This window comes from Salvia hispanica, chromosome 3 (assembly GCF_029641045.1).
Source record: "Salvia hispanica isolate PSC_SH4W2 chromosome 3, Shi_PSC_v1, whole genome shotgun sequence".
In the NCBI taxonomy this organism is placed as follows: Eukaryota; Viridiplantae; Streptophyta; class Magnoliopsida; order Lamiales; family Lamiaceae; genus Salvia; species Salvia hispanica.
In genome coordinates, this window is record NC_142694.1 from 52956340 (window position 1) to 53025383 (window position 69044).

General features: G+C 35.8%; 9 protein-coding genes, 4 non-coding genes and 3 pseudogenes across 17 annotated transcripts; 4 read left to right on the forward strand and 12 right to left on the reverse strand.

Annotated features, from left to right (window-relative positions):
• Positions 1-7053: 7053 nt before the first annotated feature.
• Positions 7054-10581, reverse strand: LOC148931074 (protein FAR1-RELATED SEQUENCE 5-like; annotated as a pseudogene).
• A 367-nt stretch (positions 10582-10948) lies between these two features.
• Positions 10949-11736, reverse strand: LOC148931075 (protein FAR1-RELATED SEQUENCE 5-like; annotated as a pseudogene).
• A 1740-nt stretch (positions 11737-13476) lies between these two features.
• On the forward strand, positions 13477-20909 carry LOC125210767 (biotin carboxylase 2, chloroplastic). Of its 2 annotated transcripts, none has more exons than XM_048110351.2 (17): positions 13477-13629; positions 13780-13849; positions 14132-14457; positions 15041-15182; positions 16171-16269; positions 16423-16479; positions 17498-17569; positions 18021-18110; positions 18320-18379; positions 18476-18661; positions 18751-18843; positions 18920-19001; positions 19260-19366; positions 19944-20019; positions 20169-20215; positions 20296-20358; positions 20674-20909. In XM_048110351.2, exons 2-17 carry the CDS (start codon positions 13799-13801, stop codon positions 20725-20727), a joined length of 1605 nt encoding a protein of 534 aa, XP_047966308.1. In that variant the 5' UTR covers positions 13477-13629; positions 13780-13798; the 3' UTR covers positions 20728-20909. The 2 variants fall into 2 exon arrangements, with proteins under 2 accessions (XP_047966308.1, XP_047966309.1); XM_048110352.2 differs by having other exon boundaries at positions 13492-13629; positions 13784-13849.
• A 5321-nt stretch (positions 20910-26230) lies between these two features.
• LOC125209585 (transcription factor SRM1-like) lies at positions 26231-28920 on the forward strand. The gene is made up of 2 exons (XM_048109178.2): positions 26231-27042; positions 28253-28920. The coding sequence occupies exons 1-2, from the start codon at positions 26660-26662 to the stop codon at positions 28725-28727; spliced, it is 858 nt and encodes a 285-aa protein (XP_047965135.1). The 5' UTR covers positions 26231-26659; the 3' UTR covers positions 28728-28920.
• Positions 28921-29618: 698 nt separating this feature from the next.
• LOC125217282 (U2 spliceosomal RNA) lies at positions 29619-29808 on the reverse strand. The gene has a single exon (XR_007175696.1). It is a non-coding gene; the product is annotated as a U2 spliceosomal RNA (small nuclear RNA).
• A 7158-nt stretch (positions 29809-36966) lies between these two features.
• LOC125210361 (putative cellulose synthase A catalytic subunit 1 [UDP-forming]) lies at positions 36967-38965 on the reverse strand (annotated as a pseudogene).
• A 1692-nt stretch (positions 38966-40657) lies between these two features.
• LOC125211098 (uncharacterized) lies at positions 40658-44563 on the forward strand. 3 transcript variants are annotated; one of them, XM_089066326.1, is made up of 5 exons: positions 40658-41481; positions 41635-41738; positions 42254-42677; positions 43575-43706; positions 44445-44563. In XM_089066326.1, the coding sequence occupies exons 1-4, from the start codon at positions 40747-40749 to the stop codon at positions 43683-43685; spliced, it is 1374 nt and encodes a 457-aa protein (XP_088922452.1). In that variant the 5' UTR covers positions 40658-40746; the 3' UTR covers positions 43686-43706; positions 44445-44563. The 3 variants fall into 3 exon arrangements, with proteins under 3 accessions (XP_088922452.1, XP_047966746.1, XP_047966745.1); XM_048110789.2 differs by lacking the exon at positions 44445-44563 and having other exon boundaries at positions 43575-43886; XM_048110788.2 differs by lacking the exons at positions 43575-43706; positions 44445-44563 and having other exon boundaries at positions 42254-43278.
• Positions 42930-43125, reverse strand: LOC125217216 (U2 spliceosomal RNA). Its single transcript, XR_007175635.2, has one exon. It is a non-coding gene; the product is annotated as a U2 spliceosomal RNA (small nuclear RNA).
• LOC125217169 (U1 spliceosomal RNA) lies at positions 43554-43714 on the reverse strand. The gene has a single exon (XR_007175589.1). It is a non-coding gene; the product is annotated as a U1 spliceosomal RNA (small nuclear RNA).
• On the reverse strand, positions 43971-45277 carry LOC125211099 (GEM-like protein 7). The gene is made up of 4 exons (XM_048110792.2): positions 44987-45277; positions 44826-44906; positions 44424-44701; positions 43971-44341 (listed from the first exon to the last, which is right to left on the reverse strand). Exons 1-4 carry the CDS (start codon positions 45159-45161, stop codon positions 44159-44161), a joined length of 717 nt encoding a protein of 238 aa, XP_047966749.1. The 5' UTR covers positions 45162-45277; the 3' UTR covers positions 43971-44158.
• A 1856-nt stretch (positions 45278-47133) lies between these two features.
• Positions 47134-48426, reverse strand: LOC125215773 (uncharacterized). Its single transcript, XM_048117313.2, has 2 exons — positions 47598-48426; positions 47134-47491 (listed from the first exon to the last, which is right to left on the reverse strand). The coding sequence occupies exons 1-2, from the start codon at positions 48407-48409 to the stop codon at positions 47236-47238; spliced, it is 1068 nt and encodes a 355-aa protein (XP_047973270.2). The 5' UTR covers positions 48410-48426; the 3' UTR covers positions 47134-47235.
• Positions 48427-49851: 1425 nt separating this feature from the next.
• LOC125217280 (U2 spliceosomal RNA) lies at positions 49852-50047 on the reverse strand. Its single transcript, XR_007175694.2, has one exon. It is a non-coding gene; the product is annotated as a U2 spliceosomal RNA (small nuclear RNA).
• A 197-nt stretch (positions 50048-50244) lies between these two features.
• LOC125215774 (GEM-like protein 4) lies at positions 50245-51479 on the reverse strand. Its single transcript, XM_048117315.2, has 4 exons — positions 51244-51479; positions 51076-51156; positions 50712-50977; positions 50245-50623 (listed from the first exon to the last, which is right to left on the reverse strand). The coding sequence occupies exons 1-4, from the start codon at positions 51404-51406 to the stop codon at positions 50420-50422; spliced, it is 714 nt and encodes a 237-aa protein (XP_047973272.1). The 5' UTR covers positions 51407-51479; the 3' UTR covers positions 50245-50419.
• A 2061-nt stretch (positions 51480-53540) lies between these two features.
• Positions 53541-55956, reverse strand: LOC125211467 (uncharacterized). The gene is made up of 5 exons (XM_048111273.2): positions 55801-55956; positions 54778-55710; positions 54592-54697; positions 54098-54297; positions 53541-53959 (listed from the first exon to the last, which is right to left on the reverse strand). The coding sequence occupies exons 2-5, from the start codon at positions 55539-55541 to the stop codon at positions 53686-53688; spliced, it is 1344 nt and encodes a 447-aa protein (XP_047967230.1). The 5' UTR covers positions 55542-55710; positions 55801-55956; the 3' UTR covers positions 53541-53685.
• Positions 55957-61075: 5119 nt separating this feature from the next.
• LOC125212993 (glyceraldehyde-3-phosphate dehydrogenase A, chloroplastic-like) lies at positions 61076-62764 on the forward strand. Its single transcript, XM_048113317.2, has 4 exons — positions 61076-61334; positions 61422-61720; positions 61800-62044; positions 62116-62764. The coding sequence occupies exons 1-4, from the start codon at positions 61185-61187 to the stop codon at positions 62616-62618; spliced, it is 1197 nt and encodes a 398-aa protein (XP_047969274.1). The 5' UTR covers positions 61076-61184; the 3' UTR covers positions 62619-62764.
• A 212-nt stretch (positions 62765-62976) lies between these two features.
• Positions 62977-66548, reverse strand: LOC125212994 (uncharacterized). 2 transcript variants are annotated; one of them, XM_048113318.2, is made up of 3 exons: positions 65938-66546; positions 65230-65725; positions 62977-63219 (listed from the first exon to the last, which is right to left on the reverse strand). In XM_048113318.2, exons 1-3 carry the CDS (start codon positions 66521-66523, stop codon positions 63210-63212), a joined length of 1092 nt encoding a protein of 363 aa, XP_047969275.1. In that variant the 5' UTR covers positions 66524-66546; the 3' UTR covers positions 62977-63209. The 2 variants fall into 2 exon arrangements, with proteins under 2 accessions (XP_047969275.1, XP_088923516.1); XM_089067390.1 differs by lacking the exon at positions 62977-63219 and adding an exon at positions 63226-64962 and having other exon boundaries at positions 65938-66548.
• Between the last annotated feature and the right edge of the window lie 2496 nt (positions 66549-69044).

Consider the following 69044-nt stretch of genomic DNA (forward strand, 5'->3'; position numbering starts at 1 on the left):
ATAGAAAATATAGCAGCAAACAGAAACATATTGCGGGGGATTGGTGCCCCTTGCACAGCGGAAGTCATGCATAAACAAATAAATCATGCATCCAGATCTATTTGACTGATTATGTGATCAATTAACCGCATGTTAAACAATCAAAATTGCATACAAGAACGCACATAAATCATGCTAAGGAATTAAACCCTAATTCATGATATTCTACGGATTAGGGTTACCGATCTGATTCTCCAAAGAATCGACGATTGCTTGCTCCTTCTCCAGATGAAGATCTTCGTACTCGACCACGAATCTTCTAATCTGTATCCCGAACTCAGATAATGACCTTTGGGTGGGCAAAGCTTGTCAGAATCGAAAAGGGCTTGAATAGAAAGAAGACAGAATATCAGTTTTTGAGAAAACTGACTTTTCGTCCACTCCCAGAGGGGAGCACGAAAATTTTTATGTATTAAATCACTTTAAATCTCCTTTCTAATCTCCTTTTATATTGAGTTATGATGGGCCAGATTAGGGATCCATGGAGGTTGGACTTGGGCCAAACCTGTTGGACTTTTACTAATTAAATTGAGCCCCAATTTAATACAAGTCCAAACAGAATATTATTATCATCCACTATAGTATAATAATATTGACTGTCCGTCCAATCCCAAATTATCCCAAATTACGAGTAATACGGGCTTTTACCTCTTTAATCTATTATTTCCCGTGTTAAAGATATAAATATCCATTAATCAATTTAAGTCTGCTATTTGACTTTAATTAATTAATATCTTTTTCCAAGAGTTGTCTAGTTCAAAATCTTTATTTATTATTCTGGAATAAATTCCAACCGGCCGGGTTTCTGAATAATAAAACCTTTTTCGAACACCTCTTGAGGATATTATCAAATTGGACTCACCCAGCACACGATTCATTGCAACAACAATACTAGCACCTCTAGACATTGATCACCACTACCCAAGATATTAGGATTCTTGGATTGCGAAAAATCCGCAGCATTTGATAAATCAAAGTAGTGCATAATCAATATCGTATGCTCAATGTTATATCAACAATGATTAAGAAATAGCAATCACCGAGACCTCGTCTTTCGGTAAATAGCAAGAAAGACTTATCTCAACTGTTAGATCCTTCAGTGCTATACCACACCAGTGTCGTTTATTTCCTAGGGTAAGGAAACAAGCGGACTGACACTGCAACCTTTCATGATAGGTAGCCAAAGCCTATCTAGGTTGTGAAATTCTATTTCTCTTCTACAAAGATCCGACTGCGTCACCTTCTGTGAACGTCGTTCACGACCAGTCTACTATGTAGAAGAATTAGACTTATTTGCTTCTTATACATTTAAATGTTTGAAAAACATCTTATAAATGCACAAGCAAACACCAATGCGATAAAATTACTTCTTCTCGCCTTGGGTTAAAAGTGGATTGTAGAATTTATTGTATACAAGCAATTCTATCCGTGCAACATGCTCGAAATATGCTTTTCAGTATACCAATCCTAACAATCTCCCACTTATACTCAAAATCATGCTTTCGAGTATACCCACTGCCAAAACTCTCCCACTTATACTCTAAGCAGGTCTCGGACCATGATACATCGAACTACCATACTTTTCACCTTATGTGTAAAACATGTTGCCATATAGGCATTTTGTGAAAAATTCTGCCAGGTTGTTCTCTGATAATATCTTGGTAACCATAATGTCTCGATGCGCACTTAAATCCTTAATTAATTTCATACTTCCTCTCTATGTGATTGCTTAGCTTTATCAGATCGTGTTTCCCTCGAGTTAGACACATGTCTAGAGTAACCATAATAAATATAATACTCATAGGCATACTCGGAATCACGGTCAAAGCTATTAGGAAGTAACTGAGATGAATAACTACCTTAGTAGTTTCCAATGAAACCACACTTGTAATTTTCATGATAGAGTCTATGATTTGATCACACTTCTTCATGACTCAGTTTTCAACTCCTAACGTGAACACATAGTCAGAGGATAACTCGATCACCGATCAATAAAAAAATCGAGTCGATGTAACCTAAAGGACATAACATGGATGTTTGGTAAACTAGAGCATACCATTTAGCCTTCTTCAAGTACTATAGTATATTCTTTACCAATCCAATGTCCTTGGCCATGGTTAATATGATATCAAGCTTCTATGCCAACGGCAAAGCTAATATCTAACTTAATTCACATCATAGCATACATGAGACTTCCAATTACATAACTTGTCTCATTCTTCTTGATCTCATTCAGTGTCGAAAAACACTTGACTAGAGACAAGATAATTCCATCCAGAGAAGTTAAAACTTTTCTTGGAATTTTCAATGCTAAAGTGTCTAAGTATGGTGTAGATGTAGGATTCTTTAAGAAAACTTAACATTCTTTTTCTAGCAATCTAATGACTTAGATGCTTAGAATGTAACTAGTTTATCTTAAGTCCATCATCCTTAAACTGGGTAGACGACCAGTTTCCTACGCTAGATAACCCTTTGAGTTGTTTATCAACTTTTATAGATGTCATCATCGTAGAGTACCAAGAATACCATATATAGTGCACTTTCAACTTTCTTATACTTGTAGTACATAACCATTAAGATGTTCCATGTAGATGATCTCCTCAAGACTTCTACTTAAAGAAAACTGTCTTGACAATCATAATACATACATCCTAATTTATGTAAGCTACAACAGACAATATGACACAGATCGTCTTAGGCATAATGGCAAGCGAGAATATCATTCTTTCTTTCTGTAGAATATCATTCTTTCTGGGTATAACCCTTAGCCATTATTCTAGCCTTTCAAGATCCTTGTTTACACTTGCAGATCCACTAGTTCCCACTGACTAAAATAGTCTATGGGTAGTATCGCAAGTCTTGCAAACATTCTTGTCTATCTTAGATTATTATTCAGAATCTATCATCTCATCAAGAACGATTATCTGAATGAGTCAATGTGTCCTTGTAGTTACAGGGATTAGATTCAAGTCGATCTAAAACTGAGTCTAAAGACTCTCTTAGACCCATGAACTTGTTATGTTCGCAAGGAACGCTCCCACGACGGCATGACTCTTATAATCTTAGGTACAAATGTTGATTTTCTAAGTGCATAAGCATCTAATGGTATGACTTCTTGGTTAAGATCGAAAATAGATATTCTCATTATCTTGAGAATTATCATGCTTGTTAGGCTTGTAGTTCTTCTCATAATCTTCATCAAAGAATCTAGTATTGATGTAAACAAACACTTATCTTGCTGTGAAAATTATAGAACCCGTACCTTTTCTATCAATTGGGACAATCTTAAAACATACCTCAGTACACAACTCCAATTACTTGGATACCTTTTCCAAAACATGTGTTGGAATAACTCCACACCTTGAGATGTGCTGGACTAGACTTACCTCTAGTCCACAACTCGTGTGTTGTAGAAGGTACTGATGTTATGGTAGTTTCTTTAAGATAAAACTCGTTGTTTCCAACGTAAATCCCATCAATGATAAGGTATCATTGAGTGAAACTGTTCCCATATCGAACTTGTCTTAGAGAGACTTCGATATCTTCTTATATGACTATCCCATTCTTTAGAAGAATGCTTGGAGTAGTCAACTAGGATTTAACTCCCACTACTGATCTTAACTCATTGCTCGTCTCCCATGGTGTAGACCATTGAGACTTGCTAGTCTTTCTATGTTGCATCTCTATAAGTATTCTGAATCCCTTGAACCACCAAATGATCCTTACTTATAGTGCATCAACTAGACTTACTTGACTTTCGAGCTATTTAACAAGCAAGTTGTTAAAATCTCGATAGTCACTTGAGTTAGACAAAATCAGTTTGAACAATTACTAAGTAGTTTCTTGGCCTTATGTCTAAGTGCCATAAATACTTTATCATTCATTGTATAAGAAGTTGAACTGTTGTTCGAAACTCAATTTTGTTACATTTATATTGTTTAGATACCATGATGTATAATTTGATTTTCTATGGTACTATGATAGATATTCGAATCACATTTCTTAATAATGCACGCATTATAAAATGACATCGAACATCATTTAATCATAAACAAGTTTAGAAACTGAAACTGAATTCTTTCTAAACTAAACTGTACCAATAAAACAAAACTCTAACATCAAAACAAAACAATTAAGTGAGCATAAATAAATAGCTCCCACTGCAACAACTGCCCAACTGGATTGAGATCTCTCATTTAGAAGTTACATTGTTATCTAAGTCATTGTCCTTCTTTAGAAGAGGTCAATCCGACTTACAATGCATCTTCACTTTGCCTTTTCACCTAATTTATCTTGCCTTTCTTGCTTTCAGCAGGCATTGATGACAATTCAGCTCTTCCCTCTTTCCATTGCTAGTCTTTTGTTCGATTGAACTAGACATAGAAAAGATGCAGCTTTAACGAATTTGTCATCTAACATGTTATCTTCCTCTATTATTAATAAAGTGAATATCATGTAGAAGATTTCCAACTTTTAAGTAACAACCTTCATACTATCACTTCCTATTACATTTGATGAAGAACTGAGTGTAGAAACTATTTGAGTAACTGAATCAGAAGATTCCTCAAAATATTCTATCTCTCGTGGATATTCCAATAGAATCTGGACATCGTCCTTATTGGATATTCTTCTTTCATCAATATAAACCAAGACGTGTCTTACTACTTAAAAGAAAGTAGTTTGACCTTCTATCTCAAAGAACTTGTCAAGTACATGCATAAAATGCATTCTTGAATTTTCTTTATAGAATTTTGTCAAGGAAATAGAGGACATGAATTGATGAATACAAACTTTAAGTTTTCAGCAATGAGAATCTTATCCATTTACATTTTCAGTCTACATAATTTTGGCCTTCAAGTTTGATTTCTTTAAGGTTCGCAGACATTATTAAGAATTTGGCTGAGAAGAAATAAAACTATTTATCACATACTATGCTTGATACATAATCGCAAACAACCACAAAACAATTTATGTATCTCGCAACTGCCAAAACCAAAATAAGTACGCCTCTAGGGAGGTCATACAAATTCGGATTCCAACAATTTCCTGGTCACAATACCGACGAATAGTCCAGAGACCACTAAGGTGGCATGGCCGCCAAATATTGCCTAAGCTTTTACCATAAATATTTGCATCTAGGAATTTCATTTCTGTTTTGATACTCCTTCTAGGGAAGGTCGTACGCCACTAACAAAATTCCATAGCTATCTTATAAATAAGTTTAAACAAACGAACTTGCAATTTCACAGGATTATGGCTCCCACTAGGGTGGCTCACGATAATATTAGAAACATGCTTCTAGTTTAAACAATTTACTGTTAAGAAGTCTAATCTAATGAACTTGCTATTTCGTAGGATTATTGCTCCCACTAAGGTGGGCCGCAATAATATTAGAAACTGCTTCATATATAGACCAATTTATGGAGACCATATACAACACACTGTTGTAATTATCGCTTAGTCATTTTAAACATGGTTTTTGCATAATTATCAATTAAGCGGATAAGGAAGATAATCCACTTAAAGCAGATTAACACCAAATAAACAGATAAATCCATTTAATCCTTGGTAATTAATCACACTTGATAATTATTTAAATTATTTAATAAATCTAGGGAGATTTACTTAAATAATTAATCCCTTATCTTATCCAAAATAGGAATTTCAGATTTGATAAGATCTTGGATAATGGTTATCCAAATTTATTTAGGTTTTACCTAGATAGAATTTAATCTATCTAAACCCAATTAGGATATTCTAGATTTTATATGAATAAAATCAAATCCTAAAATTCAAGATAAACTGATCTTGGATTATCATTATCTAAATCATCATACCAGGATATTTCAGGATAGAACCAAATTTCTCCAAATCCATAAGATAAAGATAAAATCCAATCATTCTAAGATTTTAAAAAAAATCTTAGATTATTTAGAATAAAAAACTAGAATATATCATATCTATTAGGATTTATTCTAGATAAAATTAATTTTATCAAAATCCAATTAGATAAGGATTATCTTGTATTATCTTTATCCAAATTTATCTAGGATATTTTCTAAATAGAATAAATCTATTTATATCCATAAAATTAGGATAAACTAGAATTAATATTAATTAATTCAACTAGGATTTAACTGGATAGAACTAAATCTATCTTAAACCCAAAAGATAATTACAATATTGGATTAATAATTATCTAAATCTTCTAAGATATATTCTAGATAGATGCAAATCTATCAATATCTATAAGATAGAGATAAACTTAATTATCTAATTCAACTAGGATATTTTCTAAATAGAATTAATTCTATATATATCCATAAGAAAAAGATAAACATGGATTTTAACTATCCAAATCTACTTAGATATATTCTAGATAGATATAAATCTATCAATATCTACAAGATATGGATAAACATAATTAAAATTTATCTTAGTCTATCTAGGATTTATTCACATAGAATTAAATCTATATAAATCCATAAGACCATAAAATTAATCATTATCCAAATTTATCTAGGATTTATCTAGATATAACTAAATATATCTAAATCCATAAAATAAGGATAAAATCCAAATATAGTTAATTATTTTATCTAGTCTATCTAGGATTTATTCACATAGAATTAAATATATAAATCCATAAGACAAAATAAAATTAATTACTATTATCCTAATTTATCTAGGATTTATCTAGATAGAATTTAATCTATCTAAATCCATAAAATAAGGATAAAAATTTAATTAATCCATAATTTGTTTATTTTAGATAATCCATATATTCAAATCTTATTCAAAATTATATCTTGAATCTATCCGAAATTAGTTTCTAGGATTTAGGAAACCCTAACTAATTAGGGAATTTTCTCCAAATTAGTTCCTAGGTTTTAGAAAACCCTAACTAAATACGAAAAAATGACGTCACCGAGCCCGGGAACAGCAAGAACACAACTCCCACTCGGACTGCCATCCTTTGAGCCGCTGATCGGACCGCCTGGGCAGTCTCTTGGGCTACTCTCGGCTGAAACGAAACTTCCCAGCCTGAACCCAAACTACCCTAGTCCAGAACTTGCCAAGCTCAGAGATCAGCCAGCTAACGAAATCATGCGTTGCTGCTGCCGATCGAACTGCCACACACTGCTCCGTCTCCTCGTCGCGCCGCAAATCCATATTCACGTACAAGTCTTAACTTGGACAATGGATAATTATGACTAGCTTTGGAAAAGCTATTCAATAACTAATCATTACGTGGACTTATTGATTAGCTATTTGGTGAGAATTTTGCCATCGAATTTGACGGCAACAAATTAAACCAAGATCACGAACTACATTTAATTACCCCATGTATATACACCATGTAATTAAGAAACGCAATCAATTCTCCCAATTGAATCAGCGCAATTAACACGAAGAAACAAAGCAATCACGTAATCAACAAATTAACGGAAATATCTCCACTAATATCCAGACCGATTACAATATGCGATTCAAGCAATTCAAATTAACATGAAATTAATCCACATAATCAGAGCCAAAAATTGGCTCTGATACCAATTGCTGGGGATTGGTGCCCCTTGCACAGCGGAAGTCATGCATAAACAAATAAATCATGCATCCAGATCTATTTGACTGATTATGTGATCAATTAACCGCATGTTAAACAATCAAAATTGCATACAAGAACGCACATAAATCATGCTTTAAGGAATTAAACCCTAATTCATGATATTCTACGGATTAGGGTTACCGATCTGATTCTCCAAAGAATCGACGATTGCTTGCTCCTTCTCCACATGAAGATCTTCGTACTCGACCACGAATCTTCTAATCTGTATCCTGAACTCAGATAATGACCTTTGGGTGGGCAAAGCTTGTCAGAATCGAAAAGGGCTTGAATAAAAAGAAGACAGAATATCAGTTTTTGAGAAAACTGACTTTTCGTCCACTCCCAGAGGGGAGCACGAAAATTTTTATGTATTAAATCACTTTAAATCTCCTTTCTAATCTCCTTTTATATTGAGTTATGATGGGCCAGATTAGGGATCCATGGAGGTTGGACTTGGGCCAAACCTGTTGGACTTTTACTAATTAAATTGAGCCCCAATTTAATACAAGTCCAAACAGAATATTATTATCATCCACTATAGTATAATAATATTGACTGTCCGTCCAATCCCAAATTACGAGTAATCCGGGCTTTTACCTCTTTAATCTATTATTTCCCGTGTTAAAGATATAAATATCCATTAATCAATTTAAGTCTGCTATTTGACTTTAATTAATTAATATCTTTTTCCAAGAGTTGTCTAGTTCAAAATCTTTATTTATTATTCTGGAATAAATTCCAACCGGCCGGGTTTCTGAATAATAAAACCTTTTTCGAACACCTCTTGAGGATATTATCAAACTGAACTCATCCAGCACACGATTCATTGCAACAACAATACTAGCACCTCTAGACATTGATCACCACTACCCAAGATATCAGGATTCTTGGATTGCGAAAAATCTGCACCATTTGATAAATCAAAGTAGTGCATAATCAATATCGTATGCTCAATGTTATATCAACAATGATTAAGAAATAACAATCACCGAGACCTCGTCTTTCGGTAAATAGCAAGAAAGACTTATCTCAACTGTTAGATCCTTCAGTGCTATACCACACCAGTGTCGTTTATTTCCTAGGGTAAGGAAACAAGCGGACTGACACTGCAACCTTTCACGATAGGTAGCCAAAGCCTATCTAGGTTGTGAAATTCTATTTCTCTTCTACAAAGATCCGACTGCGTCACCTTCTGTGAACGTCGTTCACGACCAGTCTACTATGTAGAAGAATTAGACTTATTTGCTTCTTATACATTTAAATGTTTGAAAAACATCTTATAAATGCACAAGCAAACACCAATGCGATAAAATTACTTCTTCTCGCCTTGGGTTAAAAGTGGATTGTAGAATTTATTGTATACAAGTAATTCTATCCGTGCAACATGCTCGAAATATGCTTTTCAGTATACCAATCATAACACATATTAGAATCCATTGTTCTTGATGTTAATGCCACCAATTACTGGAAGATTTTAGTATAATTAAAAGCAAAATGTCGTGTGAAGCAAAAGACAATAACCAACATATATAATTTCTTTATCAGAATCTTCAGTTTATCTAAAAAAATGTCTAGCAAATATATACCAACAATAAGAGATGTCAAATATTGATAATATTATCTTAAAGAAACACCGAACATTATATTGAGTCATGACTCTAGTAATCAGATTAACAAAACCAGAAAAACAATCAACTCCAAGGTCACAACTACATCATCCTCCTTTTGGAATGAGAGTGAGACCATTCTACCGTAAAGCCAAGTCTTCTCATTCAACTTGCATCAAAGATCCAGTTTTCTCCTACTTGTTGTTCATTTCCAATATATGTGGACATCAATCCTTTTTGCAAATTAGTCATTTTCAATCTGCAACCGATCTGAAATTTAAATATGAGAGTGAAAATAATAAAGTGAAATTTAAATAACAATACAATATAAATGATAAAATTCTACAAGTATACACATACCAGTCATGCAAATTTGGGCAATTACGTTTGTCGTGTGATGCCCCATGAAGGCGACATCCGTGGCAGGCCCTAGGCTTCACAATTGTCTTCTCTTTTGAAGATAGCATTCTCTTACCGCATTTCTTTGTTCTAATTTGAGAAGGATCACCAATATTTATTGTTTTATCTAAGCTTTTTCTTTTCTGAGTATTGTACTTAGTCGTTGGACTAATGCTCATCTCTTTGATTTTACCATGTAATAATCAAGTTGTTCATCTAAAAACTTTGTCCTCTCATCCGTCAACGACGCATCGTCAATCAATATTGAAGCCTTATAAGATAACTTGGAGCGCCGCGACATCAGAAATTTTGTTGGATCATCATTGGCGTTCCTATCATCTATTGAATACACAACATCCATCTTTGCATCTCGTGTCCATCGCTTGAGTATATACTTGTCGGGTAATTCAAATATTTGGCTGATGCGGAAGAAAACTAGCATGTGTCTGGACGGAATACCATCAAACTCAAATTTTCCACAATTACAAGATATACAATCTCTTAGTCTATCATGCGTGAGTAGCCTTGGTTTCGAGGACGAAGAACTTTGGAAACTCATGACATTGCAAATCATAATATCATCTCGTGTAGAGGCATATTGCACAATGTAACTATGGCTTTGACTGATTTCTTCTTAAAACTCCGTCCACTTCTTTTTCGTATAAACTTTAACCATTTGAGATTCCATCGGCCAACCTATTGTGATTTTGGGATGCTCATTCATGTCAATATGGTATGCAACTAACTCATTATGTTTTTGGTGTCTCAATGCTCTATTGAAATGTATGATAAAATCCATCAAATTGTTCTTATTGGAGATATACTTCTTGAAAAACGAATGTGAACTCTCGGATCTCTGACTACTTAACATCCTAGCAAAGAATACATGACTAAAGTATGTCGGAACCCACTTATGCCGCAGTGCATACATCAACAATATCCAACTATTTTGCTCCAAGTTAGCACATCTAATTACATCCTTCCAACCATGCTCGAATTCCTCCGGAGATGTAGAATTTGTTATAACACTTTTATACTCTGATAGTGATCCCGAAAAGTTATCGGAGAAATCTTTTCAGGAAATTTATTCAGTATGTGCCATAAGCAATACCGATGCACAGTTTTCGGCAAAACTCGAGCAAGTGCTTTTGTCAATGCTGCGCACCTGTCGGCATAGCTTCAATAAACTTGTTAAGCAACCAGATATATGATTCGATTTTCTCGTCACTTAGAAATCCACAACCAAAAACTATAGTTTTATGATGATGATTAACCCCAACGAAAGGTGTAAAAATCATTGCATACTTATTGGTGTTATAAGTGGAATCAAACACAACAACATCGCCAAATACACTATAAGCTGCCCTTGATTTAGAATCCGCCCAAAAACATCGGCTGACCTATTTTCTGAATCTGTCTCATAGTCAAAGAAAAATGCTTTGTTCTTCTCTTTCTCAACTGTAAAGAATTCTATCAAAGTTTCAGCATCAATCCCCTTTTTTTCATCTCTTAATTCTTTCTCAAAATTCCTAATATCTCTCTCTGTGCAACCTACACTTTCGGGTCCACCATGCTCAATTTCTAACAGTTGCATTTGCTGACATATAGGTATATTAGCTTCTGAAAGTTGTTGGGTCAATACTCTCTTCGCGATAGAAACATTACGGTGTGATTGAAGCAAGTGCACCTTTGAGGGAGTAGAGAGTCCATGATTATGACCTTCTACAAAGACGCTAACACTCCAATCCGGTCCAGTTTGTTGCTTAACAATCGAAATTCTTGCCTTACAATCAGTTCTAACTTCACCACGAGCTCTTGAATTTATCGTGGCACCACTCAATGCTATATTTTTAGAACGATTCTCATCAGTTTGACCAGCTTTGAAACACACAAATTGTTTCCAAACGAGTTCATTTGTTTTCTTGTTCTTTTTGGTACTAATTGATCTTGCGCTAAAACCAGCTTCTCGTGCATACGATTGTAGAATGCAAACGCATCATCAACTGTTGCAAATCTCATTCCAATCTTCGGCTTTCGATCATTTGCAACTTGGGGGGTATATAGATCATCGTTCATATTTTCACTCAGAGAGTTGATATCCCCTTCATTGTTCATATTTTCACAGAGAGTTGATATCTCTTTCGTCATTCTTTGGTCAAAAATAAATTGTGCAACTAAGTTTCTCAACATGTAGTGAGGTAATAACATTCTATAAAACATAAAGTAATAAAATTAATAAAGAAGAAGAAAAGATTAAAGGTCTTACATGGGCATCTTCTTCCATAAGCTTACTGAAAGATATTAAAACAAGAGATAGAGCCTTAGTAATTTAAATAAAAGAAACTAAACATCCAGTAAAAATTGTTGCTTGTGAAATCAGTATTGCTTATGTCACATATGGAACAAATTGAAAAATATGTGCTACAAGCAAGTATGTAATCAATTGATTTAAGTTCGACAAAAAGAAATCAACAAAGTCTAGTGAAAATTCAAACCTTTACTCGTCTATGTGAATATCAAAACCGGAGGTAACGCGAACCTGAATAACTAATTCTTGAGGCGAACGTGGAAGATTTGAGAGAAATGATCAAATGATTTATTCTCAAAACTTTTAGCAAAAGAGCGCGGCGCAGAAAGCAGAAAATATTGAATTGGTAACTATCAATATAAACATGGTAAGAATATATATAATAAAGATAGTATGAATCTTAGAATACAAAGGATTTTACGAGAGGGGAGAGAATTTTGTATTAAAAAAATATAAAAAAAGTATGCTGATTTGGAGAGGTGCTCATTGTCCCTCACAAATTTTTCCTTAGCATATCAATTCTCTATAGTATGAATACCGAATATATTTATAGATATATATTAAATACATTTGTAATGTAGTAGTATATTAGTATACCAAATTTTCGATATTATATACGATACGACAATTTAAGAATGGTATACCATATCAGCCCAACCCTAATGCCCACTCGCACCCCCACGTACGAACATTACACATTGCGTTGATGACGGGCGAGAGGCCAATTACCCTACCTCACCCATGTCCGCGTCTTTCTATCTCATATTTAGGGATGTCAGTGTAGTCCGCAACCCGTGGGCTAGCCCGAATAGCCCTCCAAATTTATAGGTTATGGCTGAAAATTTCTAGCCCGATAAGATAAAAAACCGATTAACCCGCAAACCGTTAGGGCCAGACCGAAAGTTCGATGGGCTGGCCCGGAAACTCGATAAAATTTCTATTATTCTATTTTTTTTACTCCTAATTCGACACTTAATTGATTAATTTTATAATATAGATAACTAAAAAAATAACTTTCAATTTTATATTAAATATATAAATTATATATTGAATTTTTATTAATATAATAATTGATAAATAAATTAAAAACTTCAAATTCACTAAAAAAAATATTTAAATTTCTAAAACATGTATTAAAATTTCATAAAATATCTCAAATATTAGTATTTGGTCATGTTTATGATTGAGTTTGAGCATATATCTCAAATTTATAATAATTAAATATTTTAAATTTTATGAATATAGTTAATTATTATTTATTGGATTGATCGCATGTTAATTTTATCGGTAGTAACCCGATTAACTCGCTGAGCTAGCCCTAAACCCGAGCTTTTAGGGTTAGAGTTGAACTTTTATAACTCGAAAGGAATCACAACCCGACTAACCCGTACCCGATTGACTCGCAACCCAAGTAGGACGGCCCAAAACCCGATGGGCCAGCCCGATTAACATCCCTACTCATATTGGACGCGAACAGGGCTCGGTCTCGTGGATGTCTTTATTGAATAATGCATAAAAGTAGAACCTTTATTACGGAGCTTTCAATTTTCCTCGTATTCATCGACATCCCTTTGTCAAATCTTCCCCACCCACTCTCTCTGCCTCTCCCCTGGATATAACAAGGCTAAACTCCGATCAAGATTGCATTTTGGGGGCGCATTACTGAGGTACTCTTTCTGTTATAAGATCTAGTGCTTGCGATATTAATGTCTTTGTTCAAATGCTGCTGATTATTGTCCCTGCATTACTATTTTTCCGTTTTTATGATGAACTTCCGGCAATGGGTTAATGTTTCTAATGCTGCTCTGTTACTTCAGTCAGGTTTCTTGATCGAAAATGGACTCTGCCACCATGAATTTTTGCAGTAACTCCGTTTGCTCACCTCCTGTAAGTACTTGTCAGTTTTTCCTTTTATTTGTTAATTATTTTGTCGATTTCCTTTTACTTGCACCTTTCTGGTATGTTGTCTTCATTTGTATGCTGAGGTTAATAGTATCTTATTTTTGACTCTTTGAAATTTACGAGTGATGCATGTAACTACTGATTGCAACTAGCAATGTTAGGATGTCTTTCCTGCACTATAGCCTTATTCATTTATTCAAATATCTGGCTGTCAATCACATTGGCATTCGAACTAAAAGTCTAAATTTATGTTCTATGATGCAAAAGGGTTTATTCGTGGGGAGGACAGCAGGAATTAGGAGCTCGCAATGTAGCTTTATGTCGGGAAGTAGGATTCACTTCCCTAAGCAGAGGATTCAGGCTTCACAAGTTCGCCATAAATCTGGGAAACAAGGGGGAGCTCTTACTGTTACGTGCCGCGATGACAAAATTTTGATCGCCAACAGAGGAGAGATTGCAGTTCGCGTGATCCGGACTGCCCATGAGATGGGGATCCCTTGTGTTGCGGTTTACTCAACAATAGATAAGGATGCTCTTCATGTAAAACTAGCTGATGAAGCCGTTTGCATTGGAGAAGCACCAAGCAGTCAATCGTAAGCATAATTTTTCTTTCATCCATTAAATTTTTGTTCTCTCCCAGTCAGTAAAATCATGCATATTAAAAAATGATTAGCTTTTATCTTGGATAACTTGGATAGTCTCTCAAAGGACCAAATCTTTTAGAATCAAATTGGGAGTACTAGTAACTAATGGCAGTGAGCTCTTTGTTTAGATCCCAATATTTTTACAATCACAACATTTTATAAACACAGACTCTCTTACTTGGTTAACTGTTTAGATACCTAAGAGATTTTGTGGGAAAATTGGTAAAAAAGTAGACATTGTTTAAGATTCCAAGTGTTTCCTCTGGTGGTCTTGAGGTGCGGGTAGAACAGTGATGTAGTAGTTTTGTTTTTATTGTGTTCCTACGTAGTTCTCTGGAATAATAGTTTCGTTTCCCTTGGTTCTTGAGCTAATTTGAATGAGGTTTTGGGATTATTCCGTGGGGACATAGGCCCCTTTGTACTTGATTTACTACTGTTTAATTTAAAAATCGATACTTGAAGTTGTGCAGTATTTAGTATGTTTCCTATTTCATTGTGACTATATCCTTCTTGGTTTTGGGTTTTCTTACAGTTACCTGGTGATTCCAAATGTCCTATCTGCTGCCATCAGCCGTGGATGTACCATGCTGCACCCTGGATATGGTTTCCTTTCCGAGAATGCTGTTTTCGTTGAGATGTGCAGAGAGCATGGAATCAACTTTATAGGACCAAATGTAAGTTATCCAAATTCAAGTGCTTACGACAACTCAAGCTAATGCAGTGCATCCTTAACTTTTGGAATATCTAGTTTACTAGCAAACCCAGTCATTCCTGAGGAATGGGTGCATTGTTCACACAGATTTTAGTTATAGGCCAATAATGTGAATGTTGAATTTGAATTTTTTCAATCCTTTGACAAGCTTAGTTGGTCTCGCTTTGGGTTCGGTCATTGTTATCTTACTGAGATGGTCTATACTTGATAATGACACTTGAATGAAGCTCGGACAATTCCCATAGATAAGTGACTCTTGACTTTTGGCAATATCAATGATTGAATTAGATGGTAGATTCTATTGAAGCCTGACTTGTACTTGTCCTTGTTTTCTATTTCTTTGGAAAAGGTTTTGTTTTCTCACTTAAATTTACTTTTCCTGTAAAAGTCTCTCTTGATGTGTTAGATCATAAAAGTCTCATGTCTTTACCTGTGTGCTGGGAGTTGTCTGGCATCAAATAATATTGTTCTGTCTGGCTTAAGTGATTAGGCTTGACACTTCATATATATACATCTAGGGCAGGGAACAGTAGATAGATGACCTTTTTAATGGAGCTTTATGTGTCACTAAGATGTCTGAGATTTTTTATTCTTCAATCCTGTGGTACTGCTTTCTGTTTGTTGTAGTTGTAGAGATTAGTTATGAGGATGTGAGCACAGAGTAAGATATGTTTGAATCATGTTCAACTTCAGCATCATATTGCCTTCATCTAAGTTCGGTTATGACATGAAGCCAAACTTCTAGAGACTTTGGGTTGAGTATTGATGTTTAACATGGATGTTCACAATCTCCATATATGCCTACATGAATTAAACTTCTATTCAATAAATTTAGTACTACTGATTTTGATATATCAAATGGCTATTTATAAATTTGTGTTTCTCAGTATCCTCCTTATTATTACCTGGATACAGATAGATTATGGATTCAAATTTTTATTTCATTGCAGCCTGATAGCATTAGGGTCATGGGTGACAAGTCAACTGCTAGAGAAACAATGAAAAATGCTGGAGTACCAACTGTCCCTGGAAGTGATGGATTGCTACAGGTATTACCCTATGTCAGGATTACTGCTTCACAGATAACATTTTTCTTGTACATTCTAATAATAATAATTGTGTCCGTGCGTGATGTTAGCGCAGTCGCACGAATAGGCTCTTCTGTCTTCTCCGTTTAACGAAAATGGTTTATGTCATTGCAGACTACTGAAGAAGCAATCAAACTTGCAGATAAGATTGGTTACCCTGTCATGATTAAGGTATGTTTGTATAGTATGTTCTATTTCAAGAATTATGTGCCCCAACCACTGAGATTACAAAATACGCGTTTCTGAAATTGTCTTTTACTTTACCGAGGAAAAACATAGATTTGCTTTAGGTATTATTCTTATAGAATGAGTTGGCTTTGTGTGAGTTTAAGATGACATATTGCGCTATTCAGTGGTTCAGTTGTTTGCTACCTAACCGTAAATGATTTCATATCACTTCTCAAGAGCTATGCAATTTGTTAGCAAGATTATGTATTATCTTCTTGGATACATATTATTTGTCTGTTTCAAATGAAGCCTTTTACTGTACCTCTTTAGCAATACGCTAAGAGCAAGTTAGTCTTGTCATCCTACATAGATGCATACTTGAGATAAAATGTTGAGATATTATACAGTGAGACCTGACTAGTACTCAAAATGGACTCTTGTTGGGTAAATGTGGCTGTTTTTTTACAATGCTAGTATTAGTCAAGGGAAAATGAAATATGTTTATCTCTATATGAAGTAGTTAGGACTTTTAGTATTCAATTGGAGGCTAGTTAATATTCTGTCACAATAGTAGCATTTAGAAAACTGATTAAGATTAAGCGTGCGTATGTTTACAAAAAGCCGATATCAGTCATGATGTTTTGTTTCTTTTTCATGGGCTTATTTTGTCTTTCTATTATCAAAGTGGGTACTTTTAACCATCAACCTCTTTTCTAAATCTTTATTTTCTAGATAGATTTCAGAGTAAATATACTTGAATTTAAAACATGTCTCCCAGAGTGACCTCCTAGTCCTCTGTGCCAACATTTAATCCATCATCAAGTAAGTGTACCATTTGGTGCCTGTGTAGTCTATATGAATTATTCAAATAAGTTCTATGTATCCTTCCACCATCTGGCAATGTCATTCTGACATGCAATTGCGTTGAGACAAGTTTCCAATACATGCATGAATCATGATGCACAATGTTGGTATTGTAAATTTCACGGATGTGATTGATGACATCTGATTCATATTGAAGGCAACAGCTGGTGGAGGAGGACGAGGAATGCGACTTGCTAAAGAACCTGATGAGTTTGTGAAGTTGTTGCAGGTAATTAACTTTTCCCTAGAACTTTCAGGTGATTTACATAATCTTAGGGCAAGCTATGTTCTTCATATTTCTTCATGAGTTCTATTTGATCCTAGACTATTTTATAATACTTGCTGGTGGTTGCTGTTCTTTTTATTATACTCATGATAAAGCTAAATTATTTAACATGCCATTGTTGTGTATATAACTTTATCCGCTGTTCTATTTTAGCGCGTTTGCAGTTTTCTGCAATGAGATAGAGTCACATGGTTATAGTGAAAATTTATGCATCTAAACTGTGCCTGAATTCTTATGCTTTCTAGTATATGCATACACTCTTCATTACAATCTGTCATCTGTTCGTGCTGATAACACCCGTTGTTTAATTGAATTATTTCATACTGGCGCCATTGAATTTCATTGTGAAATGTGTAAAATAGTAGTAATTTATCTTCTTTCTTCTGGGACACAGCAAGCTAAGAGTGAAGCTGCAGCTGCATTTGGTAATGATGGTGTTTACCTGGAGAAGTATATCCAGAATCCAAGACATATTGAATTTCAGGTAACAACAAACTTGTGCTTGTAATGAAGATACTGTTGAATAGACAAATTAGGATTTATGTATTTGGAGTTTGAACTTGTTTCCACATGGATATCATTGTGTCAAGGTACTTATGAATCTGATGAACTGATGACTTATGTTGCGTTAAATAACAATGTAGACAAAATTATTGCAATCGGATGATGTTTATACTTAAATGCCATCTACAGGTTTTGGCTGACAAATTTGGTAATGTTGTGCACTTTGGGGAGCGTGACTGTAGCATCCAGGTAGACATTGCAATTCACTAGTTTTCAATCTGCGAAATCATGTTTCCAGATGTAGCATTGGTGAAAGGTAGTGATGTTGAAGTTTCTTGTCTGCAGAGAAGAAACCAAAAGTTGCTAGAAGAAGCACCTTCTCCTGCATTAACACCTGAGTTGCGGAAAGCCATGGGGGATGCAGCAGTTGCAGCAGCAGCGTCAATTGGTTACATTGGTGTTGGTACAGTTGAGTTCCTTTTGGATGAAAGAGGGTCCTTTTACTTCATGGAGATGAACACCAGGATCCAGGTGAAAAGATGGGACTTGGGCACTCTATTCAACAGCAGTGTTAATCCTTGATATATATGAATGAATGTACTTATTTGGATGTTTTGTAGGTCGAGCATCCAGTTACTGAGATGATATCCTCAGTTGACCTGATTGAGGAACAGATCCGAGTGGCTAGAGGCGAGAAACTCCGTTACACACAGGTATATAAACAAAGCGTTCAAGACCCTTGCTACCAACCTTCAATCACTAATTGATACGGACATTGTATTCCTATAGGACGATATTGTGCTCAAAGGACATTCAATTGAATGCCGTATTAATGCAGAAGATGCTTTCAAAAATTTCAGACCTGGACCAGGTATGTTCGATTATTATCCATGAGTACTTGATTTATGAACTGCTTTCTTCAAAGCTTTTTCTTAGTTTTCATGATATGCATGTGATTCAATTACTTTGAAGACCTGAAACTTGTTGCAACAGAGGGTCGGAGAATTGAGAAATGTTCCACACTTTCAATTCAAATACCAAGTGATAAATGGTCTTTTGTGCTAAACAATATCAATTCGGGAAGTGGTTGTATCTTACACTCAAATGCCTTTCGTGTTTAACTGAACAGGGAGAATTACAGCATACCTTCCAGCTGGAGGCCCATTCGTGCGCATGGATAGCCATGTTTATTCAGATTATGTTGTTCCACCCAGCTACGATTCCCTGCTTGGAAAGGTTTGCTGTTTTTTTGGTTTAAGCTATTCAATTTGATAGAACCTCATTTAGGTGAGGAAGATGCTAAGAGACCTGTTGAAATAATTGAGTGAACATAACATGACAGTGTCTTCATTGACAATTTGACATTGAATCTATTACAAGTGCAATTATTTTAAGCTTTTCAACACTCTAGATGAAATATGGTTTCCACAGAACCACAGGCACACATATATTTCACATTTGTTTTCTTATTACAAGATCAAAATGGTGAATTAATCATTATCCAATCAAAATAAGGTATAATAAACCTATAAGCATACACATGATAGTTGAATTTCTTGCTGAAGTAGATTTATGCCAATATATGTTCCAATTTTATGTGCATAGTAAAATTTGCATCTCTCTTGTCAATATTATTTATAGGCGACATAACATCATTAAACGGATTGTAGATTTGTTGTTCGATTTCAGCACACGAGTTTATGCATCAGCATGCTACATTTTACATATTTCTTGTATCCTAGTTTTCTTTACTATTATATTGAGAAATCAGCTTTGGGCAGCACTAAACTATATTCCAATATTGTGATTTTAGCTTATTGTTTGGGCTCCGACAAGAGAAAAGGCAATCCAACGTATGAAGAGGGCCCTTAATGATACCACCATTACAGGTAAAGCATTGGATTTTACTTAAGATTTTGTTTATTGTCTGCTATTCTTGTTTTGAAACTAGCCTTCAAAAGTGGCACACCACATTGGATCAAAACATGCATCTCTTTCCCATCCATGTTTGTGTCGTAACATTTTTGAGTGTCTCCAGGGGTCCCAACAACAATTGAATACCACAAACTTATCCTGGAAATTGAGGTAGACTTTGGAAAATTTATGATAATTGTTTTCTGAGAGGCCTTCATGAATTTAAACTGCTTCATGTGTTTATGGTATAGGATTTCAAAAATGGAAAAGTGGATACAGCTTTTATTCCAAAACACGAGGAGGAGCTCGCTGAGGTGAGACACTTATCCATGATAGTTTCCATAAGTTCTCTTCTTGCTTCTTTTGAGAAGTCATGAATTTTTTATGAGAAACATTCCATTACGAGTCATAACTAGATCGAAAAAAAGTTCCAACTTTCCCATTTTCTTTGTTTAATCTGATTTGGACCATCATGTTAAAGATGAAATCACACAATGAAACCAGTTAGCAGTGTAGGTGTAGCTAATGACTCGATATAGCACAATGTTGTACGATGTCATTGCCCTCACTCTTATATATTCAAGAGAGCATCATGGGGTGTCGTTGATTTCTTGTGTTTGTGATTGCAGCCTCAGCCAACGGAACCAACGGAAACAAAAGAGCTGGCTAGAGCTTCCGCTTAAGCTAGTCTCGTGTCGCGATCAATGGAAGCAAGCTTTTGGCTTCACTTGTTTATTTGATAGCTGCACATTATTAAATACTGGTACTTGTTTTTCCACATTTTTCACTTGTTAAATGAGCTTTAGTTGTAACGTAGATGAGAACTATTCTTGGTTTCGGGTAAAAAATGATTTTCAGTTTTTTACTTCATAAATGAGTGAAATAAATGTGTGATTTCCACCAATTTTTTGTAATTACCTTTAGATTGAGTTATTTTTGAGAAAAATAATGGTATAAATGTTAAGAAAAAATATTTATCCTAAATGAGGTGATATAAAATCCCCCATAGTTTAGGAATGCAGTGTAATTATTCATATGATCTTCAATGACTCAAACCAATCCTAAATATGCACTCCCTCCGTCCCAAGGAAGATGACCTATTTCTTGGACGGCACGAGATTTTATGCAGTTATATTTTGTGTGTTAAGAGAAGAGAGTAAAGTAAGAAAGAGGGGATAAAGTAGAGATAAAAGTATTTTCATTATAAGTAATGAGTCATCTTGATTGGGATAAACCAAAAAGGAAAATGGGTCATCTTCAATGGGATGGAGAGAGTAGTATAATTTATTAATAGATAATAAGTGCCATCATTAAATATAGAGACTACAAAGCCTTATTCATGTCCTACCAAAACTTTTGATATGATGCTATTTTTGAAAATACATAAAGATCGAGCCCTTTTCCCAACTCTCAAAGATCTGTACCTTTTTAAATATATTATCCATAGATGACTAGTCATGTGAAAAATAATTGAAGAAAATCAATAAAGAAGTCTTATACATATGACGGCTACACAGTTCTATGCAATGTGGAATGGGCAACTATAGTGACACTACACAATTAAAGAATAATTATAATAATTACGCTTCGAATTATTAACAATCATTGCCTGCCACTTATAAAAAAATAGTTTCTCTATCCAAATCGAAGTATATGTATAGTATATCAATTTGTAATATTACACTTATCTCCTATTCTGTCCTATCATTGGATGATTACTAAAAATACTTCTCCAGAAAGAAAAAGGTTAGCTTATGATTTTTGTGATTATTAAAAAATTTATTTCCTAGACATTTTACGGTCACAAGAATGCGTGTGTAGGGACAAAAGAAGTTATCTATGACATAAAATATGATTAGTTATCATATAAAATAGATAGAGTTGAACTTCGAAATTTTTTTTTGTGGGATCTTACATTTTGACCCATTCAATCATGAAGGACTTCTTGTGCCCTACAATTACTTGTAAGTTCGGTGAATGGATGATTGGCTTAGTATTAGGGGTGAGAAAAAAATCGAAAATCGAATATCCGAACTGAACCAAATCGAAATTTTGAAATTCGGTTCGACTTTTTCAGTTTTTCGGTTGTTCGGTTCGGTTTTAAAAATACAAAATTTCGATTTTTCGGTTCGATTCAGTTCGGGCGAAAAAAATAACCGAAAAACCGAATTATATTTTAAATATAATATTATTTATATATTTATTCTATTAATTTAATATATTATATCATATATATATATATTATATTCTTTTAATATGTATTATATATATTCTATTAATTTTATATTATATATATATAGGTCTGGGGTCCTATTCTAATGCTTATAGCACCCTAATCCAAAATCAAGACTAAATCCTCATCCTTGGATTTTAAAATGAGTGGATGAGATTAAAGCTCACAAAATCTCAATAAATAGTAGACAAAATATCAACAAAAGGGTAATATCGTCATTATGTTATCATATGATAATTTTCGTTAGTGTTTTTTTATATCAACATTGTGTATTACAAATATCAACAATATGACATTAGAATATCAACACAAGGATAAGAAAATATCAACACATTTTTATTGAGATTGGACATGCATAATATTGAGATTTTGCCTACAATATATTGAGATTTTTTGTTGCATTTGTTGAAAATAGCTGCTTATCAACATGTACGAAAATTGAAATATAATTTATCAAATTTCATCACCCGAACATCGTCGGAACATATGCAATTGAGATCTCATTGGAATCCTTATTAAATTATCTTTAATTTGATATATTTTTTGCGAAAAAATAATTTAAACTGAGAGAGTTACGTAAATTTAAAGATTTGAGATGATTTTGAGGAGAGAGAAAGTAGTTAGTTATAATTACTACATATAGGATTTGACATTAATACCCTTTTAATTTAATTAATAATTATTTAAATTTAAAATATATTACACTTGGCATTATATTAACCACAAGATCTTCTAATCTAATGGTTGAAAATTGGTCTCAATTTGGGATTGGTAATTAGTTAGCAATTGATTACATCCCTATAGGTTTGTGTTAAAATGACAACCCCTCTTAAAGTGATACCGTGACACCACTTATACAGCAATATTATAAACGCTACACAGCAATATTACAAACACTACACAGCAAACTATAGATTGTTGTATAGTGTGTCGGATATTGCTGGATAAAGAGCAACGAATTGCTGGCCGTCTTTTTCAGATTTTTTTGAACTTTTTTGCCACGTGGCAGCTTATTATTCGTCCACGTGTACAAATGATTGGCTAGGAATGGTGATATCGTGTTATTTTAAGGGGTGGTGACACCCTAACATGCCCCTATATATTTATATTCTATTAGTATATATAAAACAAAATAAATTATATATAAAATAAATTATATTTATATTCTTTTTTTTGGGGTTTTTTGAAAATTTTGGTTTTTCCGGCTTTGTTCGGTTTTTGAAGTTCGGTTTTCGATTTTTCGATTTTTCAGTTCGGTTCGGTTTGGATTTTGAACTAAATTCGGTTTTTCGGGTTTCGGTTTGGTTTTTCGGGTTTGGTTCGGTTTTGGCAAAAAACCGAACTGAAACCCGAATGCTCACCCCTACGTAGTTTGAACTAAAGAGTCTTTCTCTATATTATTTTATTTGTTAGTATGTCTTGAATTCGTATTATTTGTCACTAGCCAAACGGGGTCCGGCGATATACTATGTTTCTGTTTTATACCTTAATTGTTATATTGGGCATAACCTGTCATTTGTGTGCCGATTTATATAGAAGTAGGACGCACAACTTTGTAATCTGAAAAACAATCTGAATACAATCTCCTTTCCTGCCCGTAAATGTAGCCAACACAACGTTGATGAACCACGTAAAATTGTGTCTCTTTACGTTTTTGTTTGTTTCGATTACACAATTACTCTATTTCGTCACAACATTATTATTCATCAAACTATTTATCATCACTTTTCATAAAACGAGTGTAGGAAAGTCAACGGGACTTCTAACGGTGGACGAAGGGAGTAAGGCCATCTGCATTCCTGTCTCTTATCCGTCTCTTAACCGTCTCATCTCTTCACTATTCATGGGCCCCATCGTACTTTTCACCACATCTCTTATCTAAGAGACAACACCTGCATCCCTCCATCTCTTAAGTCTTAACCATCTCATCCCTTAACTATTCATTTAATTTCATTTTTTTTATATCTAACAAATTCAATCAATATTTTATTAAAATATTAAATTAATACTAATAATTCATTAAATCATTAAAAACCACGAAAATTACAACATTCGAAAAATACATAATTGAAATCCTATGGAGTATTTTTATTTTTTATTTTTATTTTTTAATTTTCGATTTTTATTACAATATTGAAAAACACAAAATTGAAAATTACAATATATTTTTTTTTTCGTATTTTCCTGAATTTTTTTTTAAACAAAAAAAACATTTTCAACTCATATAAACAACGTCCACTCGCGGGGCCAGTGAGTGAGCGTCACGCACGAACGGGAGCACGCCATGTCACCAAGGCGCGTGGCGAGCTCTCTCGCGAGACGCCTCTCCCGGACGAGCCAAGCGACGAGACACCTAGTAATTAGATGTCGAACACGCAACAAGGCGAAATAGCGATCTAGTTCCTAATTAACTAAATTTGAGGGAGAAAGTGGTGTTGTTGGAGGAGATGAATTTGGGTGAATAATGTGATTGTTAATAAATTGGCATTGTTTGCGGTTGGATCTTTATTTATTGGGTTTGTATGACCAAAATTATGTCTACATCTAGCACCGCTGTTCATGTCGTTGTGGGCGAATCCCACCCTTTTTTCTTTTTTCTTTTTCTTTTATTTACAATTGAGATTTTATTTTTTTCATAAATAAGTCTTTTCTTAAAAGAAAGTAGTAGTGGTAACACTTTTTAACGGAAAATAAGACTTTAAGATTGTACTACTAATTTTCGTTAAAAGTTTATTTAATATTAAGGAAAGTTTCAATTATTGCAAATTAATGTTTTTTTTAAAGCAGGTATAAAAATGTAATTATAAATCGTTTAAAATAAATGCCCCACGAGACTTGATTTTACTATAAAATCTTATAGAGAAGTCGCATTTGTTGTGAGTAAATTTTTATTTCATTTTGTAAATGAAAAAAAAAAGAGAGTATAACATCCGTGTTTAGTTGTTTGGTGACGGACTAGAGAGAAGTGAACATAAATGATTTCGTACCATCTTATATTAACTCAAATAATAATCAGTATGCCTAAATTGACATTGTTAAAAAGATTTGACAAGAGCGCAAAAAACTTGAAAATTGTTGGATTTTTTTTTTGTCTATTTAATCGGATTACCATAATCAAGCAGAGTTGTCATTTTTTAATCAAGCAGTGTCTAAGCAGAGTTACATAATTAATGATTGGTATTTAGAGTATATTAGTATTAATAAGCTAGCGGCCAATGATTAAAAGTTTAAAACAATATTAATCCTGTTTTTGGAGAGAGAGAGAGAGAAGAGGCTGAAGAAAATTCTTTGCAGGCTCTGCAGGTTAGATTTCCAGTCTCTGCAATGCATAGAAAACTCCAAATATTTGGTTCATCTACACCACATGTGTAGAAAGTTTGATCTCTGATTAAAATTCTGTGTAAAGTCTAATTTTAATGAGTAAAAAGTAGGTGGAAAAGTTTCAATCTTGCTTATGTCACTTTCTTAGTGATTAAAGGGTTTATTGGTGGGAATAAATTCCATGATTTGGGAGTTACTACATGAGGAAATTTTCAACATGTGCATGGTGTTTAGGAATTAGGGGTATAAGTTCTTGCTTACTGGTTTCCTCAATGGTTAGAGACAATTGTTTGTGTATGCTAAAATGGGGTTCACCTTTATCCCTTCTAAAAACTCCTACAGTTGCATAGGAATTGTACCTTTTTGCTTTGCAGAGCACGTGTTTGAGAATTTGACCCAATGGTAACTTGATAGAAGAGAACAAAAAGTGGCTGTAAAAATGAATTCTTGGTGTAATTCTGTTTAGCTGTGGGCCTCTACTGTGAAAAACTGTTAGTAGCAAAATGAGTGCCTTTTGTCTATTGGTGAAAGTTTTTTGGGGATGATTGAGATGTATCAATTTGATTAGTGTTATTATCCATGTTGGACTTCTGGGGCTTTCTTCTTTGTTTGATACCATGGTGGTCCCTTTCACTCTTCACATTCTTACACTGCCCTAATTACTATCTTACTGATTTCCCATAACCAATTATTTCTGCCCATCTTTTTTCTTTGCATTCCCGTTTCACCGGTGCATTTTCCTCGAAAACTATGTTTTGTTTATATATATTGATGGCTCTGGGAGATATTTCTCATGGTCTAACCAAACTTCTTCATTAATATGGTCAGTACTTCACTAGAGGCTCCTGAGGCAATTCACTGGTGTATTCGATTTCGTGTGGTTCTTGGCGGCATCCGTTGTGGTTGTTGTTTAAGGCGGGCCTCTCTCTTGTTGTATTTCTAACAATATAATTGAGATCTGAAATATTTGGATTCTGAGCAATGCATCTGAAGTACTACTGAGTGGGATTCATTTTCCGGGAATTGTTGTAGTTAGCGGTTTTGGAATCGATTTAGACTAGATGCCGGCTGAGGAATCAAGTAGCTCCGTGTGGAGTAGGGAGCAGGATCTACAATTTGAGAAGGCAATAGCTTCTTATGGTGAGGAGTGTCCGGATAGATGGGAGAAAATTGCAGCAGAAGTGGCTGGGAAATCTGTGGAAGAGGTTATGTACCATTACGAACTTCTAGTTGATGATGTAAACGAAATCGAGGCTGGCTTTGTAGAAGTTCCATGTTACAATTCTTCTTCAGATGGTTCGGCTGGTCATGCTGGTGATGAAGCAACTACTAAGAAGGGCGGCTATTCTGGAAATTCAAACAGTGACACAAATCGGGGATCCAAATCTTCTAAGATGGACCAGGAGCGTCGTAAGGGTATTGCTTGGACAGAGGACGAACACAGGTAAATTACTCTGCACTTGATTGCCATGTTCTAATATCATATTGAATAAACTAATTTAGACTAGGTGGGCCAGCTTTATCATAACAAAGTATGTAATTAAATATTTCATCTTACCAGATATATTCCAAGTTTCCAACTTGATTCTTTTCTTGGAGTTGCTCGTTTGATACTGTTCTGGAATAAAGAATGCTATATGTTCCTGTTTAATGTCTAGCATTTAAGTGCCTAAAATCGTATCTGCCTAATGTGTACTTGGTTGAGAAGTGGTTAACTTAAAATGTTACATCTATAAGGAAATCTTGCACACCTTAGATGCTGTTTCTAGTATGTCTTTTCCTTTAATATTTGGCATCTTTACTGAGTAAAGTTGAGGTTTTTGTCTTAATGTGTGCCTGCACAGATATGCTCGTACACTCGTACTAGATGTACAACTTGTATCCACCACTATGGGTGGTGGTAACCTTGGTGCCATTTTGGACTTTGTCTATACCTTTTAAACACAACTGAAGAGCTAGCATACATTGGTTAGTTATCTCCAGTTTTGGATAAGGCAAATGTGATTGAACATAGTTAGCTATACATTCTAGTATCGACTATCGATACATTTTCTCAGTTTCATACGTAGTTATATTTTGGGATTTAAGAAATACTACAACCCAATGTTAATAGGTACCCCGTACCCCCAGTCAATATCTCAAAGGAGTATTTTAGCTGCAAAGGTATTTTCTTTCTGGAAATTTTGTGGCTGCAGACCTGTGCAAGGTGCAGAAACATTAAACCAATGCCTTATTTTGATTTAGAAATCAACTTATTGTTATATTTATGTTTTGTACTTTAAGTCAGCGTCTATAGCAATTGTGGGTCGTGATTTCACTCTTTTAAAACTCTCGCACAAACCTGAAATGGTATTAGGTAGACACTTAAGATATGCAACTTCTTTATAGAACTCTACTAAAAAAATATCCGGGATATTTATATATGCATATCCTTTATTTGTACTTGAATCTTGATGGTATTCATCATCTTCTATAGCAGATGTGAAGTCTGAATGGTGGCATATTTGGAAAAGTTTTGGGTGATTAAGATACATGTAGGGGACTTGAGGTTACCCATGTTAGGTTATTCTCCATATTGCAGATGTTATGGCTCTTGACAGAATGTGAAGTCAAGCTTGTTGATAGTTTCACTAACTCGTGTGCTCAAAAAACAGGTTGTTTCTCCTGGGACTGGACAAATACGGTAAAGGTGATTGGAGAAGCATTTCTCGGAATTTTGTTGTGACGAGGACTCCTACACAAGTGGCCAGCCACGCTCAGAAGTATTTTATTCGTTTGAACTCCATGAACAAAGATAGGAGGCGATCAAGCATCCATGACATTACCAGTGTCAGCTGCGGAAATGTTTCAGAGCCTCAAGCTCCGATCACCGGTCAAACTAATGGTGGAGGTTCATCTGGAAAACCTATCAAATCCCTCCCTCAATCTCCTGTTGCTGCCACAGGAGTTGGCATGTATGGGTCGCCAACTATGGGACAACCAATCGGAGGGCCTATTGTTTCAGCAGTCGGCACGCCAGTTAATCTTCCACCACCTCCGCATCTGGCATATCCAGTTCATGGCTCCGTGGTTCCTGGTGCCCCTTTGAATATGGCTCCCGTGTCTTACCCGGTGCAGCGTCATAGGTAATTCCTGGCTGAGAATTGTGGCAGATGCATTTTTATTTCATTTTTATTGTTATAAATTAGAAATAAACTATAAACTGAACCCAACCTGTATAGGCAAATTATGTCTCAAGTCTTCAAAGTTGTTATGGTTGGACTTGTAAAATGTAAACTATTATCTGTAACTTTAGAAATAGAACAGTTTTATTAGCCACTAATCTTTTCAACATTGTCGATGTTTAAGTATTGGTTGTCCATATAGAACTAGAAAATGTCTATCTTGCACATTGATTCCTTCTGGCAGTTTAAAGATATCCCTTGGGCCTTGATAGATAGATATTAATGTAGGAAACATGTATCATGTGGGAAATTCCTAAAGGCTAGGCCTTTGGCCTTTCATATGGTGTAACCTCCAAAATGTTTATGGAGTGCCTTAATACCAAGACCTTTCATGTAGGCTCCCCTATCCTATAAATAGGTGTGGTTTTGAGAGATGAGACACACCAACAATCATTCTCTCTTCTCTCTAAGCTCAAGCATTCTAGTTCGCATCTTAGGAGCACTACATTGCTCGGTTCTCGCCTCCAATTCAAGTTCGCCGGAGCCTACGAGTTTGAGGTGCTTCTACTCGGTAGGAGGAAAGTTGTTTCATCTTTGGGGACGTTGCGCCAATCCGTGAGCACTAGCCGGGGCGTATCTCGTCTTGCGGAGAGAGGGTTACCTCGACTCGACTTGAAGAAGACAATAGTTTGCATCTTGTTCTTTTATTGTATTTCTTTTGTTTTATTTACCTCTAGTTTTTGGTTCTTTTGTAATAGCAAGAGTTGCCCGTGTAAAGGCTACACTATTTCCAACAATTAAAAATAAAATTGAGACATCAAAAGGAAAAATGGACAAAATATAAACTAAGATTTGGGTGGGGTGCGCCAAGCCATGGCAGTAGTGCAACGCCAAGGCGACACTCGAAAGCCCAGGCAGCAAGCTACCGTGGGGGCTCTCCCCCTCAAAAAATAAATTTAATATCATGTGAGTCAATGACTCACATATCAGATATTAAACTGAAAAGAACAGATACTACATTTGATCTTAGCTAAAAGGAAAGGTATGCTTTTCCACACTTGGAGATTGTCTATTTATTACATATGTCACTCCACGCCTAGCTCGGAGGTTTTAATGTGGGACAATTATCCAAACAAACTAACATATGTCTGCTTACATGAAAGAAATACAGTGAGAGGCATGCAAAATTAAGAGCTTTATTCCACGCATTTCCTTTAAAGAGAGTTTGATTATTTGTTGTAATTACATTATTCATTATCAATCTTATAAAGCTTGATTCAAGAGAATGGAGAAAAAGATCATGATTGATGTATCATATTTGTGTTTTTCGATTAAAGCTCAAAGGCAATTCAATTGAGAAAGCACACAATAACTACACAATAATGGATAAAAAATCATCGGGGAACTATAATTCAACGGAATATTTTTTTTGAAAAAAGTTTGCGGTCAGTCGTAATGTTAACTTATTAAAATAATTAAGGATATAATTATTAAAATAATTAAGGATATAATTAGGAAGTTAGTAATCATATTTAACAGCTTAATTTGGTTAAAATTGGAATTAAAAATATTGACCGTTAAAATTTGACGGAAAAGTTAACTTTGGACCGATTGTGATCCGAGTTGAAATGTTTGGGATCCAAAAATTCAAAAAATAATGTCTAGGACCAAAATAGTAAAATGGACATGTTCAGGACCAATATTTGGCCTTTATTCAATTAAAAATAAGACAATGTTTGCGGTTACGACTAAATTCAGATTTTCAATCAATTTTATTTTAAAAAAATACATTAATTTTAGGCTTTTGATTGGATTAAATTTGTAATCTTTCAAAGAAAAAATTCAATTTTAAATATAACTCAATGTTTTAAACTCCGACAAAGAAACTCGAAAGCAAGCTAGCGTTGGTATGTTGAACTACGAAATGAAATTTTGAACCTCGAGCAATTCACGAAAATGGAATTAGCGGCAGGGGAAATGAGGAATGAGGAAATGACGGAAGTGGTAGCGAAAGAGCCATTTCATATTCCCGACCTGCCCGTATTTCTTTTGCAACTACTTTTAATCTTTTACGATTCAAGAAATCTTTTTGTAAATGGATTTGAGCTCTCTTGAAAGTTGAACTTCAATAATTATAGTTATTTGAAATGTTGTCATGGGGTATATTGTTATGTGGAATGTTGTTATGGGCCTATGGGGTATAGAGTTATGTGAGTTGTTATGGGGTATATAGTTATGTGAAATGCAGTAATTTTTTGTATAGAGTTATGTGAAATGCTGTTATGGGGTATAGAGTCTTATAGGAGTCAAGGCTGTCACTCGTTTAAATCAAGCACGAGAGGTACTTGGTTTTATAACTCACTCACACAATCTATTTGAATAAATGCATCAATGGATTACCCAATAAATTTGGAATGAAACTTTCGAATAATAATGAAGAAGGATTACAGAACATGAATGGAAATGTGCCTTCTTGTGTCATTAGTCCATATTAGGTTGTTGGAAATGAGATTTTAATCACTTAGTGTCATTGTTGGATATGAAATATATGAACTCTTTTGTAGGATCCGATTAGATAGAAGAAATCGAGAAATGAGAGGTCTTCCCATGCATACATTACAACATCCCAATGGGTCCATGGTCCAAATGACATAATACTTACTTTGAGAAAAGTAGGCAGAGATGATGCGGTGAATAAAGTTAAGAACAGTGCTATAGGGCAGCTCCTGGAAATTGAGAAAGGAAGGAAGACTAATATGACCTTACACTATCTACTTATACGACAGATTCAGACGGATGCAATCCCACCGAATAAACTTTGCTTTCTGGTAGGTGGACGACTTATCAAGTTATCAGCCAAGGAGTTTTCCCTCATCACAGGGTTTCGGTTTGGCAAATCCAATTTCCAATACCAAGACAAAAAATATAAAAAGCCTCCTTCTACAAGTCTGTTCTATACCCATTTCCATCGTAAGAACGTAAACAAGTTACGATTGGTAACGCTATGTGCCGACTTCTCTGCCTAGAAATTGGATTGCACAGAGAGCTACATAAAAATTGCATTGTTGATTATCTGTTACTCGACTGTCTTGTGCAGAGACGACTACGTAATCGATTCTTAGGCATGACATCTAGTCGAAGACTACGATTGATGGAATGTCTATCCTTGGGGGCACACTCAATGCTGATGTTATTGTCTTACGTTGAATATGCTGGACCGACTTTAAATGTGGATAAATATTGCTGCAATGGTCTGATCTGGGTCTTACAATTGTGGTCTTATGAGACCATTACACAACTAGGATAACAATGTGCGGAGCTCATATCTAAAGAGGCCATTCCTTGATGTTTGAAGTGGGAGGTCCTTAAATTGCAGGGATGAATTTGATAACTTCTATGAAAATCCAGACGTAAGTTTACTTTAATTATTAATTATTAATTCAGTTGAATGAAGAATGTTACAAAGGTTCCATGAGTTCACATAACACTTTAGTATGTATTGCAAGAAACTCATGGAAAATTCATTAAAAGGCAAAGGTTTAAAAGTACTTGACTTTTGAAGTCCAAACACCCACATTGAACTTTTGCAAGCAAAAGTTCAGAAAACTATCACAGCGCGACCTATTAAAAACTGATAGAAAATTAAACAAATGTCAGTCCATAGTCGAGCAACATTAGAGACGGCATATTACAACTGATCCATGTATCCGGTCTTCTCCTTACGGTAAAAAATGCACCATCGGCTAAAGCCCTAAATTCTTTCATATCAACAAGCAACCCATTCACATCAAGAACGAGAAGCAGTTTTGGCTTGTGGCCAGCCATATCTTTGTTAGATGTGTTTTCCTCTACCACATTCTCCTTTCCTTTATGTCTTTCCCCTTCCATCTCCAATCCAGTATGTTGTTCATCCATGTCCTCCTTAATAAAACGATCATAAAATGAGCATGCCACTTAATCCATGTTAACTACATGTACATATAATCCTTGTCAGTTTTCAGTATCAACTCATATACATCATTCAATTCATTGTAAGCAGCTGGCGTAGGACACAAGCACAACTTTGTTCTCCAAAGAAGTAAGTGATGCATGTTTGCATCCAATTGCGCACCTTGCTATATCACAAACCATTTTAAAGCAGTCAAGTTCTTTTATCTGTGAAGAAGCTCCTTTAAGAGTTTGAACAAGTTTGTTTCCATCATCATTCATATGTTTGATGTATTTCATGACATCCTTCACAATTTCAACTTACAGAGTCAACTATGAAAAGTCCCAAACCACTCTCTTCAACATCAAGAATTCTTTCCACAATTGTCTGCTGCTCTATATGGCGTTTATATCTTTCTGTTCTGAGACCCAAAGCAAATCTGCCAGCTTGAATCTCAGTTATTTCTTTCACTTCTAGTAGTTCACTTATCCAACCTTTCATTGTCAGAAAGTCACGAGGAACTGGGCGATCGCAATGGACAAATCTGTCCACGTAGCACAGCTGCAATGAATTCAAACAATGTGAAATACATATATAAATCATGTTAACTATTAATACAGGTAGGCCTGGGTAAATACACCGAAAAACGGTATATCGAATTTTTGGTATACCAAAATTTTTGGTACGTAAGTTTTCGATACGATAACGATATGGATTTTCTTATACCACGGTATACCGTTTTAAATCGAATGTACGATATATATCGATATTATCGGTATACCGAAATATATCGAAAATCAATACGTATTGAATTATCGGTACATATCGTTTATACTGATTATAATAATAATATAATTTAAGTTTTTAAGATTTAAAATTTAAAATCATAAATAGATATCTATTTAATCTATTTATATATTCAAAAAATATTTATTGGAAACCTTAAAATCATAAATAGATATCTATTTAATTTCGGTATGCCGTTCGTAACGGTATACCGAAGTACGGTACAATATACCGAAATTTCGATACGGTAACAGTATAGATATTATCCATATCAAAATTTCAAAACTTTTGATACAGCAATGATATGAAATTCTTTCATATCGATATTTTCGATACGATAACGATACAAAATTTTCAGTACAATATACCGTATCGACCCAGCCCTAAATACTGTGAAATACATATGCAATTCATGTAAAATACATATGAGATTCATGTTAACTACATTATGCAATTCAAATTAACTACTTAAACAATATTAACTAAATACACATGCCATGTATCACGTATTCTAAAATGCCACATGGGAAACATACCATGAGGAAGACAAGCGGCCCATTGTAAGGTGAGCGCTTTGCGCGTTTGGGACGCAATCAGTTCCTATGTGTATGTTTGAGTACAAAGATTACATACCGACACCAATTGATGTTTTTGATATTGTCTATGTCGTCAATCATATACTCAATCTTGGATCTAATATCCCCGCAAGGTGAAGTTTCTATCAAAGCTGATTCTAGAAGAACCATAAACAACTTCTTAAATAGATTTCCTGCTTGATATTCTGCCAACATAATCTCTGCAACTTTTTCATGAGTAACTTTCCGTCCCTTCACATGCAAACTTTCTGAAATCTCTTTCATGAACTTAGTGTGATATGCTTCTGCATCCCTTAGATACACTCTTTTACCTCTTGAAAATCCATACGTTAGCTCGACATCATCTTCAGTCAAATTTATTGGCTTTCCATCTGCAAGCTTGATACTGCAGCTGTACGGATTGAAACTTCTCAGTAAACCGTAGGCCAATATGCTGGGAATACTGCTGACATTGTAAATCAGAATGTGTCCAAATCCCATGTCCTTGACTGCTTGTCGTTGTATATCATTAAAAATCTTGTCATGAATGTCGGCGTCGGCAAACATTAGGTTGATATTGTCCACTTTGGGTCAAGCCCGCACGTATTTATTTTTGGGTCACACCAAAAAGGTCTCAAACTAATTGGGGTTTGACAGGAATTATATACACCTTCCAACTTTCCTCAAATGTCCGATGTGGGATAGGTTTGTACTAACAAACCTTGCCCTCAAACCGAGACCTCATCGAAACACATAATGGGCTCCGACTCAGACGGATCGTCGGCCCCACTCGAACATGGGTCTCACAAATTGGACCAGACCCGACGCCAACCTGGCTCTGATACCACTTGTCAGGAATGTCGGCGCCGGCAAACATTAGTTTGATATTGTCTGCTTTGGGTCAAGCCTGCACGGATTTGTTTTTGGGTCACTCCCAAAAGGCCTCAAACTAATTGGGGTTGGAAAGGAATTATATACACCTTCCAACTTCCCTCAAATGTCCGATGTGGGACAGGTTTGTACTAACAATTCTTAATGGCCTCAACGAAAACTTGAGGCTTTCTCTTCACTAGCAGCTTCTTTGTTAGTCCAAAATCATCATCATCATTTTCCTACCCCGACTTGTTTCCTTTATTATTAGCGTCTTTGTTAGTCCAAAATCATCATCATCATTTTCCTCATCCGACTTGTTTCCTTTATCATTACTTTTCTTTTCTTGACCTTCTCTCTTTTCTCTATCATGTTTTTCTTTTTGTACTTCTTTTATTTTATCCTTGCGAATTTTTTTTAGCACAGTTGTCACACCCTAACCTTATTGGCGTATGCATTTAAAAAGTTTACGACTTTAAATAAAGTAATTGCATATTCAAAACACGACCGCACCGATTCTGACAATACGTGGAGTTTGTATAACTCACACCAACCAAAACATCATTTATATCAGATTCTGAAAAATATTAGCAGCTTATATGAGCCACAACTCAACATATATAAATTCCACCTATAATTTCACACCACGCAAATATCATACATATTCTTTAAACAAGTGCATATAACTAGAAGCAACAAATATCATAAACAATTTAATATACATATCCATATGCATATGTCTCTCTATTCAATTTATTATTCTGTGACCGATCAAGCCTGAGATGCTCGGGATTCCTCTATGACCCGAAGGTCTCTCCGAAATTGGACTCATAGGTCCCTCTGTATTTGACCCAAAGGTTCCTCTGTAATTGGACTCATAGGTCCTTCTGTATTTGACCCGAAGGTCCATATGTAATTGGACTCATAGGTCCCTCTGTATTTGACCCGAAGGTCTCTCTATAATTTCAGATCCAGGATAAGACCATCTTAGATCCTCTTTAATCACATGATTCATGTACTTCCACTATCATATGTAAAACATATCAATTCTATCCATTGCATATCTATATTATATTCTATCAAATAATTTCAAATATCCATTCCAATTTAATAGTACATAGCCCTTGGTAATTATCACCGCCCTCTCCTCGAAAATTATAATTAGCCTCGGTAAACCTATTTGACGCCAAAATCTGTGTGGAAACCAAATTTGTTTGGGGCATTTCAGTTGGCGAACCCGAGTTTTCTTTTCATCTTCCGATTCTCAGTTGGCGAAACCAAAATTCATCTACCAGCAACTCAAATCCCTCGGCGCATATCCCTCGGTAATTATCACCGCCCTCTCCTCGGAAATTGTAATTAACCTCGGTAAACATAATCGGCGCCAAAACCTGTGTGGAAACCAAATTTGTTTGGGGCATTTCGGTTGGCGAACCTGAGTTTCCTTTTCATTTTCCGTTTCTCAGTTGGTGAAACCAAAATTCATCTCCCAGCAACTCAAATCTCTCGGCGCATTTCAGTTGGAGAACATAATGGGGTCTTCAGAAACTCAAATCCTAACTCATTCGGTATCCAATGAAGGGGAAGATAAAATACCCGTCCTTCTGGTAATTTCATTGTAAATTTGTTGACATCTAGTTAAATCTTCCATTATTAGAATATTTTCATTGAAATGTTGTTATGGGGTATAAAGTTATGTGAAATAATAATAACTACATTCCAGTTGAAACTTCTATAAGTATTGACATCTAGTTAAATCTTTCATTGTAATTTCATTGAGATTCCAGTTGAAACTTCTATAAGTGTTGACATCTAGTTAAAGAGGTATTGAATTTTGAGTAGATTATGGTGATTCCATAATTAGAATAGTTTCATTGAGATTCCAAGTGAAACTTCTATAAGTGTTGACATCTAGTTAAATATTTCATTGTAATTTCATTGAGATTCCAGTTGAAACTTTTATAAGTATTGACATCTAGTTAAAGAGGTATTGAATTTTGAATAGATTATGAGGAAGATAAAATATCTAGCAACTATTACTTAATTTAGTAGATATAGCAACTTTGACATTCAATATTCATCCCCACGAGATGAGAAGACCGATCAAAATCGTGTTCGTTACTAACATCGGGAATGATAAATTTGTCGGTAAGAAGACATATATCGGGAAGAACACAATAAATGACCAATGGGATTGAGGTGAGTGGGTACATGATGGTGTTAATATACGCGAGCCTCTGCAACATCTGCAGTTTCCTGTTGTAGCCATACCATATAGGGCAATGCCTGCCAAGCATAATCTGGATGGAGCCCATAGCCCAACAAAGCACCTGGTTAAGACGATCTGAAAGATATATAGGAGTCGCACACTTGAATGTCGGGCGAGGAGGCATGTAGTAGATGGAAATCCATCCACGCGCGTGCATCTTAAACTCGATCAAAATATCTTCTGTGATGGAACCATAGATACACCCGATCTGAAGCGGAAAAATTAGGCTTAACCAAGTTAATACCTCAACTTCCAAAAAAACAACATAAATTGGGCTTAAAATACAAATAAAGTGAAACGGTATACCTCTTCGCCCCACTAGGTCTTATCCTCGTATCCACAACTAATGACGTGACAAGCTTCTTTCATAAGAATATCATAATCTGCCACATACAGTATGCCTCCCATTTCTATAAAGGTGGCTGCTACGAAGATGGGAGACTGACCGAATCGCTTCTCTAAGCTCATGTGAAGTGACCTGTGGTCATCATATCCTGCCAAGAGAGCAATTGCATCAACCTCTACGAATTCTGATACATTCAGTTTAGTCAGATTTTTACAAGACACAAGTACAAGAACCTACCTTCCACACCTTTTTCGATGTCTTCTATATCAACGTATTTTCTTATTGACATGTCTCTCCTTCTTCCTAGGTCCACAATAGCTCTTGACGATAATATTTGGTTGCAGATCCTCTTCGGTTAAGACAGGGTCATAACCATACAACGCTTGTCTATTGAGGCAACACCCGGTCCTAACATAAAAGGGGCCTGAAGGCCATCCACCCCTTTCAAGTTGATCTACAAAGACACAAATTTATTACTCCCTCCGTCCCACGCAAGATGACCACATTCTTGAGTGGCACGAGATTTTAGGAAGTGTTGTTAGGTGGAATAAAGTAGAGAGGAAAAAGATAGTTGAATATTTTAATGAGGAGAGAGGAGAGGAGAGAGAAGGTTATTTACAAAATTGGAAAGTGGTCATCTTGATTGGGACAAATAAAAAAGGAAAAGTGTCCATCTTGAATGGAACGGAGGGAGTATAATGCATGGTTCAGAAATATACCAACGAAGCACATAGTGATTGTTCCTAAACATTAAAGGGCATGTACATCGAAAAAGACAATGTTGCAGTTAGTGTATCTATCGTGCAAGTCAATGCCGTCAAAACTTTGTGGAAACTGAACATAGCAAGTCTTCCTTCTATAAGAAGGATCTATCATGAAACACATGGCTGCTTTACAAGCTTTACTATTGTTGAAGTAGTGATCAAAATCGACGTTCAAAATATATGCTCCATTAGTGAGGATAGCGGACAGACGAATATGAAGCGCATAATGAAAAATAGGTTATAACTTACTAGAATCGAGAGAATGTTGAAGAATATGAAAAAATATTGATCATTTCCAATTTTTCATGCAAAACAATCACAAATCACCTACCAGAGCATTCATAGCTCCGGCTTTCTTGTGAAACTGGAATTCAGGACACTTCATACGAGAAACATAAACCAATCGAGGTAGCTCATTTCCATTAGTATGAGAATCCTCAATATTCCCTAGAAGGAACTGAATTGAGGGGTAAAAGAAAGAATTATGAGACCGATGATAAACTGGAAAGTATGTATCGTACTAGGGACCAAAACTATACATGAACTATTCCTCGATGATCCCGCTTGTTGTTTCCAGGCCAAGTAGTTCCATCTTTCATCACACACCCTTCTTCAAGCATCGTTTTAGCCTCTACAACAAGAGCATGTATTTAGACCTTAAATTCTTCATATCTTTGCTGCAGGAAATATATATGTTAAGAAATACTTACAGCTCATTGTATGTCCTATAAAAATGTACTCTTTTCAAGTAGTAATAAGAAACTCGTGATTCACAAAAAAGAATACGATTCAACTATAGAGGGAGTACTCTTTTTCATAGAATTAAAGATATTTTTTATTTTAGTCTGTCCTATAAAAATGTACAACACATACCAGCGATGTCATATTACATCATATATACAATAAGTTTCACTAATATTTCAATTTAGTACTACTATTATTTATTTATTCTCCCATAATAACTTTTTATCAAAAGTAATTTTTTTTTCCTATCATTCTTTAATATTTATCATTTTACACCAAAATTTATCCAATGAGTATTGATCTGCTGAGCGACGCTATGTGCGCGCCCTATGAGCGATTAGTGACGTGGCGGAGTCATAATTAGTTTTCTCTCTTCCTCTTAAATTCCCTCTCTTCCTCTCTCCTCTCTCCTCTCTCCTCGTTTCTTCTCTCTCCCTCGTCTCTTCTTCTCTCCTCCTCTCCTCTGTCCATTCTCATTTTCAATCTGCCATCAATTTTGTTATGAAATTTTAGAGCCATGTAAAAATTTCTTCACTTGATATACTTTGTTGTCCTTGCAAGATTTTATCATCATCTTCCCTATTCCCCTATTCCTTCCCACAACTTACTTTTTGTATCTGCAAATTTTTTTTTTTGGATCATGGAAAACAATTTCTCAGTCTTTAGTTTAGACAGACAAAGGATTATTATTATAGTGGACATAATTGCAAAATCTAATTTTTGTGTTGTAGTGAAAGAAAATTTAAAGAAACCCATTTTGATGAAAACATTAAGTGCATAAATTCTGACAGATGCAAAATTAAGTCCACGGGAATTGAAGAAACAATTTGGATACATTAAATAGTTTGAAGTATTGATTCAATGGTGAAAAGCTCCTTGATATGGTTGGAGAATTTGGTGAGAAAGAGAACGAAGGCATGGTGCAAAATTACAGATGGGGATGAGATGATTGAGAAGTCGGTTGAATGAAAAAATTGGGATTGCCGAAATTAATAGATTTTGAGAAAAACATTGAGTGCTTAGATTTGCTGGAATCATAATGATAAAGGGGGATAGAGACAGTAAAGCGGAAGCTATTCCGTTTAAAAGAAGGGGAATGAGAAAATTGATGGCAGATAGAAAATGAGGAGGATAGAAGTGGAGACGGGGGGAGAGAGAAGAAACGAAGAGAGAGGAGAGAGGAGAGAGGGAATTTAAGAGGAGGAGAGAAAACTAATTATGACTCCGCCACGTCACTAATCGCTCACAGGCGCGCACGCAGCGTCGCCCAGCAGATCAATACTCTTTCCAATAGTAATATTTTAATAGCTCATTCTCACTTCAATTTTATTACTCCCTCCGTCCCAAGGAAGATGACTCATTTCTTGGACGGCACGAGATTTGATGTAATTTTATTTTGTGTGTTAAATGGAGAGATTAAAGTAAGAGAGAGGATAAAGTAGAGATAAAGAAGTTTCCACTTTAAGTAATGGATCATCTTGATTGAGACAAATCAAAAAGAAAAGTGGGTCATCTTTAATGGGACGGAGGGAGTAATAAAAAAAATTAATATTCACATTACCTAACTTTTTAAACCTAACATATAATGTGACAAGACTACTTCTACAGTGATTCGAGACAAACAGCTTTGGCAATCAAATGGTAATTCGCGTTGAAAATTCGTTGAAAGTAAAGGAAAAGCACAGTTGATCGAATTCGAAAAATGATGGTTTCCCGCCTGCCAAATCCTCCGCTTTGGACAGCGCCGGAAATAGCAGAAGCCATCGACGGCAAAATAACGAAATGGGGCAAACCCGGTTCAATCTCCTCCGACACTCGCACCCTTCAACCCGGCCAATGGTTTCTCCCCCTCGTCGGCCAAAACTTCGACGCCCACTCCTTCATAACCCCTCAATTATCCGCCAAGGGGGCCGCCGGCGTAATCGCCAACCGCGTCTGCGAAGATTGGGACTCAGGTTTTGTCCAAGTGCGCGGCACCACATTAGGCGCGCTGCAAAAATTGGCGGTTTTCGCGCGGAATAGGTTTGACGGCTGCTTGATTGGGCTGACGGGCAGCGTGGGCAAGACCACCACCAGGGCTATGGTGGCATTGGCTCTCGAGAGTGGCGGGTCGGTCTATCAGAGCCCGCGAAACTGGAATAATGAAATTGGGGCTGCATTGTCGCTCGTGGGGATGCCGAGGGATGCGGCGTTTGGGGTGTTGGAGTTGGGGATGAGCGGGAAAGGGGAAATCTTGGAGCTTGCTAGGGTTTGTAGGCCTAATGTGAGGGTGATTCTGAATGTAGGTGCTTCTCATTTGGGAAATTTCTCGAGTTTAGTGGAGGTTTCGGCTGCGAAAGGGGAGATTTTGAGGGATGCAGGGCCTGGTGATGTCTGTGTTTTGAATGCTGATGATCCTCTTGTTATGAGCCTTCCTCTTCCTCTGGGTGTTAAGAAGGTGATAAACCCCGGGTTCGAATCTTGTTATTGAATCATGTTAGATTGAATTACAGCTAGCATGCCAAGTTAAAGAATATTTGTTCCTATACCTTTGTGGCACCTAAGCATCTTGAGTTTGACTGCATCACTTGCTTTTTCGTCTTTCTTCCAGGTGCTCTTTGGTCGTAGACAAGGCTCTGATGTTCGCTTAGTGTCAGTGAAAAGTGTCGAAGGGGGTCACAAAGTAGAGGTTGTTTTGGAAAATAATGAAGAAAAGTAAGCTTCGTAATGAAAATGCATTTTTCTCTTCACAACTCAAATGTAGATGGTAGCATGCGAGAAAGAAATACAGCTTCCTCGTGCACTTTTTTCTATGAAACTTAGGCAGTGTAGATCTCATTGTGAGTTGTGGCCTTGCTTTTTGATCAATCCATGTTGTGTTCCAATAGCATCAAAACATTCCCAAACTATACTTAGCAATGCAATTTTGAAGTGGCTGCAATGCCATAAGCAAACTTTCTTTTCACCTTTGATTACCAAATATGGTCATTAAAGGAAGTAGTAATATATTTCATCTTGAAATTCTAAGTTGTCATAGTGTCTCAGAGTTGAAGCTCCATACTTAAGTAATGATGCAAGCTCTTTTATAAATGTTGTTTTGTTTCTCTCTTGTTGCTTTCTGTGAAGTTTCCTTTAGCTTTTCAACTGTTTCTCTTAGTTTATAGTATTGGTGGTTGTTAAGCCTTTTTTGCCTACTCAGTTGTATTTACTGGCTTGATGGAAATATCCAGGGTCAAATTCGTCATGTCAAGCCCGGGACAGCATTTAGCGTTGAATGCATGTGCAGCAGCTGCTGTTGCGACATCCATGGGGATCCCTCTTGCTTTAGTGGGAAAATCCTTGTCAGCATTCGTCCCTGTCGAAGGGAGGTCTGAGCTTGAAGTTACTGCAAATGGTATCAAAATTATAAACGATGTTTACAATGCTAGCCCCGTTAGCACAAGGAGTGCAATCGACACATTGAAAGCAGTTGACTGCAGCGGTAAGAGAGTTGCCATTCTGGGGGACATGCTTGAACTTGGTCAGACAGAAATCAAATTACATGAGTTGGTTCTGTTGCATTGCCTTGACGCTTGCGTTGATCTGATCGTGATAGTTGGGAAGAGGTTTATAGTGGCGGCTGATAACTTGATGCTTGGTCGGCATGTGAACTTGGTATGCGCTTATGATTCTGAGAGTCTTGCTCCCAGAATTTTGGATTATTTGCATTGTGATGATGTTGTTTTGGTTAAGGGTAGTCGTGGAATGGAAATGGAGAAAATAGTTAATGCGATCAAATCCTATTCTCTGGTAGCACATTCCTGAAAAGATTAATCATTGTAACCATCTTAAGTTGATGCGATTTTCTCACGAGTGAATCAACAAGACAATCTATGTGATTAATCAAGAATTTTAACTTTGAATTGGGTGGGGTGCGCCAAGCCATGGCAGTAGTGCAACGCCAAGGCGACACTTGAAAGCCCAGGCAGCAAGCTACCGTGATGGGCTCTCCCCCTCAAAAAATAAATTTAATATCGTGTGAGTCAATGACTCACATATCAGATATTAAACTGATAAGAACAGATACTACACTTGATCTTAGCCAAAAGGCCGAGAAAGGTATGCTTGTTACATCAATTGATTCTGTATTTATTATGCATTGTCTGCGGATATGCAGTTTAGATGTTTCGGTGTGGGATGATATTTATATGCACTGTATTTTTTTATAGAAGCATTTATTTTTAGTTTAGGAATTAATGTGGATTAAGTTGCTGTCTTTCACATACTTTATGTACAACCAAATGTGAATCACTAACGCTTGTGTTTCATTGCAGATAATGATTTTATAGGGCATTTCCCATGAATATTAGGTTTCATCAAATCTTTGATAATCTAAATTCTTGAATATGGGATATAATGCGTAACATGTTTTGAATATATCAGATTTTGAACTATATTAAATTTTTATTCAAAAAACTAAAATTGGAAGTTAGAACTCAATAGAAAATACTGCACCCTTTATTATTCATTTAAAACTTTATTCAGAACTTGATAGGGGCCGCGCGAACGCAGGCCCACTCTCCCACAAATTACGACGCAGGCTCGACCTCTTGGGCCGACCTTAAGCAAGCACCCCTCCAAAGTGCAATGGAAGTTGCTAACCTAGGCCATGAGCCTAATTGATCGCCCATTGACCCCGTCCAGGTAAGTATGTAAAAAAGTGGTCCCTTCATTTTATTTTATATGCCAATCCTCCAACATCCTTTTTGTATTATCTCCATGTGGGAGATAAAGTATAGTATGTTTTCTTCATGTTCTATTTTCTTACATTGATATATGTAAACAGGGTTAAGGCAAGTAATTAAGAACAAGCCCTTTATTTTATGTAGTAGAGATTATGTTTCATATGGAAGTCTTTAACAAATTATGCATATATTTTATTGAACAGCAATTAAAATTTAGAATCTTTTCTCTATATACATAAACCACATTGATGAAGATTATTGCACAAATGACTCATTGTTTTATCACTATCATGTTTTTGCACCATATATCTGATATAAGTTTCACAGGATGAAACAGAAAAGAGTCTAATATATAAACCTATTTTTTACATCCCAGTGCTAAGCAGGAAATGAAAAAACGATACATTCGTCTTATTTGAGGCCTGATGGATTGATTGCATTCTGCAAATGTCTCAACGTTCTTTGATGGTTAAGAAATCCCATGAACCAAAATTCAAAATTGTCCTCTGTCACTATCTCCACGTATTTCTGCCTCGGGTTTTTCACATTCTCACTTTCAACAGCTCTCTTTATTTTGGCTAGAGGGATTATCACCTGCATCATCAAACTATATTCACTCTCCATCTATACATAGGAATTAGGATAACAATTGCAACATAACAATCTAATGATCTACCTTGTAATGTTGTTTTATAAGCTTTTCATTAGGAGGAGAATATATTTTGATGGATCTGTCACTGCAAAAACCAACTCTCTCACTCGAAACAAACAAGAGTCCGGCTATCGGCCCTGCTGTCGTTGACAGATAGCATTGAGAAGCGGTAAATAGTTTTTCACCATCTATGATGTTGAAGTTGTTGATGAAGATTTTGTGGAGTCCACCAACATGAAGGATTCTTGCCCCTAACCTCAACTTTCCTTTCACTGTCTCACTTAATTTTGGTCCTAATCGCACTGTAAAAGTAAGATAGTACAAATATATCACAACATGGACTAATAGTACTACTATTATGGTATCAAACTCATATAGTATATTTTTAATTCTTTTAACAATATTTTTCATGTAACTAGTAATTACCATGTTCTCGGATTCCTTGAGCAAAAATGTGTAGGTTTTGTCTGAATTTGACAACTTTATTGGTAGCTGAATTCACTCTACCTGCACCACAACCCATAAACCACATTAACAAGAGTTAAAATTGTGGAAAATAGGGTTTATGAAGAAAGATTGAAGCTTACTACGTCTGGTTTTGGAGGGAGGAGGCAGAATTTGGTATTGATGATCAGACAAATATGTTTGAGCAGAGTTGGTAATCCAATATCTGTAATCCTGTGAGGTGATTGGGACTCCTATGACTTGTTTTTCATACACATTTTGCTTCACATGTCTTAACAGGTTGTGTTGTAGCTCCATTCTGTGTGGTTTGTTGAATTGATGTAATTATTTGAAGGTATTTATAAGTGAAGGGAGGAAGGAAGGAAGAAGGGGGCTACCTAGTTTGATGCATGACTCAGCTTTGTGTCATCACATCACCCAAGTACTAAAAGTGAAGATATGATATATGTAGAAGTTAATATATTAATTTCCAATCAATCCTTTTGAACAAAATGGATCACACTCATTTGAAGTTGCTTTGTTGCTGGAGTGCTGACCATGTTGAGCAGGACTTGATACATTCATATAGTAATAAAGTGAATAGGTAACTAAAGATTGATTGATAAGTGGAGATGTGGAAAGGACTAATCTCCTGAGGTGCCATCTATACTTTGTGATGCAACAAACCACTTCCTCACTTTTAGGACTGCCTCTTGTAACTTCCAAAGGCCACAATACATACCTCTAACTTCCATCCTTTCTCTCTATTATTATCATCATCCAATATATTCTTGTACTTATTATTTTAAATAATGTACACGTACGACGTAGTATTTCATAGACAGATAAGAAATTGAAAATGTGTAGCATGGATCATCACCCACGTGCAAGTCATCACCACTTTCTTTATGCATATAAGTTTTTTCTCTAAGTTTCAGTTGACAGATCAATTATCAATTGTCTGTAGAAATATATACAAAGTTGGGTCACCCAACTCATAACCTATACAATGAAGCATCACTATTCACTGCGTCATTATTTTTTCCAAATTGCAAGAAACACAAATTAACTTTGTAATTTCATCATTCTCTTTATTTTATTTTCTATTCAGATGGATGATGTAAATTTTACGGACAAACTTATATAGCCGACCGCCTTATTACTTGTTTTGTCTTAGTTAACACCTTTTGTTTTGATGCGTTCTGCCCATGTTTGAAGTGTTGATATATTATGAAGTCAAAGTTAGTTGATGATAGATACCATCCATATGCCATACGTGAAGATCAGTTGTGGGATCCACTAAAAGTCGCCTTGCGATTCTTGTTGTAAACCAAAAAAAAATCACTATTTTTCATTTAGAAGTTATTAGTCTCAGTGAGCCTCCACTTATTTAGTTATTTATCATCTCATTCATGCTACTTTTTTATTATTTGACCTATTTGCCACGAAAAATTGCCTCAAGATACCAAATGATATTTTTCCATACGTGTAATGATATTTTTCATTTCATATTTTCAATTACTTTATGTTAAATCATCTATCTATATCTCTTTCTCTTTATGTAAAATTGGACGTACAATAAAAAATATTATAGAATTTTTAAATATATTAATTATAAAAACTAAAATTATAAATTTAATTGAAAAAATCATTTTATCTCTCTTTCACTTTTGTTTACATTCTTTATTATTTTTGTATTATTACTATATTCTTTTTATAACTAAGATCCAGTACATGTATTTTATTTTTAACAATCTCGTTTAATTACAAGTCATTTAAATAATTAATCATTTAAGGGCTTGGCCAACGCAGGCTCATTTAACACCAAATACAACGTAGGCCCAACTATTAGGGGCTATTCTTAGACAAGCGTCACTCTAAAGTGCAATAGAGGTTGCCAACTTAGGCCATGAGCTTTATTAATTAATCATTGATCTGTTCACGTGTAAGAAGAGGAAATAGAGGTCCTTGATTTTATTTGTATATGAGTATATAGAAAACCTCCAACATCTCTTTTAGGTACATTCTCGATGTGGGAGAAAGTCATGATATTTGTGTATGAGTATGATCCATAATTCATTAGAGGGTCATTGTCAACCTAAGCCATGGTTCCTTTCTAATCTCACCCATTTAATTTAGCTCTGTGGAAAGTGTACGCAACATTAGTTTATTTATAAATATCAAGATTCCAATGAATAATCCATGTTTCCATAACACCCCTTTGATTCTCCCATGCAAAGAAAGCATTTACCTTCAGAATATCTTCGAAAACTCAATAAGTTAGCACATAAGTAATGGTATTATAAATATATTATTATCCTCTTACAAAACACACTGTAATCAACAGAAACAATAAATACACTGTAAGTATATAAAAAAAAATCCCTCAAATTCAAGCTAATTTCTTTGGCAGCGTCGGAGAAGAACCAGAACCAGAAGCCTCCCCCTTGGGCGGCGACCTCTGCTGCGGCGGCTTCTTCACATACTTCCTTGCCCACACATGCTTCCCATTTATCGAATACTTAGCCTTGTTCCCCTCAACTATACCATCAATCACCGCTGCCGACTTCGCCACCATCTTCGCATACAACGGCTGCTCATCCACCACCTCTTGCATTATCACATCCTCTATAAAATCCCCAAATCTCCTACAATACCAAAAAAACATCATCACATTACGTCTTTATAATCATCGTTAATTCTATAATGTATATATCAATAAATTATATTTTGACGTATATATGTATTATATACCTAGTGAAATATTCCCGAACCTCCTCTTCAGTAGTAGGATACCCTTTCGAAAACGTCAAGAAGATCGTACGGTCATCTGGCGACACCTCTTTCTCCACTTTGCTATCGTTGAAATTCAAATTCTTAGCCACCAAATTCCCCAACTCGTGCCCCACCATCAGCCTCTGCGCTGCCACGTCAAAAGGCGGGAATACCCCGGCTGCATCTGGCACGTGCAGCTGGGGTAGTCCCATCACATTCACATTCGCTGCCACTGGCAGCGGAGGCGAATGAGGTGGGACCACCACCCCATGCGCTGCCAATCCAGCGTACGGATTGTACAGCAATTGCATGGGAGGCGGCGCCACGGGGCCGATGAGGTCGCCGAGGGCGCGCCAGCAGACGGTATTCGTGATCTTGGCGACGCTTCGGTGGACCGTGATGCGGTTGTCGTGGAGGAAGCGGAGGCTGACGCCGGAGGGGATGTTGAGGAGCTCGGAGAGGAGCTTGGCGCCGTCGTCGGGGCCGGCGATGAAGTGGTCGGACTCGATGCACTTGACGCAGGCGGCGGCCTCGGCGGCGGCGGCGTTGACGAGGAGAGGGGGGAGGGAGGAGACGCGCTTGATGAGGGTGGAGTCGGCGCACTCGCGCTCGAGCCACATGAGGAAGGCGATGACATGGACGGACTCGAGGGGGTCGCGGCGGAGGGCGCGGGTGAGGAGGGCGTAGAGGTCGCGGTCGATGCTGTGGAACTGGCGGAAGGCGTCGTCGGGGACGTGGGGGCAGGTCTCCAGGGGGAAGAAGGAGTGGCTTTTCATGGCGGCGCCTTCCATTTTTCCGTCTCGGTGATTGATGGGGAGTTGAGGGGGTGAGTGGGGACGGCATTGTGTGTGGGTGGGGATATATAGGTGGCGGAGATGCGACGGTTGGAGTGGTGGCTGTTGGTGGAGTGGTGTGACGAATTCTGCAATTTTTGGGGTTTGCGTCGATTCGGAGAAGATGAGTGCCGTTTTCTTGTCTTTGTTTTTTAAATTATTTTTCCCATTTTCGCTCTCAATTACGGGAAATTTGAAATTATAACAGACATTATTTATCTCTCAATTTAAAATTTGAAGGGTACATGACGTCTAAATTAATGTTATTTTCAAACTTAAATTACGGTAATATAGAAGTTTAATTAATATACTTCAATTTTAAATTACGGTAATAATAGAAATTCAATTAATAGTCCGCATACTTCAATTAAACACTACAGCTATTTTGTAAGGATGCAAATACTAGAGTTGGAAAATTTTAAATAAGATTATTTTAGGACGCTAAAATGTTCTTAAATTAATGAAAAATTAAGTTTATCATTTGCGTCCTCTAATTTTAGCTGTGACACCAATAACATAGACGTTTTTTTAAGTGTTGATGATATATTTAGAAACACAAATTAACGTCTTAATGAAATTGTACGTCCTCCGTTCCATATTAGTGGAGACGTTTCTTTCCGGCACACTACTTAAAAAAAAATTGTGTTATGGACTTATAGAAAAATGGTTCCACTATTATAGAACAGAGAGAGTACTTATTAAAAAATATAGGGTTATTTGCCTATAAATACATGAACTTTGAGCTTTTTTTGGTTTTTCCCCAAAACTTTAAAATTTGAATATAAATACATGAACTTTTGATATTTTTTATTTTTCCCCAATATCCCAAATCAAAACACATATGGCAAATTAAAGCTCACGTGGCAATCAAAATTACACCAACATTTGTGTATTAACTAATAAAATAATAAATTTTAATTCCACGTAAGCATCTTTTGTGGACCACACTCTTCATGCTCTTTCTTGTCGAGCTCTTCACGAAGGCTATACCGCCGCCACCGTCGTCGAGACAGCGCCAGAGATGCAAACATCTCCGATCCATAGCCGTCTCCTTGCTAAAGTTCTAACCTGCCGCCACTCCATCTTTGTGGAAAATTACATCAATGGAGGAAGGTAAAGACGCTCACGTGGTGGACAAAGAGCAGCACTGTACGGCGGCAATTAGGAGCCATCCGTTGGCGGAGCTCTCTTGCAGCCCCGGGAACTTCCTCCTTTTAAGTGCTAAAGCTGTGGCACAGGGAGGAGGATCTGTTCGGAAGGAGAATGTCGAAAAAGGAATGGCGAATGAATTGGGTGGGGTGCGCAGAGAAAACATTCATTGCCACGTCGTTTCTTCCATCCAAAACATTTATTTAAGTACTAACTGAGCACAGAAAAACAAAATTTAAACTAAGAATTGGGTGGGGTGCGCCAAACCATGGCAGTAGTGCAACGCCAAGGCGACACTCGAAAGCCCAGGCAGCAAGCTACCATGATGGGCTCTTCCCCTCAAAAAATAAATTTAATATCGTGTGAGTCAATGACTCACATGTCAGATATTAAACTGATAAGAACAGATACTACACTTGATCTTAGCCAAAAGGCCGAGAAAGGTATGCTTTAATTCATCAAATCATGCCTGTTTTATTGGAATTTGTCTATCAAATCCATCTTTAGTCTCCGATATGGGAGGGCGTAAGCGAGTTTTCTATTTGCTAAATATCTCATCCCATAAACAAATTCATTAGGTAGATCTCATGATATTATAGTAGTAACATTAATTGTTCAACCATATTGCACAAAGGAGTGATTCATGATCAAATTTCTTCTACCTTTGCCTCTCCATTTTTGGAGTCTCAAAGGATGAGACTAAAAAGAGCTCTAGTCACAAATTCATCACACTATACACCAACCTACTTTTGTACATCCTAGTACTAAGGAGAAAATTGAAATAAAATGACGAAAACCCGACAATAACGAACGACACTCTTATACTATCTCTGTTGCCCAAAAGTCTCTCCTGGCTTGATGGATTGCCTGCTGCAAATGTCTCAACGTTCTTTGATGGTTGAAAAATCCCATGAACCAGAAGTCGAAGTTGTCCTCCGTCACTATCTCAACATATTTTTGTCGCGGTTTCTTCACATTCTCACTCTCAACTGCTCTCTTTATTTTCCTCAAAGGGATCATTACCTACACATGCATCATTATACTATATCAAATCTCCATCTCAAATTAACCAAAACCAAACCATAGGATTCAAGTGAAAATATGGTAGTACCTTGTAGTGTAGTTTTATGTTAGGAGAAGATAATTTGATGGATCGGTCGCTGCAGAAAGCAACTCTTTCGCTCGATACAAAGAGTAGTCCGGCTATGGGTCCAGACGTGGTCGATAAGTAGCATTGAGAAGCAGTAAACAGTTTCTCACCATCCACAACCTCAAAATTCTTCATGAACACTTTTTCAACCCCTCCAACCTCAAGGATTCTTGCCCCTAGTCTCAGCTTTCCTTTCACCGTCTCGCTAAACTTTGGTCCTATTTTCACTGTGGGGTAGTATAATGAAAACATTTTTGGATCAGAAAATTTTATCAACACACTTTTTGTGTATTCTCTTTTAGTACTAATTTTTGTATGTAATTACCATGCTCTCGGATGCCTTGTGCAAAAATGTGTAGGCTTTCTCTGAGTTTGACAGCTTTGGTGATGGCTGAATTGATTCTACCTGCACCAAAACCATAAACCCATTAACAAGACTTTCAAAATAGTAAAAAATTTGAAATAGGGATTATGAAGAAATTAGAATGCATACTGTGTCTGATTTTGGTAGGAGAAGGAAGGATTTGATATTGGTGAGCAGTGGGATCAGGCAAATATGTTTTAGATGAATATCTATAATCTTTTGAGTTGAATTTAACTCCATACACATTTTGCTTCCCACTTCTTGATTGGTAGTGTTGTAGTTGTAGCTCCATTCTCCTTTCTTGTTTTTGCTTAATTAGTGAAATGTGATGAGTTGATATGAAGTATTGAAAAATGAGGTGTGATGCAAACTTCTGAGGCATAATAGCTTATTTATAGGTGAATGAAGGAGGGTTGTGTTGGACACATGAGTCAGCTTTGTGTCACCAAATACAAAAGCAAAGGTATGATATAATATACTCCTTAAATCTCCAAACAATCTTTTGAACATTCTCCCTATCTTGATTTCTTTTTTTGTTGGTTGATGGTGTGCTGCCCATGTTGCAATACTTAGTACATAGGTGGAAAGTTATTTTTACACATTTTTGCCAAGAACATGTTGAAAATACCCTACTCTATCTGAATTGACTAGATTAGTCCCAAATCACATGCATCATACAAACTTTATTTGTTGACTTCAAATGACATTTGCATAATTTTTCATGAAGTGTAGTTAGAATTTCACTTTTTTAATGGAAAATTATTCAAATCTAATGGCATTTATATTTGACGAGAAGCTATATATAGTACTCCATAGCAGTAAAAGAAGAATTGTAAGCCACCCTATAGATTGCAGAAATAATATCCACAATTATTAAAAAAATACCATTTCATAAAACAGTCTAATATAAAGTGGGGTTACATAATGGGTGACGTAGGTAAAGGAAGTAGACCATATTAAGATATGCCAATTGAATTTAGGAGATTGGGTTTATACATGAAGATGTGGAAAGACAACTTTCCTGAGTTGGCATGCATCCACCACGTCATCACTTCTAACTCCTACATTTGCCAAAGGTCAGAATTGGTACAAAATTTGCCTTTAACCTTACTGTCATATTTATATCTATATCTATTTTACTATGTATATATATCATTCAAAAATTTTAACGTGTATTATGCCTACTATTATAAATACTATACTTGATAGAGTATTGCTTAGCCGGGTAGGAAAAATAAAATGTTTAGTAGATCATCTCTCCACGTGCAACTCATCAACTTTAAAAAAATATTTATGTAAAGTTTCTTTATACATGGTGCCCAACTTCCATTTGTCAAAATCAAAATTTGACTATATAGATATTAATTAAAAATCAAAATCAAGTTATCCTTTAACATGTATTATTTATGTTGTTTTTTAAAAATATTTAACGTGAACAATGCCAACTATGGAACATAATTTTTTCAAAACCAATTTTATCACCTATTACATTATATAAGCAAATTAAACTTGTGATCATAGTACTGCATGTCCTTATTGAATTGTAGTTTTTGCAGTTGTATAACTACAGAGAAAAGTATAAAAAGCAAAGCAAAGCACCTACTTTCTGATTAAAAAGATTGTTTAGAAATTCATACTACTATATCTTATCTTCACTTTTCGTATTTGATGACACAAAGCTGACTCATCCATCCAATTCAAGAACAACCCATTTCCCTTTTCCCTTTGCCTACGAATAGATTGTTAACCTAGCTAAGATTATTGCACCAATTCATTTCAAGTGTATTTGATGAATCGATAACGAGTGGAGCCTCAAACAATCCGACAGAAAGTAAAGTGATGGATTAATTTAGACGTTGTAGGGCCTTTCTAAATGGTCTAGTTCCATGTTTGTCTATTTCCTTCCGTTTGCATATTAATCATAGAGAGAGATTTCAGGGACCATCTTATTTCATACTTACCTGGATGGGGTCAATGAGCATCTTCTTACATACCAGGATGGGATCTGATTGGACAAGGCCCGTGTAAAGGCATGCCTTTAATGTAGGCCTAATCGACCACTTGGACCAACCTCAAGAATACAATGCGTGTGTCCTCTATAATGTAGGCTCATGTATTCTTCAAATTCACCCAAGTGGTCGAGCCTATGTCATAATTTATGTTAGAAGACATGTTATCATGCTGGCCTTGTCCCAAATCAAGTACTACTAGGTTGCAATATGTACATAAGGAGTTTTGAATGTGTAGTGAACTCCAATCGGATTGTTCTGAACATAAGATACAAAATAAGTTCATTGCATAATATTTATAAGCAAGGTGTCTGATATAAGATCGAGTTCAATTATTTTATTCCATCCTATTTTTTTTGAGGTTGGCTAAATAACTAATACTTAAAAAGAAAAAAAAAACATACTACAAAAACAAAATTATGATAAACACTTTCCGTGCTTTCAATGAACATCTGTTAACTACCGTCTCGTACAAGAATAAAATGTATACATACAATTGGTATAATGAATGGATTGATTTTCAACGTTTAAAAGAATGTAAAAAATTAATCAAAAAGCCTATTTAAGAAGAAGAAGGTTTGCAGCTCCTCAGCACACAATCCTCCATAAATTGAGTGAGCTGAGAAGAATAGAGTTCTGGTTGATTCCGGAAATGATCCACATGGGGCGTCGAGATGAAGTTACACGCTCTGACCTCGCGCCCATTTCTCCGTTGCTTCTCGATGAAGGACTCCACAGACCCTGCTGGGATCACCTTGTCAGCGGAACTGTAGATGTATAGCTGCGGACACCTTGGTTGCTCCGATGTTAGCAACCTCATCACATCGGAAAGCCTCCTGTGATTTCAAAAAAACAGCATAACAACTCAAAACGCTGTCACTAGATGAACAAGCCGAGCATTGTGTATGCAAATGAAGCAAGCAACGGAATATATAATACACGAATCGAGATGAAATGAAATTAATTAGCAATACCTGTTTATGGAAGGATGATTTAGAACTACTCCAAAGACCTTCTCGAGAAGGAGAAGCAGAGCTGCCTCAGCCATGCCTGGTTTGACCTCGATGGTGGTTCTGTTTCCAATCGTTACCCCTGTCTTCGGCTCAGTACCGGAACCCTTGGTTGCAACACTATTCTTCTTCAGAAAAGCAGCAGAAAAGCCAGAGGCAAAAACCTACAAATATATACAAGGCATGTCAATGGAGGAAATATAATATGAGCTACATCCAATCAAACATCGAAACTCAAGAAACTAAAGCAATCACTTGTACGAAAAAAATGCATTCTAATAGTCCATTTTCTTTGCTGCCTGGCAATAAATTGGTTATTATTATTGAACAAAGATCAACAATATATATATATTTCCACAAAACAGAGGTGACAAGAAAAACCCAATGAAATATCAACATATGTCCGGAAAATGGCATCAATGTGTCTTCAATTCATTCAATTAGACAAGCAATTGTACCTGTGGATCGGGGACCGCAACAGGAGCAGAATCTACAACACAACCTCTAATCTTATCCGCTAGATCTACATCCTTTTTCTGAAACTTCTCCAAAATAACACCATACCTACAAGAAGAGGACAAGATACATCAATATGTTTCTCACCAATCACTTTATATCAAATCACACATCCACAGCCTACTTACGTGAGCCATCCTGTGTTACTAAACGTATGAAAGACCAAATTCTTGCCATGCTCCTCTTCCAACCAATCAGCAAGATGGTCCACCAGCAACTCCACATCGTGCTCAACCTTCCCCCCTACTTGATACCTAAGCACCTCCGACATTGGGAACGTAAACGTAATGGCATGAAACCCTCTCATAGTATACCAATCCGCATATATCTTAAGGTGCTTCTGCTTTGCACCTAACCATCCTAGCAACACCACTACAGTCCTAGACTTTGCAGACGAACAATCCGACTCTCCAGATACATCAATTGCCCTAGGATCAGGCAAATGCCATCTATATAAAACGTCCGATGGCAGTGCTGGGGCACTATACGTATAGGCAGCCGGCTTGGCGGAATTTGCCAAATCGGCTGACCGATATGAATTTAATAAGGTTGGCGACGATGCCACAAAAGAATAATTAGCATTAGAATTAGAATTAACATTGCTAGAGGGGATAGGTATGTGCACATTAGGCACAGGGACTCGAATCCCAGCCACAAACGACAATTGGGATAACCTAGAAACCGAAATTTTCGACACCCACAATGAATTTAGTTCTTCTAATGGAAGGGAAGTAGAAGAACATGAAGGGCTCGATTGTTCTAAGGAAGAACAAGCGTCTGATGATTTAGACGGCCACAATTTGTCATAGCAATCGGCTGAGACAGAGGCTATAGCTAAGGCAGACGCCGCAAGAACCGGCCTTTGCAAGATTCCGGACAACGAACCCATCATCTTCTCACAAATTAATCATGCCAATTTCACAAAAGAATGGGGAAAAATTTAATCTTTACGTTTACAACCCTAGAGAAATTACAAGTTGATGGTAACAAAATCAAAATGTGTTTGAAAAGAATAGATCAAATTGAACAACCCCGCCTCCAATTAAGCAGGGAACAACAACCTGCGCAAGATCAATAATCAAATAGAGTCCCAAATGCAGCAGAAAACAGCGATTGGATTGGCGAAATCTGAAGAGGGTGAGATGAATTACCTGAATTTGATAGAGGGTTTTGTTATGGGATCGGAGAAATTTTAACGACGGGCTGTCAATTTGAATGACAGCCCAAAGGAGAGTAGAATGCGCAGAGTCAAAATTTGTAATGTTCTTCAACGCGTTGTGAAACAAGGCTATTTAAACCGAATTTCACACGTTTATATACGCAAATTTAGGCAATAAACGTAATTAATTCTCTTTCCATTTTTTAAGGTTTGTAAACGAAAGTTATATCCTTTTCCCCTTTTTAAGGTTTCCAAAATTATGTGAATATAAGGTGTGGTGCAGTTGCACGCCACGTCAAGGTTGTGGGCAAATTCCATTCCCCCATAATATCGGAAGGGATCACCTTATACATTTCATAATACATTATATAATACACTAGTAAATATTTAACAAGTGTATCCTATTTTATGGTAAAAAAGTTATTTCTAGACACTATTTCATTAGCTTTCTCACTACTATATCTAATCAAAATAGTTTTATTAAATTCTTGTTAAAAAAATATCACGGTCAAATTTTATTTTTAAAATATATAAATAACAAAAATTTCCCTTTTTATTTCTTTTTATTATATTATGATGTATACTTTTTAATATCACTAAAAGAACGTCACTCTTATATAAAATTGTAATAACTAAAGCTTGACCAAATTTTATGTTTTGTATAGCTACTAGCTCAATATAAAATAAAATAAAAAATAATATAAAATTTTATTATATATATTCAATAAAAATAATTGCAAAATTTTAATAAGTTAAAAAAAGTAGACATAAAGTTGACTATACTTTTTTAAAAATTCGGTCTCATTATAATATAATCAACTAATTATGTAAAAAAAAAATTTAATTAATTAAAATTTTGAAATTATTTATTAGAGTATATTATTTTAATAATAGCTATATAAAACATGAAATTTGGTCAAATTCTAGTTAATTATATTTTTTTATAAGATCGGCATCTTTTATGGATATTAATAATTAAATAATCTCAAATAAATTAGAAAGAAATAAAAAGAAAATTTTTAAAATTTTTGGAATCCATGAAAATTTAATCTTTTTATATAAATATTTTGAAGTAAATAAAATTTGACTTATTAAATATTTTTAACACCAATTACGTAACTTCTTGATTAAATATAATAAGCAAAAGTGAATGAAATAACAAAACTATTTTGATTAGATATAGTAGTGAGAAAGTTGAGAAAATAATTTTTAGAAATAATTTTTTTATCATAAAATGGGATACGCTTGTCAAATATTTAGTAGTGTATTATAAAATGTATTATGCAATGTATGAGGTGATCTCTTCCGCCATAATATATGTTCATACACTTTCGTCATTAATATTATTAAATAATTTCAATATTTGTGTTACAATTTACGATATCGATCTCATCGGGATGAAATCACACATTCTTTGTGTTGCAATTTGATTTAGCCATTTAGGAGTGGTTTGACCTCCAAATTTTAATTGAATCACACATTCTTTACGATATCGGGTAATTTAAAAACATGCGTTATGTCTTTTTGGATAATTTGGGTATTTTTATAAACTTAAACAAATAAATTAATGAGTATATATCTCATACTTGGATTCGAATAAAATCTATTAGTGGGCATACCTAAATATTAGTAATAATAATCAGATATTAGTATACTAATAACGATTATTATTATTAATAATTAAGTATTTTCATATTGTCTCACCCCAAACTCTATACTGTTACTAAATCAAATTATGTAATTTAGTAGCAGTGTAGAGTTTGGGATGGAACAATATGAAAAGACTTAATTATTTGTAAATCACAAATGTTGGTAAAGTTTTTGGTTTGTCTTTATCCGTTTTTAATTCAAAATGAAAAATTACAATGTTTTAACGTGATTTTTTATTAAGGCAAATGTGACTTCGTTTTGACCCTACCCTAAACCCTAATTTTATTTGACGATTGAAATTTCGTGATATGTGTTAGACAATTAAAATCCGAAAGGTGTTAGACAAATACATAAAGAAAATTACTACATTTTTCATGATTTTAGAGGCAATCAGTTTTCCATATAAAAACATACTGCGTCACTTCATTTATTTAAAATCTTCGGTAAGAATACAAATAAAGTATGTAATTTTAACTTACATTTCAATTTATTTGGTCTTAAGCAATTGAGATTATTAATAGTACTACTATATATACCAGAATTAGTTTATGGTCGAGAACCTCCCACTATCGAAAATATACATTTTTAGCATCCAAAAATGATGGAAAATTCTGGAAAATAGAATACGGGAATAAGAATTTTATTGAAGAATATAATGTGGATATTCGATATGAGAAGGACGTGTTGTCTTATCTGTCCATAACACCTTTGGAGTTATTATCGATCGCATGAATTGCCACATAAATTAATGAACAATATTATACTAAGATTTAGAGATCGAAATATACTTTTCGAATTTACTTATAATACCATATTATCAATAAGAAAGGCATCCACGAGTGGAACAATAATGTTTTAGTGGATAGCCCATCGAAAGTCAATAAAAAATGTAGCGGAGTGCAATTTTTGTCATTAAAAGAAGTGTTGCATGGCATGCTAAATTATGGCGTAATAGAAAAATAAAGATACATTATGTGTGTAAATTGTAATTACTACAATGAAAGAGTACATATATAAGAAAACTTTCACCGTTTCTTTATTTTAATCTATTTTAGCGACAAGAAAATCCAAAAAAAGCATCCTATGTTTTAAAAATTTGTTATTAAAGTTACGTGGAAATTAATAATAACAATAATAATAATACCTTCGTAGAAACGTTACATTCTCACACAAACCAAACCCTCAACATAAATCTCTAAAAACTACTACTCCTATTATTTGATGTTTATATTATTGCGAATTACTTTCCTCAAAACTCAAAACAAAACAACAACATCAAAATCAAAACAACATCGACAAAAATTATGAATTTTAACAAAACTATATACATCTACCAACACTCGTATCATGCACATATCGTCAATTCTAAATTTAAATAAATGTCATCAGAATTCGAACACTAATAAAGTTTCCCAAGCAAATTATTTCTTGCAGACGTGGCAATAATCTTCATTGCAAAACAGAATTCAGAAAATTGTTTGATACGTTTATTGATACAAATTGTAAATCGACAAGATCCATATCAAAGTATGTTCTAAAATAGGCTATTGGCATGTAAGTAAAATAACCTTCATTGCAAATTATGCACTAAATATATATTTCAAAATTTGGTAACAATACATCCAATTAACTTTGTCTTCATTGTTCCTCTGACGTTATATTCTTTATTGTCTCGCAAAAGTAATTTTAACATCGCGCCATAAATATCATCGCTGTTGAAACTCTCATTTTCCTGCTCAAATGTGACGTCAAAATACGTAGCTTGGAAATTACGACTCGCCTTCAACAACATATATCCATTCTTATAGACAAAAATTTAAAGTTATTGAGGTAAAATCATTAGCTCTATAAATGAAAATTATGTAATAAAGAATGACAAGATAGAACAAAATTTTCGACATCAAAAATCAAATTTTGATTATAAAAGTAAAAAATCAGTAACTGATTTTTAATACTTCACCTGACTAATAAGGGGTCTTATTTTCACTCATAATGGAAAAAGCCTATCAAATTGACTTAATCATTTAATTGACAAATTGAAGCCATTTCAGTCTTTCCCTTGTCCTTATCATTTTTCAAGCGGATCTTCAAATTTTTCATTTTGAAAAAATAAGATTGATGGTAACATATAAACATAAATAATGATGTGACACGTACCACATCATTTATATAACTTTAATAGAATCGAATTAGATAGATTCGATGAAACAAAATTCCTTCTAAATGAACCGGATTGACCTAAGAGCATCTTCGAGAGGAAAAGGTAAGTTGAGAAGGTATATTTATCTTCTCAAAAAGGTAATTATACCTTCTTACAAAGTAATGTACTTCAAAAGAAGAAGCTAAATTTAGAAGATAAATAAAAATAACTAACTTTTTACTTTTTCTTTCAAGAAGAGGTAAAGATACATTCTCAAAATGAAAGAATGTATAATACCTCCCCAAATATATCTTCCAGTGGAGCATAATATTTTATCAAGAAGAGGTAAATATGGTAATAGTTATTTTTCTTTATCTCTATTTATCCTTTCCCTTAGAGATGCTCTAATTGGAAAAGAATCTAATGCTGACAATACAAATTGTCGGAATGGTAATTACACTATCGAGTGGCATGAATTTTTTATTTGACACAAGAAAATCCAATTTTTTTGTTTGATCGAATGAGATTCTACTGAAGTTTGTATAAAGTCAAATAAAGTTCATATTCTTTTACTTTTAGCAAATACTTAGTAAAATAAAGCCTAATAGTAGAATAATTGTACTCTAGTTTGATGGGCTTGCACCTTTATGTAAATAATTTGCTCCCCCAGGATATATCAACAACGAGGCTTGGCCCAATTTTGCAGCTTTATAAAGCCCAATTATGAATCGTAAACCTCAGCCAGAATTTCGAATCGTAAACGTCAATCGCATCAATCCGATTCTACGGTGAAAGAGAGTACTACCATTCTCTCTCTCACCACAACAAAATGTCCAATTTTATTTTTTACTACTACTTTTTTTTGTCTATCAATAAATATCTTATTTTAGTTTACTGTATATTTGCAAAGTCACCTCACATTTGCTATAAAACAAACATGTAAAAATAAGATTCAAATTCTACAAACTTTTTTATCCACTTTTTTTTAAAGTAATTTATTAAAACATGAGCCGATAAAAAAGATGGGTTGTTTATTATCGGATGGAGAGAGTATTATTTGTACTGATACATAATTTTAATTTTGCAACATGAATATTGCCCTGTATAATCTTTGATTCATCATTCTTATGTTAGAACTTATTTATTCATAGTTTAATTAGAATGGTGCATTCTAATTGAGCTCATTCACATGCAAATACTCGTGTTAAGTAAATCCATTTGTAGCTTATAAATCCTCAATTATAAATTATACTATCAATTAAGATTTTAATGCATGGTGCATCCAAACCTGCCAAAATATACCTCAGGTGATTCATTTTATTTGGGCTATAGGAGAAGACAAAGGAGAAAAAGAAAAGAAAACCAAAAACAAACAAAAACTAAAAAAAAGAAAAGAAAAAAGAGATCTAAGTCACACATAGACATGAAACAGTAAGACAATCGAAAAGCTCAGCCATACAATGAGGCGAGAGGCTATCAAAAATCTGATCCACTCTCTTTCTCCATAAACTTACCATATCTCATCACTACTTAATCTTCCACCTCATCTGATTCCCCTGTTGCATTGTTACCATCAATTCCACATCATGGCTTCTGCTGCTCTTTCATCTCTGCAGGTTGGCTGCAGCAAGGGCTTCTCCGAGTTCTCCGGCCTCCGCACCTCCTCCGCTGCTCTCCCCTTCGCCAAGAGGACCAACGAGGACTTCGTCTCCGTCATCGCCTTCCAAACCTCCGCTGTCAGTTATCCTAATCTTAACTAACTTATCTATATCAATGCATTGAAAGAAAATGATGATATTCATATGTTTGTGTTAAAAAAAAAGGTTGGTGGAGGCAACAGGAGGGGAGTGGTTGAGGCCAAGCTGAAAGTGGCCATCAACGGCTTCGGAAGGATCGGAAGGAACTTCCTGAGATGCTGGCATGGACGGAAAGACTCCCCTCTCGACGTCATTGCCATCAACGACACCGGCGGTGTTAAACAGGCCTCCCACCTCCTCAAATACGACTCCACCCTCGGCATCTTTGACGCCGACGTCAAGCCTGTTGGCACTGATGGAATCTCTGTTGATGGCAAGGTCATCAAAGTCGTCTCCGACCGCAACCCTTCCAACCTCCCTTGGGGGTGGGTAACTGCTCCAACTCCTTTGAGCTGATTAGTATTTTTGCAATTGTGTTTAAGTCTCCTCTGTCTGTTGCATTAGGGAGTTGGGCATTGATCTTGTGATCGAGGGAACTGGAGTGTTCGTCGACAGAGACGGCGCCGGGAAGCACATCCAGGCCGGCGCGAAGAAGGTGCTCATCACTGCCCCCGGCAAGGGAGACATCCCCACCTACGTCGTTGGTGTCAACGCTGACGGCTACAGCCACAGCGACACCATCATCAGCAACGCCTCCTGCACCACCAACTGCCTCGCCCCATTTGTCAAAGTCCTTGACAGCAAGTTCGGTGAGATCTTGTTTCATTCAAACTACATTAATCCTCCAACATATCGACCTGATCTAAAATCCTAAATGTAGGGATCATCAAGGGAACTATGACCACCACCCACTCCTACACCGGAGACCAGAGGCTGCTGGACGCTAGCCACCGTGATTTGAGGCGTGCCAGAGCGGCAGCGCTCAACATTGTGCCTACTTCCACGGGGGCAGCTAAGGCCGTGGCGCTTGTGCTCCCCCAGCTCAAGGGCAAGCTCAATGGCATTGCTCTTCGTGTCCCAACACCCAACGTGTCTGTGGTGGACCTCGTGGTGCAGGTCGAGAAGAAGACCTTTGCTGAGGAAGTGAACGAGGCTTTCAGGGCGTCCGCCAGCAATGAGCTCAGCGGCATCCTGTCCGTGTGCGATGAACCTCTCGTCTCAGTCGACTTCCGCTGCAGTGATGTCTCCTCCACTGTGGATTCATCGCTCACCATGGTGATGGGAGATGACATGGTGAAGGTGATTGCTTGGTATGACAATGAGTGGGGATACTCACAGAGGGTGGTGGATCTTGCTGATATTGTTGCTAACAACTGGAAATGATGAGAGGGATTCTTTCTCTATTGTTTGTAGACTACTCTTGTCTCATTTCGAATTTGTATTGCTGAAGCAAACAATTTTCCATCCTGCTTATTACTATATGTTACATACTTCCACTTTTCTTATAAAGATCAACATTTATTTGCATATGTTACGTCTCTTCACTTCCACTCCATGAATGATTCATTCTGTTTTATGTACTAATTTGTTTTGAATATCTGCTGTTTTCATTGCAATTTTATCAGCTGTTTTCTTGTAATACAATTAAAACTTTTCAGATCAGATCAATCACAATTTGTGTTTCATCTTCGAACAATCACATATACGACTAAAATCTTATTTCAACATATGGTCAGTATGATTCAGGAAACGTTAACCGCATGAAAATAAAAATAACAATAAATATAATACTCCTAATATCTACAAAAATACAGAGTAGGCATATACAACTTACCGTTGTTACCAAAGGCAATAGTTTCAACAGGGGCACATTATATCCACAAAAATGCAATAACAGCAGACTGAATTGGACTCTGTATGCATCAGATAAGGCCCCTCAAGAACTTAACTCAGAAACAATCTGCTCATTGCATCTCACTCCGGCCTGCAAAATGAGAACGCGAGTGAAGCAACAATGCTAATTGTTTGAATAATGAAAATGCCATCGAGTCAAATGTTGTCTTCAGCTAATTAAGATCAGATAAGCAGGATATTTATATGAAAATAACGAAATGTGCACAAGAACTTTAAATACTATAAGAAAACATACCAATGGGAATTAGTACTGTTCATAGATATGCAAATTATAGATGGTGGAATTGTATGATTTGCAGGGATAAATTTTCCTTTGGCGGAATATTCATATGATTGTGGTTCAAAGACGAGAAAACCACGCAGCACAAATACGCATTCAGCAATTACATTTTCCTTTCAGATCACAGGAAAAAATTCCTTTCCCCCATGCAGAATGTCACCATTAATATTATGTTCATTCCTTACACTTGAACAATCTCATTTTTCATCCGCCATAAAATGTACAGTAACCTCTTTTGGCTTGCAGCTAAACCAATTGTTAAGGACAGATATAATAAAACCCCGGCTGAATGGTTCCAACAAGAGAACGTAATAGAGGATCTATTTTATATCGCCGAATACTTTACAGATGCACAAAATAATAGAGTCACTGTTACAGAAACAGGCATGAATTTCCAATTACACAACTTGACTCTAGATACACATGGACCAACACAAGATAAATCTCCCCTTGTTCTTAATCCTCAAGTTCTCAACCACTCTAAAGCTAATATTCCCGAAACTAACCATAAATTCACTCCCATCAAGGCTGTATAGACATTGCCACTTGCTTGGCTGGTAATGAAATGAATAATAAACGTAGTGTGATACGTGAGCCCGGGGCACAAAGGAGTCCAGGCGCAAATCCTTATGCCTTGAGAAGCAAGTGGGCTGCACATCTAAGGTGCAGGATCTTTTCAGTCTAGGTATGCACTTTTTCCTTCATTTCTCAACTTTCTTCATTGAGATACAAGCTTACATACGCTTTATTATGTGCAACAAATAAAGGAAATTTACATGAACCCTAAAGAAAATTATGCCTAATACTCTCATAATTTATCAAACTAGTCATAATTAGCACTAAAAATATAGCTTTAGGAGTTGTTTTCTCTGCTTATAATCCTTATTTATCACATCAGTCAGAAAAAGTTCCTACCACAGATCTTTAAATCCCTTCACATGTACTATTAAATCAGCCATAATCATCCACAAATATATTTTCAATCCCCAAAAGCAATTCCAGAACCCCGTGAAGTAGATCTTCAGCATCCAAATCAATCATCCTAAAATAGGATTTACAATATTCTCTAATTTATTGCCCCTGTGGGCTGGCCAAGTTGGTGAGTGGCTATGCCATAATTAAAATCACAAGTTCGAGTTTAAGCAATGCCTCTGAAGTCGGGATACCTTTTGAGCACTCAGGAGTAGCAGCTAGGGGTAATTTGCACTTGTAGGTGTGCCTAAACTGTAGCAATGCTTGAATCTTTTGGTTTGATATAGACCAAACTGTAGCCAAAATTTCTAGAATAGTTATTTTTTCTTGATATAGACCAAATTGTAGCTAAATATTCTAGAATAGTGTTTTTTTCTACTTTAAAGTGCATTCTGAACATAGCACCTGAGGCTCCAGGAGCCTTTGTGCCTTTAAGCTGATGTAAGGTGAAACTTGATGCAAATAATTTTCCTTTAGTGTAAATAGGTATAAAAGTCATCTGAATAAGTAGTTTAGAACACAACCTGGAATGAGGTTGTATATAGGAATAAACTATTCACCCTGCATTGCATACATAATTCATCAACTTAGTGAATTTACCAATCACACGAAAATATTCTGAAACATATATTAGGTGATATAACTTCTAGCATTTCTTGTGATATTCAATAGAATTATTAGATATTCTAAATCTTAGCTTTAAAAATGGACAGATTTCTAAATAAGAGCTAATGAAAGAGTAAACAAGATGAGAACAAATGAACACAAATGTAATCCAAAGTACTACTCCAATATATCAAACTGTAAAAGAAGTTAAACACTACATACCATTTGATTATTGAGCCAAAGAGAAAATGTTGCATAATAGGAACCTTCTCCATAACTTCTACTTTATACATCTTTAGCAGCCCACTGTTGACCTTCTTCCAATTAGGAACACCACTAATGTCATCCAACATAGGTGAATGTTCAGCAAACATACCCTTCTTCACCTTCTTCACAAAAACAACACAGGAGAGATACAAGTACTCGTTACAGAAATTCTCTAATATATCATCATTGTGAATGGACTTTGGCTTCATATGCTTGTGATCTATCAGCTGTGATGACCCAAATATGTATGGCAAGAAATGGTAATCATCAAGTCCCCACACACCATGAGATCCCGCCGGCTCTAAGCTATACGTGATTTGTAATTTTCTCATTAACTCCACGTATTTGAAGAACACTCTTGACACCAAGGCCTGATAATCCTCTTCCCTCACAACACCTAGTTTTGCTAAGCAATACAACCATGCTGCAAAATTTGTCTCATGGCCAGTTCCTATAGAATTAGAAGATCCTCACATCAGTTTTAGCTTTCCAACAGATACTAGATGCTAACACAGAATCTACTAAAATCAACAACTAAACAGATCAATTCATCAGTTAGTAAACAAGTAGCAATCAAATTAAGATGAATAATGGCATCAATCAAATCAACTAAACAAGTAGCAATCCACAAAATTCAAGTTATAGCAGAAACGCATCTCCTACCATAATCAATTCGTGAAGCATTGCCAAATCCATCGGTAAAATACGGCACAATTTCCGTAGCAGCTTCGCGAAGTTGAGGAGGCAGAAACATGAGCATAAAGGCCTCTGCCTCGCCGCTCATCCGCTCGTGCCACAGGCGATACGAGACGTTGCCGTATCGCGCGGTCTGCGGCGCCGGAGGGATTTCGTGGACGAAGTCAGTTAGTTTCTGGAGAATCGAGGCTAGGGTTTCGAGGACGGGGGAGACGTGGCAGGGATCGGAGAGCTTGCGCGATTTGGTGGATTCAGAGAGGGAGACGAGGAAGCCGAGGAAGTTGCGGAAGGAGGGGGAGGAGTGGAAGGTGGCGAGGTCGTCGGGGGAGCGGATTCGCTTAGAAGGGGCGGTGAATTGGTGGGGGAGAGTGAGGGGGTCCACCTTGTCGGCGCGGGGGACGGGGGTGCGCATGATGGTCTCTCTGGTGTTTGTGGGGGAGGGAGGGAGGTTCACGGCGGGGAACCGGATGGGGACGTAGGCGAAATTGTCGGAGGGAGTGGGGCAGATTGATGACTCCGGCCCTTGGTCATGGTGCTCCGGTGGTGCTTCCATTTTGGTGTTTAGGAATGTGACAACATAATTGTGGATTTTATATTTTATCAATCCATAAATATATCGTTTAGTTTGATAGTACAAAGGAAATATCACATCCATCTTATCCAATTAGTATTTCCCATGATAATTATTTTCATGACCTCTCCCATGTGGAAAGGTATATCCTTAGTTTAGTAACTCGAAGTCGGAAAGAAGGAAAAAGAAAGAGCTTAGTCCCTGAGGTGTTAAGCAATTCCGAAGCATTCCCTTTTGTAAAGCATTACAAGCCTCAAAATAACTGAATCATCAAAGTCCTTAGTTAGCATTTCGATAAAGCAAATGCGCTACTGAATTTCTGCACCAACGAAACCTCAACATGTCTCAACCTCTGCAGCTCCTCTTCAAAAAAGAGTAGATCGTTACATTATCCATTTATTTACAAGGATAGTTTTGATTCGTTTCTTGCAATTATATCCATGCACTTGGTATTGCTGTATTGCATGTGTCATCTTCGTCTCTTCGATAACGTTCATCTCTCTAGACGGCTCGGCTTTACCAGCTCTTTCCAACAGTTGTGTACATGAATCATCTACTCTTGTTGCTGCGAGGAGGAGAAAGGCAGCGGGCGTTGACACTGTGAAGAAATTGAGTTAGGAGATGGGGCCGATGTGAAGGACTTGAGTTGGATGGATTGGCACAGAGGTGACATCAGGTATGAAAATGCGAAGTTCAACACTGCAACGCTTCGTGTGACATTTTCTAGCGGCTTTCCAGTGGCGGATAATGACATTGAACATGTAATTTTACATCTCAATCTATGAAATAATTTATGCTTAAAAACGCCTAACTAATATATTTTGATTTTTAATCTTATCTGCTAGGAGTACTAATTTTGGCATATCGACTTTGTAAATGTCAACGCATAATGAGCATGATTCATGAACGGCAGACTCAACAGTTGATCAGTTACAACAACAATATTCCAAGGAACAAATTCTTTGAAATGGACATCAAGAAAATAGTTCACAAACATGATAAACAAAGAAACTATGCAATGGATCGATTAACAAACCCATTAACTTCTTACACAATATTGAGTTGGGGGTACAAGACTTAAGGCAGGAAGAAAGATTCAAACATCTAAATCTCTAATATACTAGATGGTTGAAGTTGTTATAATTTTGTGTTGGACTATCGTTGCATTAAATTTCGATCTTCTCCAAGAACTTGCCCGTCTCACAACCTGTCACACAATCGTTCACTGCTCTGGTGTCTGTAAAATCAAAACAATTTCTTAATATAAATATAAAAAACTCAAAAAAATATTACTATATCAACGCATATGGAGAGAAAGAAAGAGGGAGAGAGATGTAATACCATTTCCGTACTTGGCACAGTTGGCAACTGCACAGCCAAGATTTTGATAGTAAAGTGCTGGAGTTGCAAGTGGAGAAACATAACACTTAACCAAACAATCTATGGCACATGGAATTCTTGATCCAAATATTATGCACTTTAAAATGCATCCTCCATAGCATAAAGGGAAGGTGACTGGTGAAGCTGATGCATTTCCTATTATTATTAAGACCAAATGCATGAATAACAAGGCTGATGGAGCACTGCTCTTTTGCTTCATGATGAATTGAGGGATCAGTATCTCTAATTCTCTCTAAATATTGTTTAGTACAATGTTAATCTGAGTAATTATCCTTTGTTTAAATGCTACTACCTTTTATAGGCCATGCTACTAATTAATGTAGATGGTCAAGACAAATGAGAATTTTTGTGAAAATCTCAATGAGTTTGATTTGGTTAATTTTGTATCAATAAGATGACAAATTAAGTAATTATATTTTTCTGGGGATATCGATTGCTTTATGGATGTGGATTCTCACTAATTTCAATTGCCCACAAAAATACAAGTGAATCATATTCGAAATTGGAAGGAACAATTAATGAAGAATCTGGCATGTAAAGTAATTCTGATCTTGTTTTATGTTTGCTATTTGTATTGGTTTATCTGTCACTAAATCTAGATTCTTGAAGATTATATTTTTTTGAATCACCACTCACCAGTGGATCCCAAAACAAAAAGGAATATTATATAATGATTATACCTTGGAAAAGGAGGAAATGAAAATAAACCAGTTGTTAATAAATGAAGATCATACGGAAATAAACATTCTGAAGTAGTATAGATTTAAAAAAAATTCCCCCACACAGGATCGACCTTCACTTTATTGTACTCCAGTACTACTATATCCCAACTCTGGTGTCTTGTATTAATATAAATTTTTCTTTTTCAGTATTACTAATATACTCCTGATTTAATTTTATATAGTGTTTATTATTCAATTCAGAGATTTATAATCTATTTATATTTAAAAAATGAATGTTTGGGTTGATTATTCCAAAACTACGATATATAGGTATACCAAGGGTCCTATTCTAATGTTTATAGCACTCTAATCCAAAATCAAGACTAAATCTCCACCATTGGATTTTAAAATGAGTGGATGAGATTAAAGCTCACAAAATC

Excerpts from the sequence above, each read along its gene's own strand:
- LOC125211467 (XM_048111273.2), bottom strand. The coding sequence starts at position 55,541 with ATGATGGGTTCGTTGTCCGGAATCTTGCAAAGGCCGGTTCTTGCGGCG. Across the intron at positions 54,698-54,777 it reads AGTAACACAGGATGGCTCAC|GTATGGTGTTATTTTGGAGA; the intron begins GTAAGTAGGCTG and ends CTCTTCTTGTAG. Across the intron at positions 54,298-54,591 it reads TTGCGGTCCCCGATCCACAG|GTTTTTGCCTCTGGCTTTTC; the intron begins GTACAATTGCTT and ends ATATATTTGTAG.
- LOC125212993 (XM_048113317.2), top strand. The coding sequence starts at position 61,185 with ATGGCTTCTGCTGCTCTTTCATCTCTGCAGGTTGGCTGCAGCAAGGGC. Across the intron at positions 61,721-61,799 it reads CCTTCCAACCTCCCTTGGGG|GGAGTTGGGCATTGATCTTG; the intron begins GTGGGTAACTGC and ends CTGTTGCATTAG. Across the intron at positions 62,045-62,115 it reads AGTCCTTGACAGCAAGTTCG|GGATCATCAAGGGAACTATG; the intron begins GTGAGATCTTGT and ends TCCTAAATGTAG.
- LOC125212994 (XM_089067390.1), bottom strand. The coding sequence starts at position 66,523 with ATGGAAGCACCACCGGAGCACCATGACCAAGGGCCGGAGTCATCAATC. Across the intron at positions 65,726-65,937 it reads TGCTTCACGAATTGATTATG|GAACTGGCCATGAGACAAAT; the intron begins GTAGGAGATGCG and ends CTAATTCTATAG. Across the intron at positions 64,963-65,229 it reads TTTGGCTCAATAATCAAATG|GGTGAATAGTTTATTCCTAT; the intron begins GTATGTAGTGTT and ends TATGCAATGCAG.
- LOC125211099 (XM_048110792.2), bottom strand. The coding sequence starts at position 45,161 with ATGGAGCTACAACACAACCTGTTAAGACATGTGAAGCAAAATGTGTAT. Across the intron at positions 44,907-44,986 it reads TCCCTCCAAAACCAGACGTA|GTAGAGTGAATTCAGCTACC; the intron begins GTAAGCTTCAAT and ends GTTGTGGTGCAG. Across the intron at positions 44,702-44,825 it reads TCAAGGAATCCGAGAACATG|TGCGATTAGGACCAAAATTA; the intron begins GTAATTACTAGT and ends TTACTTTTACAG.
- LOC125215773 (XM_048117313.2), bottom strand. The coding sequence starts at position 48,409 with ATGGAAGGCGCCGCCATGAAAAGCCACTCCTTCTTCCCCCTGGAGACC. Across the intron at positions 47,492-47,597 it reads GTTCGGGAATATTTCACTAG|GAGATTTGGGGATTTTATAG; the intron begins GTATATAATACA and ends TTGGTATTGTAG.
- LOC125211098 (XM_048110788.2), top strand. The coding sequence starts at position 40,747 with ATGATGGTTTCCCGCCTGCCAAATCCTCCGCTTTGGACAGCGCCGGAA. Across the intron at positions 41,482-41,634 it reads TTCCTCTGGGTGTTAAGAAG|GTGCTCTTTGGTCGTAGACA; the intron begins GTGATAAACCCC and ends TCTTTCTTCCAG. Across the intron at positions 41,739-42,253 it reads TTGGAAAATAATGAAGAAAA|GGTCAAATTCGTCATGTCAA; the intron begins GTAAGCTTCGTA and ends GGAAATATCCAG.
- LOC125210767 (XM_048110351.2), top strand. The coding sequence starts at position 13,799 with ATGGACTCTGCCACCATGAATTTTTGCAGTAACTCCGTTTGCTCACCT. Across the intron at positions 17,570-18,020 it reads AGTTTGTGAAGTTGTTGCAG|CAAGCTAAGAGTGAAGCTGC; the intron begins GTAATTAACTTT and ends TCTGGGACACAG. Across the intron at positions 19,002-19,259 it reads AAATTTCAGACCTGGACCAG|GGAGAATTACAGCATACCTT; the intron begins GTATGTTCGATT and ends TTAACTGAACAG.
- LOC125215774 (XM_048117315.2), bottom strand. The coding sequence starts at position 51,406 with ATGGAGCTACAACTACAACACTACCAATCAAGAAGTGGGAAGCAAAAT. Across the intron at positions 50,978-51,075 it reads ACAAGGCATCCGAGAGCATG|TGAAAATAGGACCAAAGTTT; the intron begins GTAATTACATAC and ends ACTACCCCACAG. Across the intron at positions 50,624-50,711 it reads ACATAAAACTACACTACAAG|GTAATGATCCCTTTGAGGAA; the intron begins GTACTACCATAT and ends ATGCATGTGTAG.
- LOC125209585 (XM_048109178.2), top strand. The coding sequence starts at position 26,660 with ATGCCGGCTGAGGAATCAAGTAGCTCCGTGTGGAGTAGGGAGCAGGAT. Across the intron at positions 27,043-28,252 it reads TGGACAGAGGACGAACACAG|GTTGTTTCTCCTGGGACTGG; the intron begins GTAAATTACTCT and ends CTCAAAAAACAG.